The 72,089-nt window shown below is 38.8% G+C and overlaps 1 protein-coding gene across 1 annotated transcript; it reads right to left on the bottom strand.

The window, feature by feature from the left end:
* Window positions 1-11,399: 11,399 nt before the first annotated feature.
* Window positions 11,400-62,574, bottom strand: LOC123245324 (membrane cofactor protein-like). The gene is made up of 13 exons (XM_044674172.1): window positions 62,371-62,574; window positions 60,302-60,490; window positions 53,197-53,388; window positions 50,529-50,628; window positions 47,320-47,405; window positions 44,420-44,614; window positions 41,451-41,633; window positions 32,915-32,962; window positions 31,340-31,387; window positions 24,126-24,170; window positions 22,306-22,341; window positions 20,120-20,174; window positions 11,400-14,801 (listed from the first exon to the last, which is right to left on the bottom strand). Exons 1-13 carry the CDS (start codon window positions 62,441-62,443, stop codon window positions 14,750-14,752), a joined length of 1,302 nt encoding a protein of 433 aa, XP_044530107.1. The 5' UTR covers window positions 62,444-62,574; the 3' UTR covers window positions 11,400-14,749.
* Window positions 62,575-72,089: the final 9,515 nt, after the last annotated feature.

Below are 72,089 nucleotides of genomic sequence, written 5' to 3'. Positions count from 1 at the left end.
CAAGCTTAAATCCAGAGGCCATACTGAAATGGTGGATAAAGGAGAGGAGTCAACCTAAGAAAAGCCAGGAGGGGGTGGGATTAAGGACACAGATTGGTAGGGAGGTGGGGGACTTCTTCATCAGAAGCCATGCAGAGGTACGGAGATGAGAGATGGGGAAGCACCAAGGAGGCCAAGAAGAGAGAATGGACAAGGTTTTGAAATACAGAATGGGCAGAAGGGGAGCCTATAATGAATGGCCTTTTTTCTTGGTGAAGCAGTTGGCTCTTCGGGAGGGTAAGATTTATGGAGAGGACATGGACAAGAGAACGAGATGGCTTATATGGTTGGGAGAAGCACCCCAATCAGTGAGATCACAGGTCCAATGAAGATATACCGATGAGTTCTCTCCAGTTCCTTGAATGACTTGGAAACAGACAAATGAGAATGACATGGGATGAAGGGACACGGAGGGGCTGTGAATCTGCCCTGGTGAGGGACTTAAGTCAGTGAGTTCAGAGATCCAGGTATCAAAATATTCTATTTAATTGGGCCCAGTGAAGGTCCATATGGCTGCCTTCCAAGGCTCAGCCTGGAGAAGTGCTGAGAGACTCATCAACCAGAAGGCTGGTCACTAGGTGATGGATTTTTTTGGCTACAGAAGCCAGTAGACTATGTCCGCTAAAGTGTGGAGAGGTTGCCATCTGCTTCCTTGGAGGGTGCATCCACACCAATTAAATCATAGATCCCTGAAGCATTGCAGGAATTATTATTTAACCATTCTGACTTGGGGCTCATTTAAAGATGTTTTCGGAATGATAGAATCCCTACTTTTTCAGATTAAATTGTGTGTTTATATGCTTATAAAGTATGTTCACAAAGTCCCGTCAGCCTGCATTCCCTGACTGTGATGGCTTTGGCTGGCAGGGGAACTCTGGACTGGAGGGACTTTCATGGGGGATTGAGTAAAAGAAACAACCTCTGCGGAAGGAAGATTGCTTTGCTGGCTCTTTGAGGCGTCCTTCTCTGGAGTGTTGGATTTGGTTCCAGTCCTTTTAGTTTCCTGGTAAGGTTTTTGCTTTTAAATGTCCTTTAAGAAGTTGGGTCAGGGCGAGTCCCTTTTATTGGGGAAAGCAGTGGCAGTGCTTGGTGACCCTGCAAGGTTGGGGAGGGTTAGAGGAGAGACTTCCTTAGTGACCCCTATTTTGAGTCTCTCGAAATCATGCATTTCGTTGCTAAGCAGCAGCCCCCAAGCCTCTGAGGGGATCCTGTACGAGGGACAGTGAGCGGCTCTTTCTTTTTGGCATGGAGGTATGTAGGAAGAATGTTGCAGTGCGGCAGATTTCGGTTAGATGTCAGCCTGAATTTCCCCGGCTGATCTGGAGACTCTGGAGGCAAAGACAAGGGCCAGGGCTTTTCTAAGAAGGGGCCTGCTTATCAGAGTTGACTCCAGGTTAGAGATTTGTGCAAGTGGGTTGTTGGGTTGAAGTGACCTTTCAGGAGGCTTTTTGTGCCTGGCATGGTTACACGATTACCAAACTTCCTAATAGCTAAAGGATTGGGGTATCCTGACACTCACCCACTTTCTGCTTCTGGGCCTTTCTTTAACTCCCCACTGGAGCTGCTGAGCCAAGAGGTTTGATCGGGCTGTACTCGAGTAGAGAGCTTTGTCCTAGCAACCCACTCTTCACCTGACTGTGTGGGCTCTCCTGGAACATGCCCCAGAAATAGCTTTTTTATGAGGGTTAAAAAGAAAAAAAGGCCCAAGAGGGCATGTTCCCACCAATCCCTCCCAGGGAGGAGCCTCAGGCTACAGGGACCTGCAGCCACAGGCCTGGGCACTGCCCACCTGCCCCATAGCCAGGGATTCTGAGAGGCGTGTAGGAGGGAGCTCTGTGTCCTAACAGAGCGGGAGGTGTGAGCCTGGCACCATTCTCCAGAGATGATTTTTCAAGGTTGGAGGGGGAGGGACGGAGGTAAAGTGGTGCCCTCTGCCTGCCCTGTGGCTCTACCTGCAGTTAGGCTAGAAATCCGCAGGGAGAATGGCCCTCTCTCCCGCTGAAATGGCTTGGCCAGTGGTGGATGCTTATCAGCGGCCTGGGGGGAGGAGGTGCGTGTGCATGTTCCTTGCATGGGAACTGGAGAGTCCAGATTCTGAAGAAAAAAAAATAAGGCCACAAGTGAGTGTGGATTTTAATAGAAGAGGAAAATCTGCTGTTGGTACAAACTCCTTGAAAGCAGGGACTCTCTTTTCTACTTTTGTATTTAGCATAGTGCATGATGCATAGTCTAGACCTGATAAATCATCCCATCTCATCCTCTGGGGTCTGTCCCTCCTGGCCAAAGAGAGGCTAGGAAGGGAGCCAGTAACACTTCCATGTTTGATAGGGTGATAGTTCTCTGTTGTTTTGGTTACAAAGGGTTTTCCTCCCAACAATTTTAAAAATAGGGAAGTTGAGAGGTCGTGGCTTGCCCTGATAGCCAAGCTGGACCTGAAACTCGGCTCTTCTGGCTTAGTCTGATAGTCTTTCCATAATCTTTCTCTTTTCCATGCTGTGCGCTCTCTGTCTGTCTCTCTGTCTGTTTCTCTCTGTGTATCTGTGTGTGTGTCTGTCTTGTCCATCTCTCTCTGTCTGTCTCTGTCTTCTGTCTCTCTGTCTGTCTCTCTTGTCTTTTCTCTCTGGCACTCTGTCTCTCTGTTTCTCTCTGTGTGTCTGTCTCTGTGTGTGTGCCTCTCTTGTCCATCTCTCTCTGTCTGTCTCTGTCTTCTATCTCTCTGTCTCTCTTGTCTTCTATCTCTGTCACTCACTCTGTCTCTCTCTGTCTCTCTGTCTTCTGTCTCTCTTGTCTTCTCTCTCTGTCACTCACTCTGTCTCTCTGTCTCTGTCTTTTGTCTCTCTTGTCTTCTCTCTCTGTCACTCACTCTGTCTCTGTCACTCTCTGTCTCTCTGTCTCTGTCTCTGTCTGTCAGTCTGTCTCTCTCTCTCTCACACACACGCACACACAAACCCTTCCTCTGACATGTAAGTTGATAGAGATATATGGATGGGAGCAGCGATATTTATGCCCAGAGACGCGGATGAGTTTGGGATGAATGGCGTCACTGGGAACTCCTCCTCGTAAAGACGCGTTCCCCGCCATTGCTTACAGCCTTGGGGAGATCCAGAGGCCTGGAAGGGCCGGGCGACGTGCTGACCGCCACAGCCGTTTTCCTGCCCGCAGCCGGTGTTCTACCCTTTGTGACTGTCCATCGTTTGTCTCCCGCCTCTATAGAATATTGCATGTTTTCATGGAAACGTCTCGGGTCCCCTAACCTTTCAAAAGAAGCTCTAAAATAGAAGCCAGAGCTCATTTCAGAAGCAAATCATCCGGCCAAACTGAGCCCCTCGGAACTGTCCCCAGGACCCCGCGGTGGTCCAAGGCCAAGGTGGCAAACCTTCGGGGGAGATGCAGAAGCATCTGATGTCAGGGGCAGTCAGGTGGTTCAGGGGTTAGAGCATCAGGCCTAGAGATAGAAAGACCTGGGTTCAAATCTAGCCTCAAACACCTCCTAGCTGGTGACCCTGAGCAAGTCACTTAACCTCCAGTGATTGTCCAGCCCTGACTGCTCTTCTGCTTTGGAACCAATATGCAGTATTGATCTAAGACGGAAAGTAAGATTTAAAAAAAAAAAAAAGAAAAAAGGCAGCTTGTCACGGCAGCAGGCCTGAGGCATTTTCATAGAGCTCAGTGATCCTTGGATGGCCATGGAGAGTGGAGAGAGGTGAGGGAGGGACAGGTGGCTTCTTTTATTCATTCGCTTTCATTTCTTCTTGAACCCATTGACCCTTAAAGCCCCAGCCCCTGGCCACGCGACTGGCCTGTCCTTGTCCAGACTCGGAGTGCTTCCCCAGGACAGGAAGAGGAGGCGGCAGGGTAGAGGGCAGAGAGAGGGAACACGTGTTCTAGGCCCTGGGCCCTTTCCAAGACAGGTGAACTCTGTGTTCAGAAAGAGCTAATTTAATCTCTTGGCTGCAGTCAACTTTTCTCCCTCTTCCCCAGCTTCCCCCTTCCCCCAACCGCTAAAGAATTTAATCTGCTCAACAACAAACAATACTGTTATAAAACTTTGAAAACAAGAGGGCGAGGTCTCCCTGACAAGAGGCAGAAGTGCATGCCGGGTAACGGCCGGAGGGAGAGTGCCAGGCCTGGGAGAGAGCCCGGCGAGAGCCCAGTTGGCATGGTACCTGGGCAGCCGCCCCCAGCGGCCAGCCTCATTCCTGACAGCAGGAGAAAGCGAGAGAAATGAAAGGGGAGACATCAAAGCTCAGAGAAGGGGATTCAGTCTCTCTCTGCCTGTCTGTGTCTCTGTCTCTCCCTCCCTGTCTCTCTGGCCGTCTCTGCCTCTGTCTCCATTCCTCCTTCTCTCTCTCCCCTCTCTTTCTTTCTCTCCTCTCCTTCTCTCTTTCTGTCCCTCTGTCTCTCCCCACCTCCCACCTCTGTCTCTCCTCTCCTCTCCCTTTCTGTCTCTGTCTCTGTCTCTGTATGTGTGTGTGTCTTCCCCTTTCTTTCTTTCTCACTGTCTGTCTCTGTCTCTCTTTCCCTCCTCATCTCTGTCTCTCCTCTCTCCCTCTTTCTGTCTCACTATATCTGTCTGGCTCTCTTTCCCTCCTTCTCTTTGTCTCTGTCTCTCTGTCTCTCACTCTCTGTCTCTCTGTCTCTCTCTCTCCCCCTTTCTGTCTCTCTCTGTCTCTGTCTCTCTCTCTCCCTTTTTGTCTCTGTGTGTCTCTCTCTCTCTGTCTCTGTCTCTCTCTCTGTCTGTCTCTGTCTCTCTCTCTCTCCCTTTCTGTCTCTGTGTCTCTCTCTGTCTCTGTGTCTCTGTCTGTCTCTGTCTCTCTCTCTATCTGTCTCTCTCTCCCTTTCTGTCTCTGTGTCTGTCTCCCTCCCTGTCTCTGTATGTGTGTCTGTCTCCCTCTCCTTCCCCCCACCCCCCATGGGAATGCACCAGACTGTGAAACTTCCTCCTCCACCCGTCCCTCCCCTACTCTGTTCCTGGTCATGAGACTGGCCAAGCCGGCCCTGATAACAGCGTGGGGCTGGTGGGCAGCGGGGCCGGCTAGCGGCCCTATCGTGCTTTAGGGGAAGCAGGCGAGAGGGCGTGCTGCAGGTTGGCGCTGGGCTCAGCACTTACCCTGCCCGGCCCAGCCCTGCTTCCCCCCCAAAGAGGAAAGTGGAATAGCGTCACTGGGCGTGCCCAGCTTCTTGTGCCGCCTGCCAGGTGTGTGCCCGGGCACTGGGCAGAACTGCCAGCCTGAGGTTCGTTCCCATGCCCGGTCCTTGCCGGTGCCAGGAGGAAGGTGGGCAGGAGGGGCTCGTGCCGGGGGAGACAGCGGGCAGGACGTCAGGATGCCCTTTCCTTCGAGCCCGGGAAGAGCCTGAAGCCGTGCCCGGAGCATTGCTGCAGCCATGACCGGGCAGGAAGATCGGGGACTCCTGGGACCCAGAGGCGAAGGGGCGGCCCGGCCCTGCTCCTCCAGACAGCTTCCCCAGGCCTTGGGGCGAGCAGGTATCCGGCGAGGAGACGGGTGCGAGAGGCGGCCGGGCATCTCCGGAGGCCGGGGAGGGAAGGCCGGGCACATGGAGGGTGCGTGGCCGGGCCTCCTCCCCGGCTCTCCTCCCCGCCCTGCTCCTCCTGACATCACCCCCAGCTGCAGTTTCACTTTTGAATCCACTTCCCCAAACGGAAGAGGGCCTCGGTGACTCCTCGGTGACTCGGGGTTCGGGGGAGCGTTTGGCCTTGACCTGGAAGAGGGAGCCTTCTGGGGAGAGTGTGTGTACGGGGCGGCCCGGCCACGTGCCCGGGGAGGAGCGGCGCCCCCACCTGAGGGCCCGCCTCCAGCCTCTGGAAGGGCCCCCACCAAGGACACGGTATCTGAAGCCCATGCTGGGGGGGAGCCCCCGGGGGGCTCTCACTCTGCTGTTTGGGGAAAAAGCCAAAGAAAGCTGCTTTAGAAGTCGTGCCCCAGATGCCCGGCCTCCCTGCCGTCCTCGGGGAAGCCCAGGGAGCTCCGTGCTTCCCTCGGCCGGGCCGTCTCTTTGGCTTCGGCTCCTGTCCTTCGGCGTCCCGGGCGGCGGGCAGGCGTGCTGGGAGGACATCTCAGCCTCCGCTGGTGAAAGGCACCGGCTGCCTCCTGGGAGGGAGAACCCGGGGCAGGGGCCAGCCTTGCCTTCTGAGCTGGGGGGGAGATCAGGCAGAGCTGGGGGGAAGGTGCCCCCACCCCAGAAGGCTCCTCCGGGCGCCCCTCCTCTTCCAAAATGCCAGATCCTGAAAGCCTCTGCCCAGGGCAGAAAGCAGAGCTTCGGGCCTGGCCTCCTGATGGACCGGCCGGAATCGGGACTTGGGGTTCGTCCGGGGGGGGTTGCCTCGTCGCCTCAGTCGCTGCCTTGGTGAGAGCCTCCATAAGGAACCAGATCAGTTGGTCGCTTCGGCCCAGGAAGGATGACCGCAGCACGGGTCTGCGTAGTTGGGCCGGACGGCGAGTCCGTCCTGCCCAGTGTGTGTTTCGGTGTTTTCCACGCGTGTATGAGGATTCCTTTACCTCTTTCCCCACATTTCCTCCAACTTTTCCGTTTTCTTCTTACCCAAGTCTATGGAGAGCTGTGCTGTGTGCCTGGCACTGTGCTTGGCACGCTGGGGTGGCCCGAGAACAGCGTGGCGCCCCCTCCCAAAAAGAACTTGAAGGCCAGAGCTGGAGCCGAGCCTGTAGAAGGGTCCAGATCCCCAAGCGGACTCCTGGTCCCCAGGCTGACTCGCCTTTTACCTTGAAGGCAATGGGGACCGATTGGCTGGCCGCTGCCCTCGTGTCCTCCTCCTCCGGCCCAGGGTGGCAGCCCGGAGAATCAAAACAGACCCCGTGAGTGGGATGGAAGAAGGTGCTCAGGGGAGGGCTGTGGTGTGGGCTTCGTACCCCCGGCGCCTCCCTCGGGTCGGGCACACGCTCAGCCCGCACGCCTGACTTGAGGCATGAGAGGGGCCAGCGTGGTTCCCTTTCAGCCCGGCTGGCCTTGGTTCTTGAAAGGAAGGCTGGAAGGAAGCCGGGGCAGCCTGGGGAGGGGACGGCATGTCGGGGGGCCCCAAGAGGCCTGAGGAAGCGGGGAGCCGGGCCCGACAGTCTCAGAATCCCCGCCTCTCGGAAGGGAGCGTGTCTCATCTTGCGTGCCACCGGGAAGGCTGCTGGGGGGACGGGGTTGCCTGCCAATGAGAAGATGAGTCGAGATTCGGGCTTCCCAAAACAAAAAGCTTCTGCAGAGGTGAGATTCTAATTGACAAATTGTTTCCAGAGCATAAGGTGGCATTTCCCGGCAGTGATGAGAAAGCACCGCAGGCTTTAGCCTAATGAGAATTAGCAAATCTAGTTTGCCTCCTTTTCCGTCCCTTTTTGATTTGGAGTCAGAGAAGTAATTCTGAATAAGCTTGTGGGTGTGTACGTGCATGTGTGTGTGCACGTGTGTGCGTGCGTGCACACGTTAGTCTGATGACTCCAGAACATAAAAGGTCATTTAGGTCAATTCTATGTCATGAATTCTTGCTGGCTGGGTGAAATCCATTTATTTATTTATTTAAGTTGATTGATTTTGAATATTTTTCCATGGTTCCATGATTCATGTTCTTTCCCTCCCCTCCCCCCTCCCATAGCTGACGAGCAATTCCACTGGGTTTTACATGTCATGGATCAAAACCTATTTCCATACGATTAATATTTGCATTAGGGTGATCGCTTAGAGTCTGCATCTCCAATGACATCTCCACCAATCCATGTGATCAAGCAGTTTGTTTGTTTTCTGTGTTTCTACTCCCCCAGTTCTTTCTCTGGAGGTGGATGGCGTTCTTTCTCATAAGTTTGGGTAAAATTTATTGGCCTTCCCTCCCTTCCTCCCTCCCTTCCTTCCTTTTCTTTTTTCCCCCGAACCTTTACCTTCTGTCTTAAAACCAGTACCATGGATTGGTTCTAAGGCTAGAGTGTAAGGGCTAGGCAGTAAGGATTGTGACTTGTCCAGGGTCACACAGCTAGGAAGTGACTGAGGCCAAATTTGAACCCAGGATCTCCCATCTCCAGGCCTCGCGCTCTATTTACTGGACCACCTAGCTCCCCCACCCCCACCCCCTTACTGACTCTTTCTCAAAAAAAGTTTTTAAATGCATCACATAAGAAAAAGGAAACCAATTAAATTGAACTTGTTATTAAAAAGATTTTTTAAAAAAACATGGTTTTAAGCCCTGATCTAGGTAGAAAGGGAGGGCAAATGTGGGAGAAATTAATGCATGGTATGTGAAACGATGTAGAAAAATCCTTTGGAGGGTCCATTTATAGGCAAACCAGGAAAGTGACATTCTGTACATTATGTATGGGATGGGCTCCTCAACTGGAATTTTCAATTATTTCTACACAGGCTGGAAAAGAAATCACAGGTGGGTACTAAATCTCCTTTTAAGAAAAGGAGGCCAAATGGTGGGGTAGGTAAGAAAAAGTCTTTGTCCTATAAGAGCTAATGGTGCATTTCAATAAGAACTTTTATCTCCTTTTTATATCAACACTAACCTCATTAATCTGGTCTCTTTTGGCCTGATAGTAAAGTTAAGCCAGAAGAAGATTGGTGTGGCCAGCTCTAGAAAATAAAGAGTGCTCCCTGTGGTTTTGCTCACCATTTACTTGTGACTGTCTCCTCCTGTGCCGTTATAATAATTTTGCTTTGTCACCAGTGGAAGAACAAGAAGACCCTCCTCCGTCTCCGAGCAGAGGCCGAGCCTTCCCCTCTTCGGATGATCCTCTTCTTCTGGAAGCTGGTTTCACATGGTGGCTTAGATTTTTCCATCTCTGTATCTAGCACCATTTGAAATCAGTGTTTTAGGAGTAAGAATTGCGGCAAGGCAAGACAAGGCAAGGCCCTACCAAGAAGTTTCGGTGGCTCATCTTTTTAGATTTGCCATTTGAACTTGGAAAAACCTTCTTCCATAGGAGGACGGTGAAGTCCCAAATGTCTCATTGAGGGGTAGGATCACGTTCAAGGTGTTAGCTCCGACTGAAAATGTTAGAAGGATCTGGGGCCAATTCACGTAGCTCAAGCTCAAAACCATTGAATTGGGGATCTCCAGACCTGGGGTTCCAAGCTTGATTAATCAGTGATTAGTGGTGTGAGCTTGAGCTAGTCAAGACCTGAGCCTCAGTTATCCTCACTACCTGCCTACCTCACAGGGTTGTTGTGAGGATGTACGATAATAGAATTCCATAAAGGTGATATTACTCTGATTGAATGTTAGTTCATAGTCCTGCCCAACCGTGGTAGGTCTTAATAGCTTCATAAAATAAACACTTCTTGTTTAATGAATGGCACGATTTTAGTCTTCAATTGGGTGGGGATGTGTTTTTCTGGAATGAGAGAAGGGTAGGTAGTAAAAACTGTTCTATGACTTGCCTGAAAAATACGAGGCGATTTGTGTATGCAAAGATGGCAGCCGTTGTTCTAGTACAGCAGAATTCCACAAATCCCACTGGACCTCTCTCTTACACAGGCTGACCGATTTCTCTTGGTGTTCAGAGTCTGTTTTTGTCTAGCACCATTTGAAATCGGTTATGATGTAGGGGGAAAAGCAGCAGTCCTGGAACCCTATACAAACAAAGGCTGGTTGGTTAGCCATAGCATTTGCTTCTTGAATCATGGGACCAAAAACCAAAACCAAAAAAGAGGTTCTTACTAAGCAACTGCATTGAGGTAAGAGACAGTCTAATGGATAAATGTTCTCGGGACATACAAAATCAACAAGATTTAATTCCAGAGTCCCAAGTTTTGCCTTTTCTTTGTAACTCTGAGGTGCTTTTAAAACGATTAAGTCTATAAATACTAATAAATTTTTTTCTGCATTGCTTGTCATGTCTATTTTTCAACTCCTTCCTATTTAAGTCCATGGCATTGAGAATAAGAAGGCATAAAGGGATAGGACAAAACATAACTGGGAAAGTAATTATCTGTTATTTCCCCCTTGCTAGATACATTGTATATACAGCTAAGGGGTCTAGTGGGTAAGAACTGTGGACTTGGGAAGTCCTGAATTCAAATCCCACTTTGGACATGAAGGCATTTAAACCTTATCCTTTGATTTCCTTACCTATAAAAGGAGGGTAAGGTATCTTCCAGCTCTAGAATTATGATCTTTCTGGAAGCTGCCACAGCAACTCCAAAATCTTGCACAATTCTCCTATCAAGCTGTTAATTTGCCATACAAAATCAGACCCCCCTTAATCTCTTCCTCCTTTTTCTGGCTGTCGAAGGAACTGACCCTTTATTTGTTTATTTAAAACCGTTTACCTTCCATGTTAGACTCAATACTGTGTATTGATTCTAAGACAGAACAGTAAGGGCTAGGCAATGGGGGTTGACTTGCCCAAGGTCACGCAGTTAGGAAGTGTCTGAAATCACATTTGAACCCAAGACCTCCCATCTCTTAGACATGGCTCTCAATCCACTGCACTACTCAGCTGCCCCCAGGAATCGACCCTTTAAATAACTCAGTTCACTGAGATGTCTCCATGTGTTGTGGCAATCTTGCCCTTGGAGAGCCAAAAATAGGAAAGTTTTCACTGGATCCAGTGTGAAAAGGAATCTTGGGAGATAGTATAGATAGGGGTGGGGGTGAGGCAACCTTTTTGTGGGTGCCCTAGACCCCTTTGGGGAAGTGTTTTTAAATATATGAAATAAAATGCAAAGGAAGCCAATTACATTGAAACTTTCTACATTCAGGTTTGTGGCTTTTCCTGAAATTACCCAGATCTGTGAGCTTCAGAGTAAGAATTCCTGATCTAGATCAACCTGTACCTAAATCTGACAAGTGGGTTTTATATCAAGTATTTTAGTTATTGCCTTTTAAACTTGATTGCTGAATTGTAAGAGGCTGCTTTTGAAGTAAAGTAAAAGATACTAACAAGTAATAGATAACACCCCCAAGTTAAGATGGGAAGTGGTTTACCAACTTTATGGAAGAAACTCCTTTAAGGTAAAACGATGCCCTATTTTGACTTTGTAAATATTCAGTCAGTGAATAGTTCTAAATTCTTAAAAGACTTACAAAATCTAGAAGACTCTAAAAAATGTTAGCCTCAATGAAAACATGCAAAGAGACCTGCCAGATGAAGCTTTTTAAAAAGTTTTAAAGGAACACAATGAAAGCATAGGAATTCTGAAGAGTAATGAGCCTCTATCAACTTTAGGAGTAGCCTTTGTTGGTGCCATACTGGAGTTGTCAGAAATATGAGTTTTGTATAGCTTGTCACTCTTAATGAAACACAAGTCATGGCTAATCCTAGCTTATCTTCATCCATCGTACATGCCCTAATTCTGGAAAAAGTACACCAACTCCCATGCAGTACAGAAAAAAAGAAGGCCACTCAGACAAAGATACAATTTATTTGGTTTTAGAACCACCCCCTGGACAGACACATCTTAGTTTGCTGTCTTGTCAGCCTTTTCAAGGACATCTTTCATTTTTTTCAAGTAGGATAACCTTCCTTTTCACAAGATTCTTAACAGAGAAGGCACAGGTTGTTGATGAACAGCCAATGTACATACATATAAAACTCATTTTCCTGGCTATTTGGAAGTACGTCTATAGAAGGAAAATGACATTTCATCCCAAGTTACAGATTTAAAGATATGTGAGAAGCATAAGAAATATACATGTATGTGTATGTATATTTTACACATACTTACAGAATTTATAGAGCTCTTGTACTACTTACAATCAAAAAACACCAACATTGCTTAAAGAAATCTCCACAGAAATCAGTTTCCTTATTGTACATAAGTCTGTTTCAAGATTTATTTAGCCAGTATTAACTAGAAATTTCCCTTTCATTTTAAGTAAATAATGATTCCTAAAAACCTGAATGTGAAAAACAAAATCAATTCCTGACTTTACAAATTCAGAACTCATATATTTCATAAATAGCACAAATAAGATTACAAGAAATACTGAAGCACTCCTGTACAAATAAGTTATGCTTATTGGTACGTAACACCACTATTTCCTAGCCTAGCTGGAGTTACTGTCCTTCAAAATAAAACTTCATTATCTATTTTTTAATAAAACAAAATCTGTAATTCAAAGGGAAACCTCTCCCTGCTTTTGCATTGGTCCAGATTGGTGAGGTATACTGAATTTCATTTCCTTGAAAGTGAACATATCTGTTTGTATGTAACAGGCATATATGTAACTCCCAACTTACATGGCCCCCTAGCAGAGACTTTGGATATAGTGATTGTGCCTTTAACAAAATAAAGCTTCTTGAGTTAGACAAATGAATGATCATTTTTGAAGGAGTCTTTGTGCGGCCCCAAGCACAGAAATACATTTCTGAAGAGACCTGGGACAGTCAGCTTCCAGGGAAGAATGTACCTGTAGCAGGGCTGGAGTCTGGAGGGGACTGACTACTTAACGGAGGTTTCTCAGGTTCTGAGACGACCATTAATGACAGAGTGTAAGCCCACTGTGGTTCTAGTACTTTGGAGGTCAGCAGTGGCCACTATGAGCCAGCACATTCTTTGCCCCAGTTTCAGAACAGAGGGAGGGCCTTTGACGATGACCTTTCTCACAGCTGAGACACTGCTGAAATATTCAGATTGTATTCTTTATTACTGTTAATTAATTATACAGGCAGCAGCTGATGTTCCTCTAAGGCTTTAAGTTTGGGGTCTGTGACAAGAAAGAGAATTTATAGGAAAAAGCATTCCCCTGGTTTAACGTCCTGGAGTAGGAGCTCAAAGCTAATGAATTAATGGTGAAAAGTTTGTATTTTATTTAATTTGGGGGGTGATTTAGTCATACTTTGTATACTACCTTGGAATCCAAAGAGAGAAAAAGAATGAGGTCAGTAGTTGCTGGCTGAAAAGTGGAGATTTGATGTATTTGTCTTCTAGAAGCCTTAAGAGATATTGCTCACATCCCAACACAGCCCCAAAGGAGTCTTGTCTATGGAATTATGACCCGAGGCGGGGGACTGGCCAATGCCTGTCTGATCTGATGTATTTATTCCTACATATGTGTGCAGTGGGGGGCATTTATATTCTGCACTGGGGGTAGTACCCACACCAACATTTTTTAAGAAATCATGAATCCAAAGTGTGTGTATATTTTTCACACAAATAACCAAGTCTCTGCTTTTTTCTGACCAAATGTTGAAACCCAAATCCTCATTCTCAATTAAGGAGTGTAGTTGGGAAGAGACAGGCAGGTGATACAGATTTATATACATGCAATTTTCTGTACCACTCGGCCTCCCTCTTCCACATACATTTAGAAAAGTACAAAGTCTATTTTTAGTTCTCTTCGTCCAGCTGAAGTGCTTAAAAAAAAAGATCTTTTTTAAAAAAGTACTGAGTGAGGGATGATATGGTCTCACAAATGAAGGTGTGCCCCTTCAGAGTGTCTTCTAAGGCTTTTGAGTCACTGTTTGACCACATTACCGGATATTAAAAACTGGCTACAACTGTGTGTGTTGAGGGGGTGGCATCTGAAGTGTGGGAACTCCCAGGGTGGACATTTCCCCCTTACTGGTGACACTTCACTTAGAGCCTCTGCATTTTAGAAAACAGCCTAGAGCAAAGATGTTAAATTTGGGCCCGAATGCTGTCTTCAAAACCTTTGTGCTACCCAAACCAGACTAAAATTGGGAAATTAAGAAAACAGGCAAAAACAACACAACATGGATAATGTTAATTTGAGGTTTTCTAAGTTTCTATTTGAGTTTGACATCATTGGCCTAGAGCTATACCAGGCTGGTTAAGCAATCTGCCCAGAGCCATGAAGTCCTCTTCAAGAGGAAGGATTTGAATCTTCTTTCTTGGCTTAAGGCAAGGACTGTTTACCCCGCTTTGTACTATCTCTCAGGCTTGATTTTAATATGCTTTCAACATGGGGACATTCCCACCACAAAGCAGTTGCCCTACTTGAATTGGGTCAGATCTTTGGTATTTTTCCCCTACTCTAGAATTCTCTCTGAAAAAAGTTTTTTAAGGCCACAAGTATTCATGGTGCACCTCATGCTGGAATTCTTGGCTAGACTCACCGACATCCCTTTGCTTTCAGAGTAGTCAAGTCATTCTTGGTATCTTGTTTAAACAAATAAGCCTGTTTCCCCCTGGCTGGTGAAAATAAATGGCAACTTCACAGCCATGTGTGCAAACTGACTTACTAATAACTCTGTTTTGAGTGAGTATACCAATTACCGAACAAGGTCATTACAAATGTGAGCAGGTGCCATTGCTTGACAAGAACATTTCTTGCAAAACCTTTCTTTAAGTATCCATCAAGCTGGTGTCCAACTTCCCTCATTTTCAATGGCTGGTCTGGATAATTGTCCACTGGAAACACTGCAGATTTCAAAACTGCTATTTCTATAGATGCATTTGCATAACTTTTTTCAAGTAATACTTTGCTATCTTCCTGACACCCTACACAAAATGCTGTAATGATATGGAGAAATCCAATGTGTGTATTACCTTCAAATTTCAAGCACCTTAGCCTTGTTTTCCAACAATGGTATAAGGAGGTATACATGAGGGTGCTAAGCCTTATTTTAAAATATCCAAATTCCAACTTAACAGCTGCATTCTCAAGTGGCAAAGAAGCTACATTGAAAGTAACTTGAAAAGTGCTTAACATTTCAACTGAAATATAGGCCAGATTGATGGTTACATTAATTTCTGAAACATTACAATTGCTTTCCTCAGAATGATTCTCTTATTTAGGGCAAGCTTTGTAACTAGCATTGTCAGGAATCGTTGCATTTTTCCTATAAGGCAAAACAAAAAGGAGTATCAATATCAAACAAGATCACAGAGCTGTAATAAGTTATCAAACAAGATCACAGAGCTGTAATAAGTTAAACTGTTAACTAAAGTTAAACTAAAAATTTTAAATGGGAACATAGAGGAAAGAAACTCTTTCAAAAGGATTCCTAGTTGTTTTTAGAGATTCTCAATCCCGATCACCGAAGAAGCAAATATATTTAAAAAAAAATAAATTGATTCTAAACAATTTCCTTCTTACCATTAGGAGTAGTACAGTACCTTACACAAAGCTGGTAACCAACTAATATGCTGAACTGAGTTGATTTTCATTTAGTTGCAATAGGAAAACCACTAAGAGGCATAGCTGAATAAAATAATACAATCCAGGAATCTGTGACTGAAGTGAAGCTTTTAAAAAGATGTCTTATGTTGATGGAATGATCCTTTTAAAATTCAGAGGAAATGTCAATTATCCAGCACAAATGGGACAACAAAACATTCTGGATAAGTGAATTCTGCAGCTAATACTTAACAAAATAATAATTACTATTAAAATATGAACCATTTTAATGGCAATCTTCCTGACATATATTACTGATTTCCCTTTCATAGTAAGATGGATATACACCATTTATTTGCCAAGAAGTTTTTCCTGGGAGGTACAATATTCCTGACAACCAGAGCGCCCACCAAGTGTATTCGACAACAGTTACAATTCTTTCTTCTTTGGAAACAAACTTCATTTAAGCTCAGGTTCACACTTCCAAGGTAAATAAATGGTTTATATTGAATTTCTGAGGTAGGAAAAGATGTGATGTATTTCATGATGATTGACATTAAAAATGTTTTACTGCTGCCTGAAGGCTCTTGTGCTATTCTAGTGTTGCCTGTTTCAGTGATGCCCTCAGAGAGGCAGGGGAGGTTCTTGACTCCCATGAATCCCAAGCTGTTATATAGATATTCTAGCTCTTCATTAGTTGGGAAATTTTTTGAGTGGGGAAAGAAAGGATGTTTCAGTGCCCTATCTATTTATTCTTCTCCCACCTCTTCCAACTGTCAAGTAAAATCTGCTTTCATCCAGACCTCTCCCTGAACTCTTCCTCCCATTTTCATTACAATCACCTTGTTTCATTCTGGTAATTTGTGATGGGATTTTTGGAAATTTCTTAAGAGATATGAAGAAAACTTAAGTTTTGTGTAAAACATACAGTAAATATGGGCTTCCTTAAGGCAGGCACTGTCTTTTAAAACTATTTCCTGAGCATCTAGTACAGAGCCTGGCACACAGAAGGTGCTTATTAAATGCTACCAATTGATTAATTCACTAGAAAGGCACATTCCTATCAAGATACTGTCATGGGGATTTTTCAGGTCTGGATTTGTACCTGTTTAGAAAAGACGAGGGGCCAATCTCCACATAAGGAGAATACTCAGGATTCGTGAGGCATTGCTGAAATCAATTTGTTTGGACCTCTTCTCCAAAGCAAAAGAAAAAAAATCTTTTGAAACGTCTTTTAAAACTTCAGAAAGCATGTTTTCTAATCACGAAAAGTTCAAGTTCCAGAAGACTTTAGTAGTTCGGCAAGGAAAACAAAGCACACACTTTTTCTATGAGGTCCCCTGTTAAGTATGCCTCAGCTTTGGTTAGTTCCCAATGAAAATTTCCAAATACTTTTCAAGTTGAGCATAACTTAAAGACAGAATATGAGTTACAGATACCTTTTATGATCTAAGTAAACCTTTCTTTCACAAAGCTTCTTCATGAGGTGTAAGAGAATTTAAAACTGTGTCTTCTTTGTGGTTTTCCTCAGTTATGTATGTGCTGAACAGAGGGAGGGAAAAGGTCTGACTGAATAAAATATGAATGAGCAATTACACCAAAGAATGAAAAGGAAGATGGGAAGATAGGGAAAAAAACCAAGCAAAATAAATTCTATTGGAGATATGAAGTAAGGCTAAAAAGTTCAACTTGGGTCTATTTCACTCTGCTTTGTGGTTTTATTAAAAACACAATTCTTATTTCAAGTTAACGTGTGCTCTTGTGACTGAAAAAGTTATTTCAACAAGATGAAGGACCATCTAATCAAATGGAGAAAATCCAAGCTTCTGCCCCAGTGATGTTCTGTGCATGACTGTTATAGAACACATTGATTATATCAAAAGAAATTGTACTGGGATCAAATGCTCTGCGTTTTGGATAGGTACAACACAGAGGAGACATGCTTTTATATTGTTCAATTTTGTGGCAAGTTTTTCTAATATATTCCTCAATTTAGCTTCAAGTAAGCCTACAAATTATCTACTAGGGAAAAAAAGCTTATACTTCTTAAAGCAATACTTTGTCAGAGCAAATAATTCAACATTTCCCAACTTTCCAAGGAAAAGTGTAAATTCTAGAAACAGACAGACTTGAATTTAAGTCAAGAATGCAAACCAAACATCAAGAGTTTTTGAACTCTTAACACACTGCTTCCTTTTGCATGTTTATATGGATTAACCAGAATGGTTTGTAATCATACAGGATAGAGTATAGTGCTTTGCCTATTTAAGAATCAAAGAGGCAAGGAGAAAAGAAGTGCAAATTAATTTCCACTCTTTCAATATCTTTCCCAACTCAACTTCACTCATTTTTGTCTCCTACAAATTCCAGTTTGGCCACTATGACAATAAATCTAAACTGGTCTATAAATGCTTAAGGCTAGGCAGGATGAAATTTTAAGTATAGAAAGTAAAAAATTATAAGAAATATAGTAAGAAATTATATTATTAACATTAATAGGTTCATTTTTCTAACAAAATCAAAAGTTCAACTTAAAAAACCCAAACTTTTAAAAACAAAAATGTAAAATAAAAAAGAAAATCTATTGAAAGCATTCTTTATCCATTAACGTTCATCAAAGACAACATACACTCTTCAGTGTAGCTGCAATGAACAATCATCTTTGAAAGAGGAAGATTTTTGAATAGTGGCAAAAAAGCCCAAGAAAATAAAGAGGAAAGTTTAATATCTCAAAGAGTAAAATGAACAAATAAAACTAAAGATATATATGTTCTTGAGAATGAAGACAGACATCTGATAATATTTGGACTCACTTGGGTTTTATTTGAAAATGATGTCAAAGTTCTTAAAGTGGCAATATATTTTTCTAGGCAAAACTAGTCAGAAGGCATAGTATTCCTTAGAAATAATTCTAAATCACATCTATCCATTTTACCCTAATGATAACTTTCAAAATCTGGGGGGCAAAAACTGTATTTCATTTACATCTTCTTACTTTCTTATTCAGTAAATCACACAATTATTTTTCAAGCTTTCTGCATTTTTAAACGACTAACAACTATTAATTTGCTAGGTCCTATAGATTTTGCCTCTGTTAACCACTACAATTAAGATTATATCATTTTAACTGTCACTAATTGAGCTGCAATTCCCCCAAATGAAGGAGAATTTAAAAAAACAAATAGCACTTCTGCTTGAAAAATCTGCAGATATATCTTATAAGGGTCAATTTTAAAGTAAATTTCTCAGATGGGATGACTATATTGCTTCCACAGCTAAACAAGAATCGGTCCCCAAAGTTGTAGAGGGGACAAACATTGTAACCAGCATGCCAATGGCACAACTCTCGATTTTTTCAAACAAATGAAAACTTCTCCTATCTTTCAATAATAAAATCTATGTAAAAAGTGGCTTACAAACTTAAAAGCACCAAATAAATATTTGGTATCATCATCGTTTTTATTCTTAGTTGTTGAGCTCACTTTGAAATATGAAATAAGCATTATTTTCAAGAAGTCCATGATTTGCTACAGAATTCTGATATTTAATGATACAGAACTGCCTTTTGTTTTGGTCAGAAAAACTTAAAGCAAGCTTACTAATTCTTCTGCAATGATTACACAAGAAGGCAAAGGGATAATAATATTTTCCTTTAATGGTGTATCACAAATCTTGTTGGTCAGGTTGCTGTGACAATGAGCTATTTCTTTCATTGTGATACTGCTTCAATTTTTTTTTTTCACTTTGATTTTACCCAAACTACAGAAGTGAGCATTGTTCTTTCTGTTTATGTGTATTCACAGTTTACTTATGATAATCTGGGGAGGGAAATGGCAATATTTATAACACTGGACAGGGCCACTTATTACAGGCAGGACTATGTGGACCTACTGCTAAGAGCACTCCTTAGATTTCTTAAAATTACAAAACCCTGGGGGGCAGCTGGGTAGCTCAGTGGATTGAGAACCAGGCCTAGAGACAGGAGGTCCTAGGTTCAAATCCAGCCTCAGACACTTCCCAGCTGTGTGACCCTGGGCAAGTCACTTGACCCCCATTGCCTACCCTTACCAATCTTCCACCTATAAGTCAATACACAGAAGTTAAGGGTTTAAAATTAAAAAAAAAAATTACAAAACCCTGAATTAATCGAGCCATCTGCAAAACTACATTCAAAAGATCATTAAATTGTGGACCCTTTGAGCTAAAAATATTAATACTGGGCCTATACCCCCAAAGAGATCAAAGAAAGAGGAACAGGACCCAAACATACAAAAATATTTTATATTAGCAGCTTTTTTTTGTAGTGACAAGAACAAGAAACTAAGTGGTATATATGACTATAATACCATTATGACTGCTCTGATAGAAAAGACAAAAGGCTTTGATTCAGGAATATATCTAAGATTTAACTAAGGCTTCAGAGTGCAGTGAATAGAATCCAGAGAACAATTTAAATAACAACAACAACAACAACAATTAGGACTTAAGAATTCAGACTAATATGACTAGCCATGATTCCACAGGACTAATGATTAAATGTTATGAGGTGGTGATGTCAAGGTGCAGAATGAGACATTCTCTGACATGGTCAGTGTGTGGATTTGTTTTTTTTTCTTTAAATATGATACAGGAGAAAGAAGAGCTGGCAGTTAGATGACCAAAATTCTCCCCACCCCACTGACCACTGATGCTCCTACTGGTCCCATCTGTGGCCCTGACTACACAAGCTGCGTTCTTGAGGCACCTTGGGAGGGACTCTTTGAGTTTGGAAGTCACCATTCTATTTGACTACCTTTTTCTTTTCCTTTTCCTTTTGTTGTTGTTTTTTTTTACCTTTGAAAGCCAAAAAATTTGCCTGTGCCTTTTCCCTGACCAAAAAAAAAAGTTTAAGCTCATTCTTAAATACAAAGCAAATTTTCCAAGGTTAGCATTAAGACTAACAGAGTTAAGGAAAAAATAGACTGTACAAGTCAATGCAAAAGAAAAAATTCTGAAGGGAATTGTAAAAAATGATCCATTTTAAAAGACATTTTGACTTACCCTTTTTTCTTGTACTGAAGACAAATGATGTAGATAATGATCCCCAAAACAATAGCTGGAAAAAAATAAAACATTCAAACATCATGGAATGTTGAAAAATAACAAGCTTCTTAAGTCATTTAATGACAGACCTGGGCATTGCTGAACATATGGACACACACATATAATACAAGGTCACCATAGTTACTGGGTTACACATTATTCATCCAGTTTTCCTCAGTGTATAAATTACTCTTAAGTCTGTCAGGCATCCTAAAAATCAGTAAGAACACATTCCAAGCATAATTTACTACCAAAGAATACTGAGGGGAAACTCACTCAATTCAACATGAGGGGGGAAATCACTTTTTACAAAACTGAATAGTTATAAGTACAAAGCATCCTTCAAGATCACTACCACAAAGTGGGATCATGCAATTCAATGTTAAAGATTAGTTTATTTCACCCTAGGCTGGTGGTCTCCAAAGTGGAGGGTATGCAATATGATCTACTAGGAGTATGGAAAGGAAATATTAGAACTACTTTCCAAAGTTGTTTTTATCTAAAAATAAGGAAGAAATTTAATATGTGGATTGACAATGGTACCTTTCGGAGAGCTGTAAGTTATGAATCAAAAAATGCAAGATGTCTTGAAGAAGAGGGAATATTCTACCTATTTGTGGGTTAACAATGGTATTTTTACCTGTTTGTTCACTTACTAAAAATTCTGTGATGCATACAATTGAAAAATGCCCAATTAAGTGGATTTATGGGTTATGTTATCTAGCTTTGATCAACTAATATTCACAAAATGGACAAACATTTTTAAAGATTTATACAAATAAATTTTAGACAAGATAATAATGTGGGCACAGACAAACAACAATAGCAGAGGTTACACTTCTATTTCTTCTCCATACTTTTCATCAGGCACACAAGTGAACTAAAAATAATGATCTGATGAAACGGAACAGTTTGTCAAGAAAAATCAGATTAAAGTTATTTAAAAATCGTAGTTTTCATCCTATTGCTATTGACTCACTTCATCCTAAGTATATGTTGATCTTCCAGATAACTAACTAGTGATTACATGAAGCCATCACAATTTTAAGAAGCATTTTAAAACTAAGCTTTTGTTTCTTTAAAATAATGTGTCTCATAAAAATTCTCTTACATGGGCATTAGATCTGGAAACAGAATTTTCTGTCCTGATTAAAAATTTTCCAAAAGTAGAATAAGATGCAAACCCCTTCAACTAGTTTGCAAGAATAACTGAATGACATCAAGAAAGATATATTACCAAGGGAATGTCAATAAAAACCTCTGCAAAATTGGCAGATGAATTTGAAGAATGAATAGCATGACTCAGTAAGCTAGTCAGAATGCACTTCTTCCATTTGAATCTACCTATCTGAGGATCTAGATTTCTTTCTTTAGCCTTCTCATCCTTGTAGATCACCAAGACTCTTTTCTTTAATTGGTCGGTTTCTCCAAGACGCTCCATTTTAAGGGAAGGACCCAGGTCTCCCAGGGTCCTGATATCCCACTCACCATGTCCCTTCTTCAGCTTCCTTTTATATGCCATCTTCCCTTGTTAGAATATAACCTCTTCAAGGGCAAGATTATCTTTCTTTTTTTTTTTTGCTAGTATTTGTATTCCAAGTGTTTAGGCAAGGGACTTAATGACTATAAACTTGACAACTTGGCATACCTTTGTATAATATCTTTTTCAGCTATGATATCCATTAAAGCCAAGTATTGAAAGAAACTAAACTTAGTGCTATACCTTTAAATCCTATACTTTCTCAGTGTTGAAAAATCAGTATTTTCAAAAATAAGGATTATTCTTAATAACACTGTTCTAATTAAAAAGTGATAATAATTTTAGTGAGAGGAAAACTTTTTTGGTATCATTAATGAATTTTAAAATAAAATGTTTAATATGATTCATTCCATTTTTATTGCACCCTTAATTTCAACTATATGCATGTCTTATATATACTTAATTTATAAATAAACATATGTATCGGGAATGCAAACTCAATCAATTTTCAGATACATGAGAGTAATCAAAAATGTTTAGAAACCATCAATCCACAAGACCAAATGATAATGTGAACAAAATGAAACAAATAATTCTGCTTTTTCACATTAAATCATGCAGGATTCATTTTAAAACAAGATCATTAAGATTCTGTGCTACTTACCTGTAATAATAACTATGAGGGTAATGATGCCAGGACCTAAGAAAAATTAAAATAATTCATTATAAAATACTGCACACATTTTTCATCTCTGTAAACTGTATGAGCTAGAACACTAAAAAATGGTTAGTCAATCTGTAATTTTATTTTGTTTTGTACCTGCTGTCTTAGAATCAATACTAAGTATTAGTCCCAAGGCAACAGAGTGGTAGGGGCTATGCAACTGAGGTTAAATGACTTGCCCAGAGTCGCACAGCTAGGAAGTATCAGAGGCCACATTTGAACCCGGGACCTCCCATTTCCAGCCCTGGCTCTCTAACCACAGAAGCCACCTACATGCCTTTATAACTAGCTTTTTGAGCTACTCCTAAAGCATCAATTTCATGTTGATCACTGAACTCTTAATAAACTTTCAAGCTTATGACAGAGCATGTGATATAGAAAACTGAGAGCAGCAACCTTGTTTTTATATGTCAACTAATTATGATGATTAAAATAGAAGAAAAGTTAACACTTGGGTATGAGTAATGCGATACCTATTTCTATTATTTCTGGCATTATTTGGTTAAAACTTGGTTTTCAAATTAATTAAAAAAAATGTGTCCCAATTACAATTAATTTTAGGAACTTCAGGGTGTGTTACATGAAAATGTTTATTAGAGTTCACTTAAATAAAATGTTTTTCTAGCTGTTAGACAAAAGCAAGATCCCTATCCTACATATGAGCAATCTAAAAATGCTAGCAAAATGCCAGAGTACAGACACGGAGCTCACGCCTGGGAATCTAAACATTCACCTGTGAAAATTCAGGAAGAAACGTTCATACCCAGTTCAATTTACGAAAGTACAAATGGGTGATATGTACGTCAGGCCATTACCATTACTAAGGCATTAAATTTTACTGCTCTTCAAGAAAGAAGACCAGAATCATATTTAAATTTAATTTATTTCTCCTTCAACTTTAGGTGAAAAACTATTAGAGATTTAACATAGCTCTGGAATAAATGATGCCAAAGAATGTGATGGAAGGAAAAATAACTTCTTGAAAAAACCAGAGAGCTATTAGTAAAAAATAACATAACTTAGCTTTGTGAATTTTCATTATCACTTCCTACCCACTATTTCTAAAATATCATGAAAAGGGGCAGCTAGGTAGCCCATTAGCTAGAGCAGCAGGCCTGCAGTCAGGAGGACAATAAGGGTTTAAAAAAAACAACATCAAGAAAACTCTGTGTATGATGTGCATATTGAATAAGGGATGAGGAAAGAGTTATAGGTACTACTTAGATGATGGAAAAACTGTTTGCAGTCAAGATCCTTTAAGAGCATTTTAAGGTCCAGAAGGCAAAAAAACAGTTGCATTCCGGTGAACAAAAAGCTCTTGGCTAACCTCACTCGTTAAATCAGGGGGTTTTAACCTGGACTCTCTGCATTTTTAAAAAATATTTTCATAACTTTATTTCAATAACTAGTTTCCTTTATAGCTCTATATATTTTATTTAAGCTATTCCAAGAATAGATTCATAGGCTTCATTTGCCTACCACTGCCAGTCAGTGGATAGTAAGCATTTATTAAACACCTATAATGGGCTAGCACTGTGTGAAGTCATAGCATCCACAACCTTAAGAATTCACGCATTAGAGGGAACACTTTACCAAAGAATAATCAACAAGAAATAACCAACCAGAGAAATAAAAACAGGGGAAGAATGGAAAAATAGTCTAGCCTTTTAACATTTCCCTCTCCATTACATAATATAATGGGCCATAGCAAATAACTTCTCCTATCTGCATTATTAATATTACATAAGGCGTTACTGAACTCATTTGGCCTGAAGGTGGTTCTTCAATGGGAGGAAGAGAAGGTCCTGGAAAACAAAAAAGAAAGTAGATTCAATCAAAAACTGAGATGAGTACAATGATACCTATTAGTATTATTTTACCTTTTATCTTTTAAAAGGAAAACTCTTACAATTTTATTTTTTCTTATAAACTTCTAACTGACTGTTAAAGTTTTGTATTATCACTGAAGTTTTAGAAGTCTATCTGACATATGCAGTGGAAAAATGCAAGAAGCTTTCTTAATAAATACAGGAATAAGTCTCTGTTATTTGACATAGTTCCAGAAACACCAATGAGAGCAGTAAGTAAAGAGTTAACTACACTGTCCCTATTTGCTGATGACATGATTTACTTACAAATCAACAAATAACTACAATTAATTGCTTAAGTAGGTTACAAACTCACAAAAATGAATAGTATTTCCATATAGTGATAAAATTCAGAAGGAAAATGTAAAAGAAAAAAGTCTTATTTAAAGTAATTTCAAAATACATAAACTATATAGAAGTCAAAATTCCAAAGAACACTTAATACCTGTATAGATAAATTATTTTTCTGAGGGGTATTTTATAAGAATAATTTAATTAATGAGATGAATATTGATCAATTTTTCTCTATACATTAAAAAAATGGCTCAATGACCCTTTTTTCTTTCTTCTTTTTTGGCTATATATAATCACTAATACATTTCTCCCATTTAAATCCTCTCCAAAGTAGAGAAAAAACTTCTAACAATCATAGTAAAGCAAAAACAATGATCCACTTGTTGATCATGTTACAAGCTATATGTCTTCATATATAAGTGACGGTGAACCAATGGCAATGGGCACCAGAGCACACTCCGTGGGTATGCACTCTCCCCCACCCCCTGAGTTCACTACTAAAAAGGCAGAGGGATTCAGATGGAGCTGCTCCCCTCCCCTCTCCACTGGGCCTGATGACATTTTTTCACATCACTGGGAGCACTTCCTCCCTCCCCTGTGAGGGGTAATGGGGGCACACTTGGCACTTGGTTGGGGGGAGGGGCATAGCACACAGTCTGGGGAGTAGTGTAGGGGCCTGGTACTCCATCTCTAAAAGGTTCACCATCACTGATGTATAACATAATTTCATTACCTCTTTTGTTAGGATGTCTAGATTCTAGTCTAGAATCATACTTGATCATTATATTGATTTAAAGTACTTAGGTCTTTCAAAATTGTTTTTCTTTACAATGTTGTAGTTATTGTATAAAATGTCCTGATTCTGCTCACTTGGTTCTGTATCAACTTATAGGGGTATTGAGTTTTCATTGAAAATATCCCTTTATTTATTAATGACAAATACTCATTTATTACATTCATAAACATAATTTGTTCAGAAATTCCTCAACTGAACACCTTTTGTTTCTAATTACTTTCTATGTTGGGTTTTTTTTATAGTTGGTGAGATAAAAGAGCATGGAGAATGAAAAGTGACAACAAAGAGAAGGCTCAATCCTTATTTGGTTTTCTGTTTTTTCAGCAAGAGAAGATGCTCATGGAAATGAAAGAACAAAAATTATACCAATGAAGTTAATGCCCAAGTTAAGGAGCTAGAAAGAGTATCTAGCTGGCCTTGATGAATTCAAGTTACTTGATCCAGATGACCTACATCCTTGAGTCCAAAAAGAATTGGTGGATATGTGATTGTTAGGTCAGTGTCCGTGAAACATGAAAGATTATGGAAAATGAGATTTTTTTTTCCACTAGAGGGAAGATAAGAGTCAGCAAAGTATGGCTTGGCTTTAGTTGCAGGGAAAATACTAAAACAGATCACCAAGAGATGGTTGGCAAACATCTAAAAAGGAAAGTAATGATAACAAGGAGCCAGTACAGTTTCGTTAAGAACAAGTCAAATCAAACTGACCTAATTTCCTTTTTTGATAGGATTATTAAGCTAGTAAACTTGAAGAGAATACTGACATAAACTGATATAGTTTACCATATTTTAAGAGAACTTGAAAAATATCTCATACTATTTTTGTAGAGGAGATGGAAAGACAAGCATTAGATAAAATAATCAGATGGATTCAGAACTGTTTGGATTCAGAGAACAGTTGTTATTGTTTCAATGTCAATGTGGTAGGAGGTCTCTAGTGGTAAAATCTAGGTGTCTGCTTAACCCTATGCTTTTTGTTGTTGAGTTGTTTATCTGACTCTTCATGACCCAATTTTGGGGTTTTCTTGACAAAGATACTAGAGAAGTTTTTGTCATTTCCTTCTCTAACTCACTGTAAAGATGAGGAAACTGAGGCAAATGTGGTTAAGTGACTTGCCCATGGTCACACGCTTTGTAAGGGTCTGAGGGCAGATTTTAACCTAGGAAGATGAATTCCTGACTCTGGACCTAGCACTCTATCTACCGCACCACCTAGCTGCCCAGCTTTATGCTTTTACACATTTTAATCAGTGCCTTGTATGAAGGAGAGATGATATATGCTCAAACTTGTAAATGACAGAAATAGGAAATATCAACACAGTAAGAATCAGGATCCAAAAGAATGCTGATAGACTATAACACTGGATTAAACCTAGTAGGATGAAATTCAAATAGGATAAATGCAAAATTTCACACTCATGTACAAAAAGAAATCTACTTCATAAATAGGTAAGCCATGAACAGACAAGTTATTCTGAAAAACATCTGAGGCTTTTGTTGGAGTACAAGCCTAATGAATCAATAGTGTGATAGCACAAAGAGACTAACATGTCTTGAGCTGCACTAAGAAAAGCAGAGCTTTCAGGATTATGGAGTATTGTCCCATTTTACTCTGTGGTTCAAAAGACTGTATCTGGAATACTGTGCTCAACTCTGGGCCCACATTTCATGAAGGATATTAATAAGCCAGAGTATCCAGGAGGTCAGCTAGAATGGTACAGGGCCCTGGATCCAGGTCTGATGAAAATTAATTGAAGAATCTGAGGCCAGTTGGCCTGGGAAAGAGAAGAATCAAGAGTGATGGGTTATCTGTCACTGAACCTTAAAGGGCTGTTTTTTATGAAACAGATTAGACCAGTTCTGTTTTGGCAAAGAAGTCTAAGTTAGAAAGAGGCCAATTTAGGCTTGCTGTCACAGATACTAATGATGGGAGGTGTTCAAAGGGGTAATGGTCTGACTAAAGAGGTGGATGGTTCCCCCTCTTTGGAGGTCTTCAAGCAAATGTTAGACAAGCACATGCTGAGTATATTATAGTGGACTTCCCTTTGATGTTTGGGATGGCCTACATGACTTCTGAGGTCCCTTCCAACTCTCAAAATCTAAGATTCTATGAATGAGAAATTGCAATAACTAAGTGTGTCCCAGTACAAAGATATGAGAAATAAGCACCTTCTTCTCTATGCAGTGGTGGGGACTAGAGGGTGTAGAAAAATCATTTTGTTGGTTAGTTTTGCTGAACTGCTTTCCCCTCCTCTTTTTTAAATTCATTGTTGTTATAGAAGACTCCTCTCTGGGAGGGATGCATTCTGAAATGTGGGTGAGTGATATGAAGACAATAGATATTAATATTTATTTTTTAGAAAATATAAGTATTCTGAGGCTCACTTAAAAAAAGGGAAGGAGGAACTTCTCTAATCCCTTCAGAATTGTTCTAATCTAGTACAAAACTTTGCTTGTTGTAGGTAGGTATTTAATAGATGTTCACTGAATGAGTAAATACACCAAACTGTGTATTTTGAAGAGTGGAACAGCAAGGTATTTCGGTTGTCATTTCTCCAAGGAACAACCAGAAACACCTATCTTCACTAATGAGAGTCACAAGGAGAACAGTACACATCCTTTTCCATTTCCCTTCTTTCTGATAGTATAGTATTGTTAATATAAAAATTGGGAGTCTGGCCAGAGATTTTTAATGATTTATTATGGTTTATTGATAGAAAGGTGCAGGTGAGAGATGAAAGAGAAGCTGGAGGTAGGCTGAACAAAGTTTACCCTAAATATGGCATCCCCCACCCCCAAGTAAGTCCAAACTCGAAAGTAGAGACCAAACCTCTCTGGCCTCAATTTATTTAACTTTCTCTCAGCCTACTGACTCTCACATGTCACACCTTGTGAGCCAATGCCCTTCCTCCTTCCATTGAGCAGTCCCGGGGACACTCACCCTGCCTTTTTGTCCCCTTATTGTACCTTAATTGCTGGCTTTTCCACTCACCCCAGGGGCTCACCAGTTTAGATTCTATCCTTGTGATCAAGGTCCCCTTAATAATTTCCTTCACACAATCTCCCTCTTTGATTCTTTGGGAGACCAGCATGTTAAGTCTTCTCATTCTTGGTTTACCAGGAGATTAACATGTCTCCCCAAGGAATCATTCTACATATGGAGCCTATACATTTAAGATTCTCTCACTAGGGGGCATAAAATATTGAATTTAAAGTAAAACAGACTGAGGGGGTATGGGTGTCATCTGAAGGGAAGCCCCTACTCCTTAGAAGCATCTATCACCAAATATGCATGTCTGTCACAGGAATGGTCACTTTGGCACTCAGGGTATCATAGACTCTGGACAGCCCCTGGTATAACCAACATAGCCTCTAGGGTGTGTGTGCAGCCTGCCCCACTTGCCAGGCATTTAATCAACATGCTTTCCGTACCAAAATTTTTGGTAGGCACCCTTTGGCTTATATACCTTTTCAGCATTTGCAAATTGATTTATACTATGCCTAAGGCTGGGTATTATAAAGTCTGTCTTGTTATAGTGGACCAATTCACTAGATGGATAGAAGCCTTCACCAGTGCTCCCCAGTATCAGTACATGACTACTATATTGGCCAGGGGGATAAATCCAAGGCCAGGAATCTGGGTACTTGGTCAAGAACTAAGAGGTCAAGGCCAAATCCAGGAGCATCCTCCTCAGCAGTCCAGAGGTGTTTTGGGGCACTTCTGCCAAATTTTGGAATGATGGCAGTGATAGATTCTATTAGAAATATCTCTTGAGGTTGAAAGATTGGCTCAAGATACAGTTCAAGCCATCTCTCAGACTTCTAAGGCTATCTCTTTCCTGCAGGACAAGATTGACTTCTTAGCAAAAACAGTTATACAAAACCAGCTGGCTCTTGATATGCTTATAGCTGCATTGGAAGGTACGTGTGCCTTCATTAATCAATCTTGTTATTCTTATATAAATAGATCCGGTGAAATTGAGACAAATATCCATGAGCTTCAAAGGATTTTAAATGACATTCAGTAAATCACTGTAGAGACTCATGTGACATCTGATGATGCATGGTTGAATCTGTCATGGCTACAGGAACTGGTTCGTTTGCTACTATAACCAAATGAGTTTTTCTAATTCTGAGAATTGTGATGCTTTTTAGAATTTGTATTAGCTTATACCAAGCTTTTGTCAGGTGAAAAAACTATGTACACTTGCACTGCAGATCATGGTCAAATTAGACAGGAAATCTCTTTCTCACTTTTGGGGTGATAAATCTTTTTGTTATGCCTCTGTTCGACTGGCCCATTGTTTAATGGGATATGCAATATAATTTTCTTTTTTCTTTTTTCCCCTTCTTTCTTTCTAATTGAAATTTTTTTCCTTCTTTTTTAAAATATGAGTAAGTAGAATCAGTACTGATATTTTGATTTTGAAGGATAAGTTTACAATACCTATTAGCCCTGATAACTCTTCATACCCAAAAGCTTTAGACTATGGCAACCTGCCACTGGTGACTAAATATTATGAGACTTCAACTAATATTTTTTGTCTGATTTCAGAAGAAGGAACTGCTAATGAGCCACTGAAAAGTTCAAAGAAGCACAAAGTCAAGGAGACCAACAATCCCTGTTGGTGAGGATCTATGCCAAGGCAGAGAACTTGTCCCAGGGATTTGGGGAAGAAGTTATTTGGCAAACCCAAACACTGAACTTCCAGTTTATGCATTTATCTCTGGTTTTCACTTTGGCTTACTATCCATCCCTGTGACTGAAAGAGAATCAGACAAAGGAATCATATTTCCCTTTTACCTCAACTTTTTGTCCTTTTCTCTTTTGTAATATGGTAATTTTCTGTAGTCTGTAATGTATACAAGTCCTAGATGACAATGGGTAAGTGCAATATTGCCACAACTGTCCTGTGTGCTTGTAGGATATAGCTACCTCAACTGGATCTTGCTGATGAATCAAGGACCTGTTATGATTTTAATTTTTACTCACATTTTTATACATATAGGATTTTTATGTTTTTTAATCTGATTTTTCTCTCTCCTTGTTTTTAGAATTGATTCATATAGCTCAGCCATGCATCCTGGGGCAATTCTAGTGTTTGCATATACCCTCCTGAGGTGAGGATTTTGTAATTATCCTAAAATCCAAAGTTTAAGATCTTTTAAAGTAATTTCAGGAAAAAAAAATTCCAAACACTCTGGACCAGGAAAATGGATCTTCTGGATAAGATATTATAAGGATGCTTGCAGAAAATCACATACTACATCAAGAGATCCGGAGTGAACTTTTGGATATAATGAACTGATCTGTAGGGGGGGTGTTGAGATCCCCCAATTGGCTTTTTGTCAATGAGCCTATTGATCACTTTTTTGTTTCTCTTCCTTTTACTCCCAAATTATTGTAACTTCCTCTATGTAAGGTGCAATGTTTTATACCCCTTAGTGAGAGAATTTTAAATGTACAGACTCCATATGTGGAATGACTCATTGGGGAGACCTGACATGTTAATCTCCTGGTAAACCCAAGTGAGGCGATTTAACATCAAGAATCAGGGGTATGGGGGTGGGTGGGTATTAGGATTGTGTGAGGAAAATTACCTCCACCCCTCACCTCCAACCTAAGCATTTGGCATTAGCCTGACCTTCAGCATGCAATGTCACTATGGAGGGAGAAGTTAGGGGATTATATTAGTCTTGATCCAGGAAGCACAAGCTCTCTCTTTACTTCAAAGTTTGGCCCTCATTGCTGCTGGGGAAGTTAGCTAAATGGAAACGCCATATTTAGGGTAAGCTTTCTTTAAGATCAACCTACCTTCAGCTTCTCAGTCTCTCAGCTCTCAATTGTTACTTTCTAACAATAAACCATAATAAACCTCCAGCCAGACTCCCAATTTTTATCTTAATACTATCACTTCTATTGTTCTAATGCTTAGGGGTATAAAAGATGGTGGGTGAATAGCATCATAACAAAGTAAGATTTATACAAAAAATGCTAAATGAAGAATTACTGAACCTGGTTGTCTTGAGACAGGTGGCTTTGTTTGAGAAGTAACAGTTGTTCCTAGAAAAGTCCCCAAAAGAAAGGCATATTTAATAATTTAAAAAAAAATTTTAGGAACCACTACTCTAATTTCATCAGTATAGATATTAAAAGTTTTGTTCTTTTAATCTCCAGAAACAAAAACTCCAATTTCTCTTTGCCTAATAAACTTGAATTATTATTGACCATTTGCTATTCTTTTCTATTTAATAATTTTTAACTCCATTGCCATGGAAACTTTACAAACCTATATTAAGTGCTCAGCTCCTATGAAAAACTGCAAAAATCAAATTAAATACATAATAGATTGCTTGATAGCGTGAAATACAATCATGAGTTCACAATGGACACAAGAGTATAGATGAACTGCTAAAAAGTAAAAGTGATAATAAAATAAAATGAATCCTTATAAAACATAGCTGTGTTATATATACATATATATAAACAAATGCTATATATATATGTGTGTGTGTGTGTGTACACACATCTATAAGTAGAATATATTTATGGGATATTACCATATCCATATCCCATTTGGGAATCTTAGTCAGAAGATTCATTCAATTGCAGTATATATCAACACATAGGAATAACTCCTAGCTCAGATATTTTATAGCTTGCTCAGGAGCAAAAAATATCATGATATATTTTTTATCACTGTTGACAAAAAATAACATTTTTTAAAGCATTTTTTTTAAACTCTTACCTTCTGTCTTGGAATCAATACTGTGTATTGGTTCCAAGCAGAAGAGTACTTCAAGGGAGTTTTAATCCCTTCAACTTTGGGACCACATCTTTCTTAGGCCTCATTTCCTCATCTATAAAATGAGGGGACTGAACTAAATAGTTTCCATGGTCCCTTCTAGCTATGCTTCTATGACTGAATGAAATGTCCAGGTATCATTTGAAGAAGTGGACCAATATCCCAATTCCTTCTCCCAGCAATAGGTTCAGAGCAAGAACAGGAGAAAGTATTAGGTGAGTGCTTGTGATACTGCACTGGTCATGTGAGAACAGTTCTCAGACCTAGAACACCTCCACAGTTCAGAACACAATAAACAGAGTGAATTCTGAAAAATTATGATGAATTCCACAAAAGGCACCACCATGTTAGCTTATGGAAGATAAGTGAGCAAGTCACTAAATACCATTGGAAATAAACACTGGAGGGGATGGAGGTGGGAAGAATTGAATCTTGGCCTTTCTTTCTTCCCTTTTCTTTCTTTAAAACTTACTTTTGGTCTTAAAATTAATATCAAGTATTTATTCTAAAGCAGGGGAACAGTGAGGGCTAGGCAACTGGGGTTCACTTACCCAGAGTTACACAAATAGTAAGTGTCTGAGGCCAAATTTAAACCCAGATTCTCCAGGCCTGGCACTCTGCCCACTGTGCTACCTAGCTGCCCTTCTCTTTTCTCTTTTTACTACACATCTTATTTCATTTGTATCACCACTGCATTTTGCATTCAATGAAAATAGTGAATGAATGATAACCCAAAGTACTATAAGATTCTTTAAAAATATATATTAAATGAGGAATTACTGAACCTGGACTACTTGTGGCAGGTGGTGCTTGACTGGAAGGAAGAACAGGTGCTAGAAATTCAAAAAAGGAAAGTAGATTATTTTTAAAAAGCTTAAGAGTCACTGATCTTAATATAAAGTAAGAGTTCTATCTTTTCCATAAATAAAAATTCCTGCAATTTTTCTTCATTGTAAGTTCTTCATTATAAGTGCCAGGGACTATGTTAAGAGCTAGGAATACAAAGAAAGACCAAAAAAAAAAGAAAAATTTTGTGAGTTGAAAGAAGGGAGTGAGGTAGGAAGGTAGGAGAAGGAAGGGAAATGAAGGTAAAGGGAATAGGAGGAAGGTAGATGAGCTGGTAGTCCCGAGCTCTGGTGGGAAATTGACCCAAACCCATAGGAGCTCAACAAAAATCAGGCTACAACTTTAGGGATAGAAAAGCTGGGTTTATTTAGATTAGAAAAAGTTAGGTAAGGGAGAAGGCAAGGAATTAGATCTCCAAGGGGACCAAGGCTCTCCTCGATTCTCAAAAAAAGGCGCTTCTGGTGGAAAAAGGAGCCAAAAGCACCGGCGCCTCTCTCTCTTATACTTTCTCAGACACATCCCACAAAGGAAGTGGGATGTGTCTGAGGAAGCTGTGGTAGAGTCCTGGGAGAACATTTTTAAACTGCACACCTTTAAGGAAACTCTGAGTTCTCAAGGTGCTCACAATCAAATGGGGGAGACAACATATAAACAACTTTGTTCAAACAAGGTATGTGTGTAAATGCATGCATACATATACATACATATGTGTGAGACAAATTAGAAATAACCAACAGAGGGAAGAAACTAGGATTTAGGGGAATAGGAAAAGTTTTCTTGTACTTAGAATTTTGGCTCAGTCTCAATGGAAGCCAGAACACAGAGATAAGTCAGGTATAGAGGACAGTAAGTAAAATCCCTCAAGTTAGGAGATGGAGTATCTTGTGGGAGGCAAAGCAAAGGGGGTCAGTGCCATTGGATCATGGGAGTACACAAGAGAGTAGGAGAGTGTATTTAAGAAGTCTGAAAAGTAAAAGAGGCTCAAGTTATGAAAGATTTTGAACATTAAACAGAGGACTTTATATTGGATCTTGCAGTTGATAAAGAGGGCATTAGAGCTGAATGAAGGGGGAACTAAGATGGCAGCATAGAAGGAGGAGCCTTCTGAATCTCCTTCCAACTGATTACAAAATGTCTAAAAAGGACAGAAATCAAAATCAGACAAATAAAGGGGCTCTCCCACTGGATGCAGCCTTAAAGGTAGGCAGTGTTTGGGGATCCCCATGCTATAAGGGGGAGAAAATACACTTATCAATTGGCAAGCTGATCACTCTTCCCCCATACCATCTACTGCACCAGAGTCAGAGCGAGGGTCAGGGCAATCTCTAAATTCTTGGGGGCGGCTGAAGGCACAAAAGACTTAACCATAAGGACAGTGGGAAGGCCTTGGCAGCGAGACTTGGGACCCAAGGCTGAAGGGAGCAGAGCCTGGGCAGCAGAATGCTGAGCTTGGGCAGAAGCGAGGCTGGCCACAGCTGAGGCAGCAGGGGCTGGAAAGATAGCCTTAGGGCAAAACACTTTAAAGCTTGCTACACACAAAAAAAATCACAGATTTACCTGCCCTCATTCAGACTTCTGACAGGGAAGGGAAGATACTACCAAGGCGAAGCTGTGCAAGACAGAAGCTAAGAAAACAATGACCACCAACATGCAAGAACTCTAATCCTCTAGTGGCAAAAGAAATAAGCAACAGCAAAAAAAACTCGACCCTGAAAAATTTCTATGGAGAAAAAGAGCAAAATACAGAAGCAACAGCAGAGAGTGAAAAAAACAAGCAAACACATCCAAACTTTCCCCCCAAAATGGAAATTTGTCACAAGCTCTCGAGGAACTAAAAAAGGAATTCAAGAACCAAGCAAGAAAGCTAGAAGAAAAATGGGATGAAAAGTGGGAAAAAGAAATTAAAGTAATACAAAAAGAAAATAACAGCTTAAAAAACAAAATTACCTATATGGAAAAAGAGACACAGAAATCAAATAAACAAATTGGAGACCAGAATTGACCTGCTGGAAGCCATGAAAAGCAGGACAGATCAAACCAAAAAGGAAAATCTAAAGATCATAGGCTGAAAATCAGTCTTTAAAGACTAGAATTGGGTAAGAAGAAGCTAATGACCTCACAAGACAGCAAGAATTAATAAAGCAAAATCAAAAGAATGAAAAAATAGGAGGAAACATGAAATATCTCATTGAAAAGAAAAATGACCTGGAAAACAGATCCAGGTGAGACAATTTGAGAATTATTGGTCTACCTGAAAGCCTAGAACAAAATAAAATCCTTGACATCATATTAAAGAAATGATCCAAGAAAACTGCCCCGATATTCTTGAACAAGAGGGCAAAATAAACATTGAAAGACTCCATAGAGCACCCCCTACAATAAATCCCCAAAAGATGACACCCAGGAATGGTATATCCAAATTCAAAACCTTCCAGGCCAAGGAGAAAATATTTCAAACAGCCAGAAAGAGACAATTCATATGTCAAGGAGGTCCAGTCAGGATTACACAGAATCTGGCAGTCTCCAAACTAAAGGACCGCAAGGCTTGGAATATAATATTCAAGAAGGCAAGAGAATTGGGTCTACAACCAAGAATCACCTACCCATCAAAACTGACTATATACTTTCAGAGGAAAGTATGGGCACTTAACAAAATAGAAGATTTCCAAGCATTCCTAAAGAAAAGACCAGAACTAAATGGAAAATTTGATGTCCAAATACAAAATTCAAGAAAACAAGAAAAAAGGTAAATGAGAAAAAGGAGGGGAAAATTTTAAGGGCTTCAGTAAGGTCAAACTGATTATATTCCTATATGGAAAAATGATATCTATAACTCTTAAAAATTGTTTTCATTATCATAGTAGATAAAAGTATTATTCAATAGGCAGAGATTATGGTATCAAAAATGGTTTAATATTAGGAAAACCATCCACATACATAATTGACCATATCAACAACCAAACTAATAGAAATCACATTATTATCTCAATAGATGCAGAAAAGACCTTTGACAAAATATAGCACCCATTCCTATTGAAAACACTAGAAAACATAGAAATAGAAGGGTCTTTACTTAAAATAATAAATAGTATTTATTTAAAACCATCAGTAAATATCATCTACAATGAGGATAAGTCAGATGCCTTCCCAATAAGACCAGGAATGAATCAGGGAATGCCCATTATCACCACTACCATTTAATATTGTACTAGAAATGCTATCAGTAGCAATTAGAGAAGAAAAAAAATTGAAGGGATCAAAGTAGACAATGAGGAAACTAAATTATCACTCTTTGCAGATGACATGATAGTATACCTAGAAAATCCAATAAAATCAACTAAAAAAACTAGTAGAAATAATCATTAACTTTAGCAAAGTTTCAGGGTACAAAATAAACCCACATAAAAAAATCATCAGCACTCCTATGTTTCCAACAAAACCCATCAGCAAGAGAAAGAGAGACTCCATTTAAAATTACTCTAGACAAGATAAAATACCTGGGAATCTACTTGCCAAAAGAAATTCAAGAATTATATGAACATAACTACAAAACACTCTTCATACAAATAAAACTAGATATAAACAATTGAAAAAACATCAATTGTTCATGGGTAGGATGAGCTAATATAATAAAAGTGACAATCCTACCAAAATTAATTTACTTATTCAGTGCTATACCTATCAAACTACCAAAACACTTTTTTTCATAGAATTAGAAAAAATTATTACAAAGTTTATCTGGAAGTATAAAAAGATCAAGAATATCAAAGGGAAATAATGAAAAAAAATGTGAAGGATGGAGGCCTAGCTTTACCAGATCTCAAATAATACCATAAAGCAGTGATCATCAAAACTACAGTACTGGCTTAGAGATAGAAGGATGGATCAATGGAATAGACTTGGAGTAAATGACAGTAGTAAGATAGAGTTCGATAAACCCAAAGATCCCAGCTTTTGAGACAAGAACCCACTATTTGACAAAAACTGCTGGAAGAATTGGAAAACAATATGACAAAATTAAGCTTAGATCAACATCTTACACCCTATACCAAGATTAACTCAGAGTGGGAAATAACTTAAGAGGGAAATCATAAACAAATTAGGTGAACATAGAATAGTATATCTGTCAGATCTATGGGAAAGGAAGGAATTTCAGACCAAGCAGGAGATACAAAATGTAAAACTAATAATTTTGATTATATTAAATTAAAGTTTCTCTACAAATAAGACCTATGCAACCAAAATTAGAAGGGAAGCAACAAATTGGGGAAAAAAATCTTTATAACAAAAACCTCTGACAAAGGTTTCATTTCTCAAATTTATAAGGAGTAAGTAAATTGTACAAAAAATCAAGCCATTCCCCAGTTGACAAATGGTCAAGGGACATGAATAGGCAGTTTTCAGATAAAGAAATCAAAACTATCAATAAGCACATGAAAAAGTATTCTAAATCTCTCATAATTAGAGAAAAGCAAATCAAAACAATACTCAGGTCTATCACCTCACACCTAGCAGATTGGCCAATATGACAGTAAAGGAAAATAACAAATATTGGAGGGGATGTGGCAAAATCGGGACACTAATGCATCGCTGGTAGAGTTGTGAATTAATCCAGCCATTCTGGGAGGCAATATGGAATTATGCCCAAAGGACTTTAAAAGACTGCTTGCCCTTTAATCCAGCAATACCATTGCTGGGTTTGTATCCCAAAGAGATAATAGAGAAAAATACATGTACAAAAATATTCATAGCTGCGCTCTTTGTGGTGGCAACAAAATTAGAAAATGAGGGAGTGTCCCTCAATTGGGGAATGGCTGAACAAATTGTGGTATATGATGGTGAGGAAATACTATTGTGCTGTAAGGATTGATGATCTGGAAGCTTTCCATATGAAGTGGGAGAATTTCAATGAACTGATGCAGAATGAAATGAGCAAAACCAGAAGAACTGTATATAGAAAGTAAAACATTGTGGAAAAATCCATTGTAATGGACTTTGCTACCAGTAGCAATGCAACAAACAAGGACACTCCTGAGGGACTTATGTAAAAGAATGTTATCCGCATTGAGAGAAAGAACTGTGGGAGTAGAAATGCAAAAGCAAAACAAATGACATCACTTATCACATGATATATGGGTATGTGATTTGGGGTTTAGGCCTTAAAAAAATCACTCTATAGTAAAAATGAATAATATGGAAATGGGTATCATTTGTACAATCCAGTGGAATGGCTAGTTGGCTCTGGGAGGGGGGAGGGAAGAATGGAGGGAAAGAAAATAAATCTTGTAAAAATGGGAAAATGTTTAAAAATAAAGTGAAAAAAAATTTTTTTAAGAGTTAAATGAAGGGGGAGAGGGGGAGAGCAACATGATTAGACCTGCAATTAAGGAAGATCAATTTGACAGTGTGCTGGAGAAAGACTTGAGGCAGGGAGACCAACCAGCACACTATTGCAAGTCTAGGATATAAAGTAAAGAGTACTAGAGGAAGTAGTAATAATAGAGGAATAGTAGTGTCTTTTACAAAAAATGTTTAAAGATATAAAAACAGGATTGGGTAACATATTGGAAATGAGGGAATAAGAAATGAGCAAGGAGTAGAGGATGACTCCTAGCCTGCAGCTTGATGAACTTGGCAGTAATGTGGAGCACCAACTGTAGATTGTCTTGAGGGGAATTTAGCCACAAAATGGAAGAGGTGTGGGATAATAGCTAGGAAGAATGAACAAATTAAATAAGGATTTTTGGAGGAAGGGGGAGACATGACCATATTTGAAGGCATTAGGAAAGCAGCCAGTAAGCAGGGTGAAATGAAGATTAATGATTAAGTCTGGATAAAAGGGTCAACCTTCAAGAAGAGCAAACTCCTCATGAAAGATAAAAGTAAAGAAGGAGAGAGAAAGAGAAGGGGTACAGGGGATATAAGATTTTTAAAGGAATAAGAGGGAGTTCTTGGTAAATATGGGGCAAAGTTCTCAGCTTGGAGAGTAAGGGGAAAGGAAGTAACAAGTTTTAGGAGGGATAAAAAGATCTGGAAAAGCTGCTGTGGTGAGTGAATAGTGATTGCTTAGGGAGGCATAAAAGAAATGTCTTGCAGGAGTGAAGGCCCATTTGAGAGTGTGAGTGTGAAACCCCCTACACACTTTTATGATTATAGTAGTATTAGCCCTTATGATTATTTTAATAACATAATCATTAGTTTTGAGTGAATAGCCAAAGTGACATATTTGCTTTATAAAAATTATAAGGATTAGCTAAGAAAGATACAGTTTAGGGTGGTATCAAATCTTGTTTACATCCTTTTCAGCTTAGGCTTATAACCAAAAGTCACTACCAAGCTCACCACACCCTGCTTGGGTGCAAGCACAAGATGGTCACACAGGCAGAGGGCCCCTCTTGTTTCTCTAAATTGCTGACTCCTAATTATTGTCAGTAAGAGACACCAAGAGTGTAAGGACCTTTAAAAGGTCAGCAATAATAAATAATAGCCTCATCACCCAAAGTGATCTTTTACAATCACTTGCTTAATCAGAAGGTGTATCACTAATTAAGTACCACCTAACTGAAAGATTTTAGCATCTTTTTCTATTTTTGTATCACTGTCACAATGTCCTAAGATTTCTCTCTATAAAAAAGGCCATGTCCTAAGGCTCAGGGTCTCTGGTTCTGATGGGACCAGGGTCCAGCTTTATTGTGAAGTGGGCCTCCTCTCAATAAACCTATTATTTAGCTTGGAGTCCTGTATTGGTGTGATAAATTTTCACCACAGGATTATAGAACATAAATCTGTAGAGGGCCTACTTAGCACAGTTTCATGAGTTTTTCCAGCTTTATTTCAGCACGTGAGCAGAACAAAAGGCAACAGACAATGATAACAACCTAAGTCTGAAGTCTAGCAGAGGAAGACTAGAAAGGGCATAAGAGCCCCAAGAAAAGAGACCAGTACAGTGCTGAATTAACTCACCAATACATTAACAGCTGGGCAGGGGGGGCAAGTAGACAATGTATGGGTGATGACCCATAAGAACGGAGAAGTGGAAGGATTGGAGGCTATGGTATGAACAAAGAATAAAGTCTGAGGCTGTGACAAGAGGGAGAGGTAGAATGACACAAATTGGGATCACAGAGGGAAATGATGGGCCTGATGGTGAAATACTTAAGTGAAGGGAAGATCAGGGGTATGGCTGTCTCGAGGTGTAGCTGATATAGAGTAGAGAATCAGGACACAGCAAAAACATATGCTGAAGAAAGTAGAGAGGAGAGCTTTTAAGAGACTATCAGTGAGAGTGCTGGAGTCCCATAGTATGGGGTAGGAGTTGGGGAGTGGAAAGAACTTGAGCCTGACAATGAACTCAGTGAGAAAAGAAGAATGTTCTAGATGTTGGTAGAAAACTGCTAGCAGGATCTTAATTAATATATATGGAGTGAGTGAACTTTAAAGGAGGAGAGGTTACTGAATGAATGGTGGTGGCAAAGTGATAGCCAAAAGAGGCAATAGAAAAGCAAGGGGGATCCCAAATTCCCCCACCATGACCATGATGGAGGGTATGAATGAAAGTAAAACCAGAGGTTGTGACCAGAAGGGAGCCAGTTTCAAAGACGGAAGGAGAGAGAAAAAGTTTAAGATAAAAGCAAGAGTCTTACCTTACTAGTATTTTAAGAGCACAGTAGGAGGGGGAGGTAGATCTTGAATGGAATGGGCATTAAGGTGGTGAACAGAATAAGGGAGATTGATAGGAATAAGGAAATGGCCAATGGTGTACAGAAAACAGTTTTAATGACAGGTAGGGACAAAGAATCACTGGAATGGACAGAAATCTGGTCTAAACACTGGGAAAATCTAGGTCCAAGTCCCACCTACATATGAAACATCTGCTTTGTATAATTAGAACTTGTTCCCTAGGACTCTAAATCCCAGCTTCCCATGTTCCTTCTCATGTTAAGTGCTAACATGGGAGGATATAAGTTTTGTGTAGCTCCCCTCCTTGTGCTCTTCTGGGAACGAGGCTGTGGAGGCTGAAGGTGAGAGCTTGGCAAGAAATTTTACCCACATGTTTTTTTCCCTCAGGCTTTTACTTTTGTTCTTTTTATTTCTTCTACTTCAAGTGATTATTAATAAATTTTATAAAATACTTAAGAGTTATTGGATATTAATTTTAATCTTACAGCTTCAATGCACTTAATTAACACAAAACATATAAACATAAATGGAAATAGAAAGTCTTATTGTAGGGGAGTGAAGGCAAACACTAAAACCAGGAGAATAAAATAACCTCAAATAATAAATAGAAGTTGAGTTGAGCCTTGAAAAATATTAAGAATTAAATCAGGTTACACTGGCAAATGTATAACAACAACAGTAAATGGGTACAAGTTGCACAAGTGAAAAATAATTATTTCTATAGTTACTATGTGTTATTACTCATATTAGAAATAACAAAGTGGAAAGAAGTGAAAAAAAGACTTATTTTTATACCTTTAGTACAAATTGGCAGTGCAGGCTTCCACTTATTATCAGCTTCACAGGTAATCTTGCTATTATTCTGTAAGATATAACCCTCTTTACATTCAAAAAAAATTGTGTCCTTATAAGTATGAGAGGATCCAAATCCTGATATCTGGACTGCGTTGGGAACGTATGGAGTTGTACATTTGACCACTAAAAAAGAAAATTTAGAAAGTTCTTGAAAAGTTTGTTATGAAGAGGTAGGAATAGAGCAGTAGTTGGTATATGTGTAATGGTACCTTGAGGACAGAAAAAGCAGAAATAGGAAACTATTCACAACAGCAAAAAGCAACAAAATAAATGATGAGCATGATTAAAATAAAGTAAATAACATTTTGATTCCAGATATATTAGATTCCAAAAAACTCATGATGCAACAGAAAGATCACTGGATCTGGATCATTGGATTTGAAGTAAGGAATTTAGGATTAGGAGTAAAGGATACTTTACATTCCTTCTCTCCTCCTATTAAACCTCGTGTGGGTTTGGATATACCACCTCCCTTCACTGAGACTTAAGTTTTCTCATCTATAAAATAAGAGTTTAGATTAAGTGATATCCATTGTTCCTTCAAGTCTTGAATTCCATAATGCAATCAATTCTTATTTCAGGAACAAATACCATTAAAAAAATCTTTCATTTCTGAAGTCTCCATCAGCTCTTCCTCCACAAATAAGAAACATATTATACAGATGAAGTCATACAAAGCATATTTCCACATTAACCATGTTGCAAGAAATGACAACAAAAATAATGTGAAAGAATATATGCTCCAATGTGCACTCAAAGTTCAATTCTCTTTCTGGAGGATCATGAATCCTTTGGGATTGTTAAAGATCACTGATTTAATCAAAAAGAGTAAGTTATTCACAGCTGATCCTTATTACAATATTGCTGTTATTGTACAGATGGTTTTGCACATTTCCCTTTGTACCAGTTCATATAAATCTTCCCAGATTTTCTGAAACCATCCCATTCATCATTCTTGTAGCACAATTGTTTTTCCACCATAAACATATACCACAACTTCTTCAGCAATTCCCCAATCAATGAGTGTCTTTTTCAATTTCCATTTCTTTGCCACCACAAAAAGGTCTTACATTTTTGCATATATGGGTCCTTTTCCTTTATCTCTTTGGGGTACAGACCTAGCAGCAATATTGCTGGTTCAAAGACTATGTACAGTTTTATAGCCTTTTGAGCACAGTTCCAAATTGTTCCCCACAATAGCTGGACCAGTTCAGAACTCCACTAATGGTGCATTAGTGTCCCTATTTTTCCACACCCCCCTCCAGCATATCATTTTCCTTTTATGTCATGTTAACCTATCTGATAGATGTGAGATGGTATCTCAAGAGCTGTTTTAATGGGCATTTCTCTAATCAGTAGTGATTTAGAACATGTTATCAATATAACTATTGAAAGCTTTGATTTCTTCTTCTGAAAACTGTCTTTTCACATTCTTTATCATTTGGTCAACTGAGGAATAATTCTTATTTTTGTAAATTAGACTTTGTTCCTTATATAGTTGAAAAATGAAATCTTTATCAGAGAAATTTGTTGGAAAATCTTCCCTACCTCCTGGTATCCTAACTTTGGTTACATTGGTTTTTTTTGTGCAAAAACTTTAACATAATTAAAAATTACCTATTTTATGTTCTATGATTCTTGCCATCTCTTGCAATCATGAACTCCATCATTATTCAGGGATCTGATAAATTCTTTACTTATATAGTATACATTTTGAGCTTATCTTGGTATATGGCATGAGAAGTTTGTCTATGCCTAGTTTCTGCTGCACTGCTTTCTATTTTTCCCAGCAGTTTGTCAAATAGAGTTCACAAGTCAATAGCTTGGAACTTGGGTTCATCAAACACTAAGTTACTATAGCCATTTCTTTCTGTATATCTATTTTTCATTTTATTATTATTATTTTTAACCCTTACCTTCCATTTTGGAGTCAATACTGTGTATTGACTCCAAGGCAGAAGAGTGGTAAGGGCTAGGCAATAGGGGTTAAGTGACTTGTCCAGGGTCACACAGCTGAGAAATGTCTGAGACCAGATTTGAACCTAGGACCTCCCATCTCTAGGCCTGGCCCTCAATCCACTGAGACACCCAGCTGCCCACTGTATATCTATTTTTTAATCCAGTACCAGACAGTTTTGATTAATACTACTTTGTGGTATAGTTTGAGATCTGGTGCTATAAGGCTGCCTTCTTTTACTTTTATTTTATTCCCTTGATATTCTTGATCTTTTGTTCCTTCAGATGAGTTTCACTATTTTTCTAGCTCTATAAAATAATTTTTTGGAGCTCTGATTCATATCGACAAATGCCATCTTATTGTTAGTTTTCCTATTCACTTATCTCTTTATTTCCTGGGTTGTTTAGCCTCTGGGACTTAGCCCTATTGACTTAAGTGTTCAATAAATGAACAGTAACGAGTTGAATATAGTTTTGTTCATGGAAACTTTTTTTCATGCCGAGTTGATGGGTCAATGAAACCATTTACATAATTTATGATAAATCCCTACTATTAATTAAAAGAATAAAATTTTGTAATGAAATTACTGTTTGTTTTAAAATATAAAGTTTCTCTATAATTTTAAGTGTCAAGATAGAGTGGTCTGTGGAAAGAAATACAAATTACTTTTTGAAAGATCTTGAATCAAAGGCATTTGGTAAAAGGTTAGACCTCAAAAAGCATATGCTATATCATCTCAAGACTTAGGAATATGTAACATTTCCAGAACAGAATCAAATTTTAATTTGTACCAGCCAAACCAAATTAAGTTAAAAGAAAAAATTTAAAAGAAACATAGGACAAGAATATTATTTCTACTCCTACAAATTGCTAAACCCATTATGATTATTTTCAAAATAGTGTTTTACTATTTATAGATCAAGAAGGAAAAAATCCTAAAGAAATCCATCACCTTTACATTCAGGAGGTGGCTTATTCCAGTCTCCATTTTCAGCACAAGTAATGGTGGCTTCTCCAATAAGCGAAAATTTATCTTGAGCACGTAAATCACACTGATAAGTCACTGCCTCACCATAGGTAAAGACATTCTCGTGGCCACCATTGTGCTTCCCATTGTCGATATTTGGAGGTGGTAAACAAGAAACAACTTATGGGAAAGAAAAAAATTAAATATAAGAATTTTCTTTTATTCACTTGCTGAACCAAAAATATTACAATCAAGGGGCCAGGAAACCTTAATCATTTAGCTGAAACTCCATCTAGGGTTATACTGGCCCAAAGAGTTTGAAGCCCTTACATGAAGGGGGTGGTAAAGGAGTATGTTGAGAGAAAGCCAAAAACAGTCTTCATCCCAGGGTGTCAAGCCAGTTTTATTATTATTACTGAAATCTGCTTGGCAGGGAGATGACACTCATTTTTCATGCCCTATAAACAGCTTGTGCCAGACTCCTAGGTGAGAGCACTATAAGCACCATCCTGGGATACCTTTTTTGGTGAATAAGTAAAACCCAAGTTTTGTTTCAGAAAAGGATCCAGCCAACAGAAGAGACTGTGGAAGAGATGGTATGGAGTCATGCATGTTAGGCCTTAGGACACTTTATCTACTATGTACAGTGAATGTCATCTCCAAGAAAAAACTACATAGGCTTAACGAAATCAGGAGGGGGAAGAAGGGGAAGTGAGTCTTTAAAAAGTGCAGCTCTAGAAGCAGAGGAAGAGCAGGAGCTGTGAAGCCTCCTAATTCTTATTGTGGGTACCACCATTCTCTCAAGTACCCAGGTTTACAACCCTGGAATTGGCCTTTAACCTGTCCTTCTCCCAAACCCCTGCCCCATATCTGGTGACTTTCCAAGGCCTGACAATTCTACTTCTTTGACATTCATTCTCTTTTCTGCATTCAGATGGCCAATAATCTTTTACCTATTGTCACTCTTGGTGTGCTTTTGTATAGTCTGACCCTTGTGCATGAAATCCCTTCTGCAGCTCTCACTCTTCTCTCTCCCACCCACATCTCTTAGATTCCTTCTATTCATTTAAGATCCCCTTCAGGTGCTACCTCCTCTAGGATTCCTTCCCTGATCCCAAAGTTGTTAGTTTGCTCTTCTTCCTCAAATGATCACTTTTCTGGATTCACATGCTGTCAAGCATACAACACAAAATCTAGAGGGCAGGGATTATTTCATTTTTGTCTTGATGTCATGTTTTTGACTTTGCACATAATATGTATTTAATAAATATTCGTTTCCCTAAAATTAGGAATAAACTGAAGAGAACAAAGCCTAACTAGACTCTTTGTCTCTCTATTCAAAGTAATCTTTCCAAACTTTTTCCCAATTCATTATGTTTTTAAAAAGCCTGAAATTTAACATAGTATAATTACTTTTTTTAAACCCTTACCTTCTGTCTTAGAATCAATAGCAATAAGGGCTAAGCAAATGGGACTAAGTGACTTGCCCAGGGTTACACAGCTAAGAAATATCTGAGGCAAAATATGAACCCAGTACCTCCAACTATCTTTCTAACCATCCAAGTCTGTCATCCTGACTCTTCATTCTCCTCCTTCCTCTGTCTCCAGTGAGTTAATTCTATTTCAAACCTCTTCTCTCTATCCATATGGTCACTCTAATACAAGTATTTACCATCTCTTACCTAGATTATTGTTATAATCTTCAAATATCTGACCTCTTTGCTTCTAGTTTCTCTATTCCAATCAACCCTTCACTGAGTTGCCAAAATAATCCTCCTAAATCACAGGTCAGTCACTTAACTATCTTGCACAAGAATCCTTAATAGCTCTGTAGTATCTTAAATATCAAGATAATACGAACTCCTTAGCTTTACACTTAAATCCTTTCACAGTCCGGCTCCAGCCTGCGTTTCGAGACTTATTTCAAAAACTCCCTTTATAATTCTAGGTTTCAGCTAAACTGGCTTACTTGCTGTTCCCTGAACCCTAAATTCCATGTCTTGCCTCTATACCTTAGGGTTTCCCTTATATCTGGAATACCCATCTTCTTTACTACCAAAAATGTTTAGATTTTCTTCAAAGTCTGACTCAAGTACCATTCTTCCCTCTCTAACAGTAGAAAGCTTTTCCTGATTCTCCTAGTTGCTAGGGCCTTCTCACTCTTCAACCCATCTTATAGTTCCTTAAAGCTATATCTCATCTTCCTCTTAAACAATACCCCCAGTCAAAGGTCTTTATATCTGTGGTGCTTAGCACTGCTGGCCCTTCATAAATGCTTGTATTATTGAGCTGAAACATTCAGTATGAATTCGTTCCAACTGTTTTTGTTCCTAGCTAAGATGGCAACATACAAGGAATAGAATATCTGATTGCAGAAAAGGAAAGAAGAGCAAGTGGATCATTTCAGAGTAGAGTATTCTGGAAGTGGATCTGGATGCAAAGTGTCAAGAGTTTTGGGGCAGCATGAAGGTAACTAAGAGATGGGAAGATGTAAAAAGGAAATATGGCCTGTTGCTAAATTTTGCTTCATGTTTGTCCTTTCCCCAAGAAATGATACTCTCTTTCTTCTAAACATTTAAGACAAAGAACTCAGGCTAGTATTATTAGTATAAGTCAGTTACATCATGATTAAATATATTTCTGTGAGCTAACCTAGGACACTGTTACAGTTTAGAAATTAATGCTTGAAATATAAATAATTTATAAATTGGGGATTACGGGCATTTACCGGCACACCATCCCAGGTCATTTGGAGATTATTAACACTTCAGTATGGATTTCAATTTACATTTTGAATAACAGATAAAATTAAAAGATGAACATCATGCAACTTACAAGTTCATATCCAAAGGCTACTTAAATTTATTAATCAATCATTTACTTACTTTCACAAAACGGAGGTTCACCACTCCATAAAACTTGGTTGTTAGAAATGGCACAGAGCCTAACAGCATCACCTATTAAACGATAGCTGAAGAGAAAATGTTATATGTTATATGACTTCTAGGATAATATAAGAGATTGGTATGTAACTCCATCTTGATAAACTATAGTTACATCAAAGCTTTGATAAAGGTTCAAAAAGTATATCATGGAAATGGCAACTGAAACTTTGCAATTTAATCACACAAAGACACCTATAAGTGCCACTATGCCCAACCTTTAGATAGACTTAATATTAGACTATAAGAATTAAAAGTCAACAAGAATCTTGAAGCTTCTGACCTTGCTGGACAGTTTTACTCAATGTTTCCTCAACTAATTTTTAAAATCTCAACGTTTAACTTATATTGTTTTGTTGCTGATCAGTTCTATCTGACTCATTGTGATCCCTCTCGGGATTTTCTTGGCAAAGATACCAGAGTGGTTTATCATTTCATTCTTAAGCTCATTTTATAAATGAGGAAACTGAGGTCAACAGAATTAAGCAATTTGCTCACACACAGCTGGCAAGTATCTAAAAAAGGATTTGAACTCAGGGCTTCCTAACTTCAGGCATAGTGCTGGAGGCACTGCATTACATACTTTTTACCTGAACTTGCATACCTTTCCCCATCCTTTCTACCTAATTTTTCACGTCATTCCAGGGATAGTCATCTCATTTACAAAATCTCTCCTGTGTGATATGCAGAAATGGGCAGCCATTTTCTGTAGGTACAAAATAGCAGTTTGCCACTTTGGAACACAGAACCTGGCAAAGCACCACCCCAGGGCATGTGCCAAGGTGACAGTTAAGGACAGGGTATAAATTAAGGTCCACAAACCCCTGGGACTTCTCTTCTTTCTCTCATATCCTTGGGTTAGGGAGGAGGTGGTGGCAAACTGGGCACCGGGAGGTTTGGGAGACTGGATTAGGTAGGCAGGTAGGGACAACCTTTAATGCTAGCCAAATCAATACCTTATGGGCATAGCCAACAACCTTTAAATCAAACAAGAGTGAACATCTAACTTCAAGAAAACAACAGCATCTGACCCAGGGGCTTGTTTGCCTCTGGGCTCAGCAACAAATAGCAACAGAATTGGGGAGAGACCCCAAGGTCTTTCCATACTCTGAACCTTAGGAACAACTTGTGTTTCAATATTTATCTTAGTCTTAAATACTTAGGCAAGATCATTTAGGGTACCTTTACCCACTTTCCTTCTCCCTCTTACCTATCCTCAGTTTGATATCAATAAACCCAGTTTGATCCTAAAGCCTAAATAATCTTTGAAAGCCAATTTCTTACCTTAGAAACAGTAACTAGTTTCATGTAGTCAGATCCAGGTAACTGGCTATAATCATTTCCAAGGCAGTGGTAATCCTTCATTTCAACCTAAGGTTTCAGGAACCTACATTCTACTTCCTGGATACTTCTACCAATTGCCTGGCTGGATTGGCTTCTAAGGCTTGTGGTTTAGCAAAGAATCTTGAGGCTTAGCCCAGCTGGTGTGGGAACAAATCCTATACTCACATCAAGCTGTGGTTAGGGTCTCTCTCTTCCCTTTTGAGCAACCATTACTAGCATTCCTGAGCCCCCTTACTGCTCATAACAGTTGTCATCTCAACCCATAGTAATCTCCAGAAACTATAGTACTACCTATTTGCATTTATCATGTTTATTTTATGTATTGCTATCATACAAGCCTATTCTGATATGTCTATAACATATCTACAACTAGACTGATAACTACTTGAAGGCAGGGACCACATCTTGTGTGTGTGTGTGTACTCTACAGAGTATATTTATTTAGTTACAGCTATTAACTCAGATTGAGGCAAAGGTATCTAAAGGAAAGATAATTAATGAAAATACTGTACATCTCGATCTATTTCTACATGCCCATTTCTTTCCCCATATTACTAATTTGGAAGAGGACCACAACTATTTCATTTTCATCTTTGTACCTCCAGTGTCTTGTATAACATGTGCATCGTAGACATAGACATCTACCAGTATTTGTTGAATGAAATGTACTGAATTACAATGAAATGTGCTATGATTTCTTGAAGAGAGTGCTTTTCTTTCCAATGTTTGCTTTGGCATTATCCTGAAGAGAAAATAAGCAGTGCCTAAATGCTTGGGATTCATAGGACCATAGTACCATTTGACTTGTAGTAGTCTGATAGACGAGTTGATCACAATCAAATACATGATGGCCATTCAGGCTGTCAATTGCTGACAGAACACCTTGCTCATGGCTCATTATGGACAATTCCAGAAGAGAGAGGAGGCAGGTGCATACCACTGAGGTCTTATGCCATCAGCTTTCTTCAGCAATTGGAAGAGTGTATCTTCTCTAAAAAGGTAGCAAACATCTTTATAAACACTTATGGGAATGCTTCTTGAGATGAAGCTCAAGTTAACCATGACTAAGAATTGCCCCTTCAACAGGCCGAGTTGGTGGTATCTGATCTGATGGTGGTAATCTTTAATGACCAGTATTAAACTAGATATTTGCAGTATATTTATAGTTATGACAGTCAACAAGATAAAAAGGATACAGACTGGACCTCTCAGATGAAGTAACTTTCTCCTCCAACAAAATATTTCCCAACTAATAGCCTCTCATTTTTCTTGGGTCGGTGAGAAAAAATTGCAAATAAAAGGAAATATGAAGGGTAGTTTTATTGTAATATATTCATGTTATCAGTGTAATGAAATGAAGTTACAAATAAATATTAAAATGCCTCAGAGAGCTATGATTTCATTAGTGTGGATGATCCCTCCTCCTCCTACAACTTAATAAAGAATGTCTGAGAGTTATGGTCAAAAACATTTATCATCATAAAGTCAGTCAAGTGATGCCACCTCCACACTGTTAAAGACTTGTCCCTGGACCCTTGCTCTACCAGGCCATCACTGGGTCATATCCCAATGCCATTCCACATTAATAGGATCTGCAGAGTCTGTACTAACAAAGACATTGCCTTCCAATAGTTACTTCCACACCATGACAGAGAAGTGTTTTAAAACTATTACTGAGTTACCATCAACCAGAGAAGGATGCCTATGTACAGTTTTAATGAATGTTTTACTAGCCCTAAAAACAGAAAAACAAAATAACAAAACTAAATGAGTTAATTCATGCTCCACTTGCTTAAGAAATAACTTACCCTTCATTACAAAAATATTCAATTTCTGAACCAAATAGGAGATCAGTTGGTGTTATAATTCGACCATTATCTAGTGCTTCTGGAGTTGGGCATGGTTTTTCTAGTAAAAAAAAAGTTGACATTTATATAATATTGTAAAGTTTTAAAAGCTATTCACACACATGAATATAATCAGGTAGATCTAGAGAGAGATACAGATATACCTCAAATTGGCATTTTTATAGATAGCTATTAATTAAATGCTTACTATGCACATGTTATACAAGACACTGAAGGTTCAAAGATCTATCTATAAAACACCTAATTTGCACTCCAGAGTAACTCAATGTGGAAGACATAGTAGGTATTATTATCTCCATTTTTAAAATTAGGAAATTGAGGCCAAAAAGGGCTAGGTAACTTGACTATGCTTACCCAGCTACTAAGTGTCAGAGATATGCTTTAATCTTACATTTCCTGCCTTCAAATTCAGCACCTCAAATAACAGAAGCATATTAATGTTGTTGAGAGTACTGAATGTAGCACAAACCAACCAACCAACAAGCTTTTATTCGATTTATTTATTAAATGCCTATTATATGCTAGGAATTTTACCAATCATTTTAATAAATTTTAAAAGAGAGAAAAAAATTTAATCAACTAACCAACATATTAGTTTTTTCTGATAGTTCATGTTTCACACTCCTATTTCCCCCTATCTAGAAGAAAAGTTGTACATTTTATCATCTATTATTTGGGGCTAATCTTGGTCAGTCTCATTTTTTATTTCTTTACCTCTTACATAGCCAAATTACTACATTGTTTTCTTGGTTGTACCTATTTTCCTCCATATAAACTCATATAAATTTTCTCACAACTCACTGAATTCTTCATGTTGTTTCTTAATGGCACAATAATATCTCATTGCATCCACGTATCACATTTTGCTTAACCATTCCCTAATAAAAATACATCTTTGCTACCATGTTTTATGAATATTTTAATGAATAAGACCTTTATTTCTTTGACCACTTTTGGGTATGGCTAGTAGTGTAATCTCTTATAGCCTCTCCAAAGATGACTATGCCTATCTTTAGTTATCTTTGCCAATTCGCTGTGAGATGATATCTCCAAATTGCTTTGATTTGTACATTGAGCAATCTTTCATAGGGTTAGTTTGCAATTCTTTTGAGAACTGTTTGTTCATATCCTTTAACTACTGATCTACTAGAAAATGGTTCCTTATTTGGATAGCAAACCTCATCACACTTATTATACAAAGATTTTTCTCCTAATTAATAGCATCCCTTCCTTTCCTAATTGCACTGATCATGCAAAACCTTTTTAATTTCATGTAAACTAAAATTATTTTTGCTTTTTGTGATCATCTCTCATTTGGCCTTATTTAAAGAATATTCCCTCTAGTCATAGTTTTGAAAGTTTTGAAATACTGGATCTAGATCTTTTCTAAATTTTTATGGTCTGATCTTTTAATATCCAGGTTGCACATGCATATTTGTGGTATATGGTATGTGAAGGAAGCAAAGTCTTAACCCTACAACTCACTTAAGAGAGGCAAATTTCCCTCTTAAGAAGTACTGAAGCTGTTTTCAAGACTTGGTTATTAGCTTGGGGGTCCAAAAGTTCAGGCTGTTGATGGCACTTCCTCATTGCCTTAAGAGGTTCTTCAGTGAACTTTGCAGCTTAGCTGGTGGATCATCATAGGCATCTCAGACAGAGTAGTTTTGCTTAACTGAACCAACCTAAAAATTCCTCAATGTTCTGCTAGAGCTAAATACTGAATGCCCAAATAAATATCTCCTTTTGTTTCAATTCCAAAAGATTCATAGCACTAAATTTGTGGCAGCAAAAAACTGGGAAAGGGTACCCACTGCTCATGGAATGGCCAAACAAACAAAATATATGAATGCCACGTGAATATTAAGTAATTCATTCTTTTCCTCATTGTGCTCAAAGATTCTGATGAGTTTGATTACTTTTCTCACCTAATTCTGAACTGTTTTTCAGACTGTCACATCAATTCATAGCTCCAACAAAAGTGCATTAAAGTGCCTGTTTTTATCATTGCCCTTTAAGAGTTGTATTAAATTTGCATTTCTTTTTAATGATTTAGCAAAGTCTTTCATATGGCTGTTGATAAGTTTGCAATTCTTTTGAAAAAAATTGATGAGCAGAAACACATTTCAAGATTTCTATGAACTAATGGCACAAACGAAATAGGATGATATACTTAACTATAGTAAAAGAAAAGGTCCTAAAATGAAGCCAACTGCTAAGAAATCTTAATCATTAAATTTCCACCAAAGGAGATGCAGAAATCAATTTCCCTTTTTTGGTAGAGAAGTGGGAAACTATGAGTGTAAAATGATGCAAATTGTTAGATGTCATCAACATAGTAGTTTTTTCCTTTTTTACAAGGAAGGATCACTGAGTGGGAGAATGGGAGAGAACTATATTCAGAAATTACTGATATAAAAACAGAAGGCATCAATGAAAATTATTACTAAAAATAAAATTAACACTATAAAGATTCTTTGGAAAGTTGATGCCAGCTTAAGTATGAAAAATGCATCATAGGAAAAAAATATGGTTTTGAAAGTTCAACATAAATAAATGAAAAATTCCCAAAAACCCTAGTAAGATACAATATAATGATAGAATTACTCACTTTTACAAGACTCTGAGATGGGTGACCACGTTCCATCATCCTGACAAGTACTGACGAGTGGACCTAATTTACTGAGAGAATGTCCAGGCCGGCATACAAAAGTCACAGTGCTATTAATAGGAAAATAATTTTTATTTATGAATGCACTATCTGGTTGCATAGTATTATACCGGGGTGGCTGATCACAGCTCCCTGGGAATAAAAGAAAAAAGAATAAGAAATAAAGGAATTCAGTCATCATTAAAAACAGATACATGTCAAGAAGACTAGCAAAAGGAAAAATATTTTGAATAGTTGATCAAAATATTTTCTACAAAAAGCTTACAAAGAAAAAAACCTCATAATTGGTACTCTATATATCAAAAATATTCTTTAGTCTTTGAATGAGAATGAGTTCAATGGTACAGGCAATAGAGATGATGTCATTTTATATTTTATTACATATTATCACTCATCACCTTTAAGACTCATTTCTTCTAGAAATCTCTTGATAATCAAATGAATGAAAAAGAACTTATTAAGTACCTACTATATAACAGGTACATCTATCTGCTAGGTAGCAGGGTTACATTTACTAAAGTGGTACAGCTTTCTCCAAGAAGTTTATTTCTAGTGAGGGAAATAACATGCATAAATTAGAGTCAGGCAAGGGAGTTTTGGTCTGCAGAAGGAAGTTACAGGAATTCCCAAACAATTGTTATATCTATTCTAATAGCAATGTTATCACTGATGACTCCTTTTCCTAAGGCAAGCTAAAAGGGAAAAGGATCATGAGGAAGTGAGAATATTCTTAGTGGCAGGGTAGGTCACAAGATGCTTGAGCTGAACAGGCCCTGGTTTTCTTATAGATGGCTAAATGAAAGGTTAAATAGCAGTCTGGAGCCAGAGAATCATAAAGGTTAAGGTAAGTGAGTTTTAACTCATTCAACAAGTAATCAGGATATCTTCAATTCAGATTAGTGGATTAACATGGGGAGAAGGTAGAGTTCCAGGTCTCTACTAGATTGATTAGTCTGTACTAAGTTCAATGCAACTGACAAATGGCATTGTAAATATTCCTTAATTATTTACCAGTCAGGTCTTCTTATAAAGATTAATATATTGCAGGGCAGGGATTTGTTTTCTACATTCTCTTGTGTCTCATGAGCATAGTATTTTACCCAAGAAATGTAAACATGAAGTAAACTAGTAAGTGCTCAAGAAATATTGAATTTAAAAGTACTTCATACTTTAAACTGATGGTATATTAGAACATATCTAAAATATAGCATCATTTCTATTTCTTTGGAAATGGGCTATTCCACATGAATACATTTCCTGTGTAAATAGATTACCCTCCTAAACACCAAAATAGTTTAATTTTTTTAAAAAAGGTTTTTGAATAAAATTCAAAAGTATTAATTTAGATTTCTTTGCCTCCTTAACAAATATGCTGAATATAATTTCATTTGTTTTGGTAATCTAGTGTCACCATTAAAAATATCAACTACCATTAAGTATTCATAATACCATGTAGAATAATCTTTTTTTTTTTATAGCACCTTCATGTAGCACCTTCCTCTAAACCTAGCATTCAGATGATTTAAGTTGGGTCCCAAAAGTGAAAAACCATTACCTCCAGGGTTCAAAGTAATTTCGTGGGTTCAAACTCCTAAAATTATAGCTCACAAGTTCCAACCAGCATGTTTATCTTTTTAATAGTTAGCCTATAGATATGAGCTCAAGGAAAAGACATTTTCTAAGACAGGATGGTAACAGTAGCCAAACAACATTTCTACTATCTCGCGCTGCCACCACCATAAACTTGGGGTACATTCTAACCCCAGATACACAAAGCATCAGTTAAGAGTGAGGTTAAACAAAGAATACACTGATAGTGAAGGGAGCATGCAGGAAAGATATGTGACCTAAGTAACTAATGTCTCTAGTATCACAGGGCTTAATGTCCTTTCTTTTCTTAAGTGTCATCAGTCCGCACCATCTGAGGGCAACTGTTGAGCAGGTGGCTCAAGCTAGGTTCCTGTGGCCTGCTCCTCTCCTCAGTGTGGCACTAGTTCCTTCTTAAATCTATAGTTGGTTCTCTTCTCTCTGCAGAGCTATTTCCACTGATTCTGTGTTCTTTGCTGGATTCCGGGTCTCCTACTTGACCAGTTGGGAAGATGCTGTGGACAGTGGGGCTGAGGGCAATAAAACACCTCACCCCAAACCATTATCAACCTCTTGCTATGTGCTCTGGTAGAGTGTAGGGGTCACACTCCACAATCTGTTTCCTGGCCCTCTATGCTCCCTATACAAAATGGATTTCCCCTGGGTGAGTCAATCTGCTGCAGGACACAAAAAAATGAATAAAGGAGTGAATGAATGGGGCTATCTCCAGGATTGGCAGGTTTAGCTTTTGAAAAGCCACCAGGAATGTGACCAACTTTTTGCCAGTCAATCGTAAGCTGCCTTGCCAAGTCTAGCAGTGAAACTGCATATTTTTTAAAAAGGTAATAAGGTATAAACAAGTCTTTGTGCTTTATTTAAAACATGTTATAGGCCCCTTTTATTATGGCATCAACTAGCTGGAGGGGGTATGATTGGTTATAGGCTAACTCTGCCACACCCACATAGATACTTACATTTCTCCCTCAAGGCACTTGGGATGTGTAAGGTTCTTTGTCCTAGTGCTAAACATCCCTAGATTTACCTTTTAGTTCTTGTAGTTGATTGTTAAATCTGAATCCTATATTCCATTTACAGATTGCCAACTGTTGCTTCAGCCTCTTTTAAAAACCACTTTCTTTTATCAAAAATAAAATTGCCAAAAAAATAAATAAAACAAAATTGTCCTGCAAAGGGTAATAGAAAAAACACAAAGAGGACCAACTATTTCAGACCTGATTCTAACAAGAAAGAATTGGTGGAGTAGAACTACAAGGTACTTGTACTTACTACTTAACTTTAGAATTCATGATTGAGAAAGATGGAAACAGACCAGCATACCCCCTAGATTTTAGAAAAACAGATTTCTCCTTCAGAGAAAAGAAGGGCCTAAAATTTCTACAGAGAAAGTTATCCCAGAAAAAAATGAGAAGCTCAAAAAGGAAATTCTAAAGCCATAGGGAAATCATTCAGGTGGGGAAAAAAGAGGAAGTTGTTTAAAGAACTATGTAGGTAGGCAGGGAATCTAACCATTCACTAATTTGAATTTTTTAAAAAAATGTTCCAACAATGACTACAATAACACTAAAAGGCAGTGAAATCAATGCATTTTAATGAACAACCTCAATCCTGGAAAACTTATCCTGAAAAATCATTTTCCTCTGAGAAGAGACAATTGGAATGCTGCCAGATGCAATTTTATCAAGTTGGCTTTGTGTAAACATTTTTCTTTGTTAAAAGGAAGAGTTTCAGACCCGGTTTTTAAGGATTTAAGAATGAATGGCTGAAGTCACTTTCCTATAGGGAACAAAAAGCAACTTGATAAAATTTTCATTTTTACAAAAATACAGACAGAACCTGTATTTCAATGTAAAGGATATCACTGAGAAGGCATTGAAATAAATGAAATGCTGTTGGAAAGGTAAGAGATGTTCAAAGCACTAGAAAAGGGCCTATGTTTCAATTTCTTAAAATGCAAGGAGTGATCAGTAAATTTTTAAAGAGTTCAGTAAGTTTGACTAATTCCTGGCAAAGTTTGGAATGATTAATGAATATCTAGAAAAAGGATCTGGACATCAGAAGTCTACTTGGTTTCATCAAAAACAAGTTTTGCTAGACTAACCTTATTTTCTTTTGTTAACAGGGTTACTCTGTTTTATGTAGTAAACAGAGGAAAAAGAGAGAAAGCCAAGTCAAAAAGCACACTGGTGGAGCATAACATCCATTCTCGGTTACCAGAGCACAAAGCAAGGATTGAGGGTAGGAGTGAGTTGGATTATATTTTCAGCCTTAATTGTCCATAGCATCTTGTCTACTGGTCCAATAGAAGACACTAAATTCAGCAGGGAACAGAGAATCAGTGGAAATAGCTCAAAGGAGTATGGCAGCAGAGAAAAGAGCCAACTGTGGATTCAAGAAGGAATTAGCTCTGGCAGAGAGGAGGGCAGCAAGCCAAGAGAACCCAATAATTCCCTGGTTGGTAGTTCAAGCAAATATTATACATATAAATTTACCTAAATTTTTAAAAAGCATTTTGACAAGATGAAAAGGTAGATTTTGTGGATTTCAAACTGCCTCTCTGCCAGGCCCCAAAAGTAGTCTTATTAATAGCCTGTCAACTTAGGAAGACATTTCCAGTAATATGTCCCAGGTGTGTCTCTCATTCTTAACATATTTTAATCAACAAAATGCTCATCAAAGCTGCAGATGATCTGAAGTTTAGGATAGAAATAGTTAACAGAGTGGACAGGGTCAAAAATCCAAAAGGATCTCAAATGACTAGAATGTTGAGCTAAAATCTAATGAGATTATATTTATCCCTGTTAAATTTAAATTCTCATACTTTTTGTCAAAAAAACACACTTTTCAAGTATATGATCAGAAAGAAGTTTATAATAAAAGTCTTTTTGAAAAAAATTGCAGGTTTTAGCAGACTAACAGTTTGATGAATCAACAATATAAAATGACACTGTGATTGATGGAGCCCAAGGCTGCATTAGAGAACCACTGCCAGAACACACAGGAAAACAGGTAAAGTTCAATGTGCCACCTTTTAAGAAGGATCACTGGAATGTAGATTTGCAGGTAGAAGGGACTTAAGAGGAAATTCAGGCCAACCCTTTCCTTTAACAGGAAAATATACAGGAAAAGGATGGCCAAGGACTGTGATGAGCACTGAAATTAGCTGTATTAGAACAAGTGGAAAGAAACAAGAACTTATTAGTTTGACAAAGAATTAGAGGAAACACAATAGCCATTTTCAAGTATTTAAAGAGTTTAACTTATTCTACTTAAGTTTCAGAAAATAAAATTAAGAGCAATGGAATAAATATTAGAGAAAGAGAGGCAAATCTAAGTTTAATATATGGAAAATCTTCCTAATAATAACTATGAAAAGTGATGGGCTATTTTAGGATAAAGTGAATTATTCTGCTCCCAACCTATGTAGGTCTTAAAACAAAGGCTGGATTACTATTTACCAATTATGTTGTAGATGATGTTCTTATTCAAGGATGGTTAGGGTATATGTGATGGCGAACCTATGGCACGGGTGCCAAAGATGGCAAGCAGAGTACTCTCTGTGGGCATATGGCCACCCTCCCTTCCCACTCTACCCCACAGAGTTCATTACTAGAAAGGCAGAGGGACTCAAGCAGAGTTGTTCCCCTCCCCCTCTTCACCATGCCTGATGACATTTTTTCACATCCCTGACCCTCCACTCAGCAGCCCAATGGGAATGCACAGGGGGTAAGGTGGACAGCTCACAGGTGGCAAAACTGAAGGGGAGAGGAGAGCTCAGGCCACTCCCTTCCCCCTCTCTATACTTACTGAAGACATTCCTCACTTCACCTACCTCTCCATCCAGCAGCCCAATGGAAACAGTTTGAGGGGAGCCTCCCCGCCCCCCGCATACCCAGCATGTGGTAGAGGGAAGGGGCACAGTATGCAGTCTCTGGAGGGGCAAGCCTGACACTTGGTCTAGGGGTGGTAGAGGTGGGTGGGGACAGGGCCTGGCATTCCATCTTCCATCTCTAAAAGGTTCGCTATCATTGACCTATAAGGTCCCTTCCAATTCAGATTTTGGGATTCTATAATTTGTTGCTTTCTAACTTAGCATGGGCTTTGAAATCAGATAGCTAACAAACTTAGAAATGTGTAAAATAGATTAACCTATGAGGAAAGTATCATCCCTAAAATACAAGAACCATTACTGTCAAGACTTCATCATATCTATTTTGGCCTCTTAAGAGGCCTATGTTTGTTTACTTTTGGTTCTTTGCTGTATACTACCTCATGGAGGCTGCTTGCTAAGTGCCTTTAAATAAGTGAAGTATGAGTCAGAAAATATCTTACTGAATATGAGTGCTCCTTCCAACATTGCAGAATGTAACACCCCCACCCTCTTAATCCTGTTCAATTCCTGTCTAAGTCTCCCTATAAATTTTGAACTGAGTGGTGCTGATTACCAAAATTATTTCATTTGTGTGGGAGGGGAGGGGGGAGAAGACCAATGGAGTGGAATAAAGATCATAGAAACAGATCCGCACATATTCATATGTATGTGTATATGGTTTGATCAATTTTGTGGAAAATAAAAGTTAGACTAAGGATTATTTAACAAATATTTTTTGGAAAACCAGAGAGCAATATGACAAAAAACAAAACTTAAGCAACTTATACATAAAAAGTGGTATCTATATTATAGACTTAAACATGAAAACATAATCATTAAAAATTAAAAGGAGAATGTTTTATCTCAGTTGTGATGGGCATATAAAATTATTAAAGGAATACAAGAAATTATAGAGCAAGTCATACTAATTCAACAGAATAAAATTATAAACAAAAAACATCCAATAATTCAATAAAACAAATATTAAGGTTTACTATGTATAAGACACAATAGAAATATTATATCAAAAATTATATGACAACTCAGCATCTAAAATAGGGAACTAGCAAATATTAAAGGATAAGTCTAAATTCACTTTGCATAAAAGGACAATTTATAAGTAAAAGCACCCTATCAGTAATAACTTGAAAAAAAATTTCAACCTCAGTATAGATCAAAGAAATGCAAATTAAGCAACTTTAACATTATATATCCTTCAAACTGGTCCTACAGAAAGAAAAAGAAAATATAATAAACATGGAGAAATGATAAAGACTGGGAGATAGGAAAAAGAAATAAGCTGTTAGGGTTACTTACAATGTTAAAATTCAAAGAATTCTAGATTTAGAGCTGGTTTTGACCTTAGAGGGCATTAAGTCTAATCTCCTCATTTTACAGATAAGGAAAATATGGCACAGAAAAATTATTTAACTCTCCGAGACACAATATGGACCCAGACTGTGTCCAGTGTCTTATCCATCAGGCCATGCTGCCTTTATCCAGTTTATGTACTTAGTATTTAACAAGCAAACTATTTACCTTAAAAATAAACATAAGTTAACAACTTACGATTACAAAATTGTGGGATTTTTGACCATTCCGCACCCTGGCAAGTAACTGAGTTTGATTTTCCAGGTATTTTAGCATAACCAGTATCACATTTGTAAGTTATGGTGTCTCCATCACCAAAGGTTTTATCAGCATCATAGCTTTCTTCTGGATGAGCATAAGGAATTGTTGGAGGAGTACTACAATTACCTAAAAAAAGTGATTATACAATTACAAACCATACCCAATTCCATCGAGAATGGAGAGTTATTCATGAAAAGAATCTTATTTTTTCTAAGCATATTTTCAAATCCAGCCTCAGATGGTCACTAGCTGTAAGACCCTAGGAAAGTCACTTAAATTCTTTGCCTGAGTTTCCTCAACTGAAAAATGAGGATAACAGCAATAGGGTTATTGTGAGGGTTATTTTAAAGCATGGAATGAGTTAATATTTGTAAAGTGCTTAGCACAGTTTCTGGCATAGAGTGGCACTATAGAAAAGCTGATTCCTTTCTCCTCCTTTTCAACTACAAAAACAGGTTTCTTTTTATGCTTGGTATATATATATTTATAGAAAAAGTTTGGTATGATTTGGGTCATATCACAGTTAAAATTACTAACAAAAATTACCAGCACGAATTTATGTTTTAGGGAGGCATTGTGTTAATCAAAGATTTGATTTTGAAACCTCATTGAACAATCTCTAGTTCCCTTTCTAGTCCTACATCAATAGAAACAGCTCCAAGATTTGAGCTTTCAACTGCTCTAACAAAGTATGAATTATTACTATAAAACAATTCTCCCTGTAGAGCCCTAAACCCACCAGTGAAATGATTATTTTCAAGTAATTTTAGAAAGGAAGGGCATATATGGAATGGCAGTCAACTCTGAATACCCTTTTTTTCATTCCTTCTTTTTGATTCAGTCAACTTCAAATTGGACTAATGATTCAGTTATAACTTAAAAAAAAGCACACACAATAATTCTACACTAATATTAGGATTTGAAGAGCGTTTCTTCCAACTTAAGAGCTGTATAAGATAGTATTACAAGTGGGGCGTTCCATACTCTTTCAGTATTGTTTGCTCAAATCAGCATTAGTGCAAACCATCCCCGCCTTTATTTGTCCCCCATATTAACCCCAGATACAGGTCACAATAACACAACTTTCTTAGGCAACTTAAAACAAAGATACCTCATCTATCCATTCTCTCTGTGATCAAAAACGCCACCACCTAGAAATTCTTTGGATGGGTAACTTCTTTCGTTCTAGTATGGTAGTCACCCCTGGGGCCAGCTAGGTGGATTGAGGGCCAGGTTTAGAGATAAGAGGTGTTAGGTTCCAATGTAGCCTCAGACACTTCCTAGCTGAGTGATCCTGGCGCAAGTCACTTAACCCCCATTTTCTAATCCTTTCTTCTGCCTAGGAACCAAAACAAAATGATCAATTCTAAGACAGAACATGAGTCTTTGTTTTTTTTAATACAGTATTGATTCTAAGCTGGAAGGTAAGGGTTTAAAAAAAAAATTCATTCAGTGAGGCTATTCGGTTATTCTAAGGTTTCTTTCTCTAGACAAAAATAAAAAACAAACAAAAATTGGGGCGAGGTGGGTTGCCGCGAAACCCACTCCCCCTTGGTCTTTAAAGGCTATCCAAAAAATCCTGGTCTTCCTTCTTTCCAGTAACCCCCTTAGACAATTTACCAAGCTCGATTATCCCCCGAATTGATTAGATTGAGGCCGGCAAAAGGCCTCGTTTTTATCTTCATTCTCAGCCTGTGGTCCGGAGAGCCCGACACACAGCTGGTGATCGATAGACGCCAGATTCATGGAAAGACTTGGAATCCATTTCCATAAATCCACAGTGCGATTGTGAGCATTTTGGAAAGCCAGAATCCCCCAAAGCGTGGGTCATTACAACCTCATCTAAAAGACTGGAGTTATTAGCCACAGGAAGGGAGCCTGGTGCGCACCCCATTAGGCGGGAAGTTGAGGGGCCGGTGGGGTGGGCAAAGGGTAGGTGGCCGTCCCCACCGCATCCCTCCCTCAGCACCTTCCCCCCCCCCCCGTCCTCCTCAAGCCCTCCTCACCGCGGACCCGCGGCAGGCCGAGCAGCGCCAACGCCCAGAGGAGCCAGGCCCCGCGGCGGGGACACGCCCCCATGGCTGCGAGGCGAACCCGGCCAAAGACCAAGACGGCGATCCGGCACCCGTAGAAGACGCACGCGGAGGCCGGAGCAAGGGCACTGGCTTCTCTCCCTACCAGGCGTGTCCGCTCCCCGTTAACTGGCAGGGCCAGGAGCTGGCTCTGGGTAGGACCCCCCTCTTAGGGAGGGTGCTGTAAGGGGCTGGGTAAGAGGGAAAAGGGAAGCGTTTCCTGGAAGGAGGCGGCGCCGCCCTAACTTTGACTGTAACGCTGCTCCGCCTCCTGAGACTGTCGGGGGCGGGGTGAAGCGGAGGAGAGAGAAGAACCGGAAGGTACGGGGGAGTGGGAAAGGCACTTCCGCTGGTTCCCGAACCCCCCTCCAATTGGCAGACCGGAAGCCTGAATGGCTCCAGAATCTGCCTCGCAGGACACGCCCTGCTTCAGATGGGAGGCTTCCCACAGGCTTGTAGGAGTTTGTTGTAGTTGTTTCTGGAGCCCCCCTCAGGCAATGCCCCCTCCTACCGCCCTAATTATTTTCATTTCTCTTTCTCATGCAAACCGCCCCCAGGCTAGGAAGTTTGAGCCCTGCGGTTGGTGCCTGACCCTGATTGCCTAAAGGAGAAATGATAATAGGAAAATTAATTAGAATTTCCAAGGGCCAGAGCCTTGACATCCCTCAGGAAAACCGAAGAGGAGCATCTTAGCCCTGTATCCCTTGGGTGCATTATAAGGGTAATTATTTTTGTTGTTATTGTTAAGTCGTTTTGGATTCTTCCTGACCCCGTTTTTATGGGATTTTCTAGGCGAAGATATGGAAGTGGTTTAGCATTTCCTTCTCCTGGCTGCCCATTTTGCAGCAGAGGAAACTGAGGAAAACAGGTTAAAGGACTTGCCCAAGATCACCCAGTTAAGTGTGCGGGGCATAATTTGAACTCAGGGCCTGGTGAATCCGGGTGCAGTACTCTATCCACTGCGCCAATTAGTTGTCCCCAAGATAATAATATCTCCCATTTATTTGTAGTCACTTAATAAGCATTTATTAAGCACCTACAATGGGCCAGGCACTGTGCTAAGCCCTAGGTATCCAAAAATAAGTAAAAGATAAGTCTGAAGTTTCAACTTGAAAAAACATTGAACCAATAAAGCAGTTACCAAAGAACAGGTCTCTAATCAGGACAAGGGATTTAATTCTCTTATGGCTGGCCTCCATACAGAGTCATATACACACACCACACAGAATCACTCAGCTCCAAGACTCTGGAAACACTGTCTCCCAGAAGAACAGCAAGGATGGGAATTTCCTTTGAACTTAGAGTAATATTTATACCTTAGGGAATATATGAAATGAAGGACAACTGACTAGCTTACACAGAAGCTCTGAAAAGAATAGTGAATAGTAGTGATAGCCTTGAAGCTAGGGTATCTGGGAGAGGCCAAAATACAATGAGAAACCAAGAAGACAAAAAGCATACTTATAATTATAAACGAATACCTATGACTCATAATTCCACCACTTCTATTCAGTGTTCAAAGCATGTGTGTAATTAGAATTTTGAACCCTAGAGCTCTCTTTCCCAGCTTCCCATGTTCCTTCTCACGTTAAGTGCTAAGGTGGGGAGGATATAAGTTTTGTGTAGCCCTGCCTCTAGCTTTGTGGTTGGGAAAGCTGGCTTTATGCTAGGCAGGAGAATCTACACAAGTGGTTTAATTTTTGTTAGATAATTAGGTTTAAATTTCTATTTCTTTTAGTTTATTTTCTTTCTATTTCAAGTGATTACTAATAAACCTTATAAAATATAATACTTGGAATTATTAGATATTAATTTTAATCTTACATATGTTTGGTGGCCAATTTTTCAGTCTGGAGCAAGGGTCAGTCAGTAACTTTCTTGAAGGCAAGTTTCTAAGGGAGAAGGATAAATTTCGAGTTTTCATTAAAAAAAAAAAAAAAAAAAAAAGGTTGTCATTTTCCAAGCCTGGTCATAGCAGTTCCACCACTGACCATAACAAGGGACTGTAAAAAAAGTGGTGGCACCAGGGATGTAAATGTGTCCTAATGGTTTGTGGGTACTGTTGTGAGGAAGACTATGTAATCTTCCTCACAACAGCACACACACTGGGTTGAAGGAGAGACAGGACCAGCCAAGAATCAAGAATGGCAGGTCAAAGGGCAAGGCAATGTGCCTAGGACAGTCTAGCTGTCCTTTACCAAAGGTGGAAGGGGAGACAAGAAGCTTAATCATGGGACATTTGACTTCTGGGGTTGGCTCCCCATTAGCAGAGATTCATTGACTGCCAGAACATAGGCACTCTTGCTTCTGCAAGATCTTAACAGAAAAAAAAAAAAAACTACCCCATTTCCCACATTCTATCACAATGATGATGAACCTATGGCATGGGTGCCAAAGATGGCACACAGAGCATTCTCTGTGGGCATGCAAGCTGCCCCTTCTCTCCCAGTTCCTTACTAGAAAGGCAGAGGTGTAGAGTTGGTCCTTTCTCTCTCTCTACCAAACTGATGACATTTTTTCACATCCCCACCCCTCTGCCCAGCAGCCCTTATAGGAGCGCACAGTGGGTTAGGTGAGCAGCTCACAGGTATCAAACCTGGAGGGAAGTAGAGTGCTAGGGCCACTCCCCTCCCCCTCTTCACCCACCCTGAGGACATTTTTTTCACTTTCTCCACCCTTCCACCAGCAGCCAAATGGGAGCCTTTCCTCTCTCCCCTGTCTGGGGTAAGGTAGGGTGGGGAGCGAGGGGCCAGGTTGGGGTGGGGAGGACCTGGCACTCCTCTAAAAGGTTCACCATCATTGGTCTATCACATCTTTCAAGTACTAAAGGTCTGAGGTATACTCCAATAACTTTCTTCTTTTTTGTAGGGGGCTTCTTTGCAATAAGGTTCTCGGACAATTTCATTGCTAGAAAAGAAAACATGGGAAATCCATAACCAAATTCTCAAATAGGAACTGATTAACTCTTCAGATATTTGCTCATGAGTATATAGAGGACTGAATTCTGCTGTCAGCCAAAGTAGATTTCAGTAATTTGGATTTATTATAATGTTCTAATGGTCCTTAAAAGTTATTTGATATTGGTGCTTAGAACAATATTAAAAAGTAACCTCTTTAGTTAGCTTTTAACATCTTATTACAATTCTATTAAAATCTACTTATAATAAATAGAAATATATGAGCCTAAGAAAATACTAAAATACTAAGAAAACACAACAAGTAATTGCATAGTAAAAGCAACATTAAATAAAAATAGATATATACTGAACTTTAGAAATAAACATAAAATTAAAAAAAACAACACAGGTTTATCAAGATTTGTAAACCTGGAAATAATACAAATTGCTATTTGTGGAAAAAATAAAAAGAAATACCAGCTAATACAAATAAAAATCCTGAGTATCCTCTTATAAAACCAAAACAACATTTTTTTAGATGTCTCTGCTCAAGCATATATCAGATTATCAATTCCAGATGACAATTTCAGTTTCAAAACCATTTTAAAGTTAAATTCAAAATTCTCAAAATTAAAAATTAAATTCAAAAACTAAGTTCAAATTTCTTACTTCCTCATGTAAAGGATGAGATGCTAATTCAGCATTCTTATTTTCCCCTTCTGGAGAACAAGATGCTGAGAATCTAAAAACAACATCTTTTAACTTACTTTATTTAATAACCATAATCATGTTCAAATGGATTGGACAGTTCACTCACATTAACCATTATTTCAGGTTTATTTCAGTTCCCTTGAATTCTTTTGTACTTTCAGAATATTCTCTTTCTCTCTCTCTCTCTCTCTCTCTCTCTATATATATATATATATATATATATATATATGCATATATATATATAAACATATGAATGAGACAGGATATTTATATACACACACACATATGAATGAGTCCCAAATTTAAACACCACATCCAAGTGATTGGATTTCTTTTTGAGGGAATAGGATCGTAGGTCATTCTTTTCTAGTGATTGTTTGAATAACTAAAATTCTACATACCTGCATCTTCAGTTCCCATATGTCTCAGCATTGCCTATCTAGAACTATATTACCTTTCATGATTATAGAAAACTTGACATAACAGGAAAAAAGAGAGATATAGCTAAAATAAGGGAAAAGGGCTTCCTCATTTGGAGTATTAATTAAGCCAGGTAGAAGTTGGCCATGATATATAGCCATGTATAATATGTGCTAGGTATAAAATAAGTTTCTTTCCAGGAAAGCCAACAGAGCTTTCCCATGATACAGAACTGTACATGCAGGAGAACTATATGCCAGGAGACACCCCACGGAGGTACTGAGATCATAGATCAATTTGTTCCATAGCATTTCTCCTAATTACATGCTCATACAGTTTAACCCCAAATGGCAGTTCTCTCCAGTCATATTTAGGATTGAATACAACTATGTCCTGTTACAACTTTATGCATAAAAATTATCAGGCTCCACAATTCTTTCCCAAATTCTTCTGACATCAGATTAAAAATTAATTACATTCTACAGTTCTTCATAGATATTGAATACATGGTAATTTACAAAAAAAATTAAAGAATACTCTGGGCAATTTGGTGCAAATGTCCAAATTAATCAGCAATTATATTAAACCTCCTAACAAAATAAAACACAACTGAGTTGGAATGAGTTAGCTGTTAAAGTGTAATTTAGTTAGCTGTGAGACCTAGCTTATTCCTTTTGTGCCTCTTGTAGGTACCACTAGAATTCCCAGGGGAAAATAAAAAGGCCAAATTCTATATCTAGCTCAGGTATGTGTGTTGAAAGAAATCTAATGGACAATGGAAGGGAGAACAAAGAGAATATTAAGCCATATTAGGAGTCTTTGATGACTTGGTGAAGTCCTTCCTGTTTGGCTTTATGGTTTCTTATACAAATGTCTTAGATCACTGATGGCAAACCTTTCAGAGACTGAATGCCCAAACTGCAACCCTCAGGCTGAATGGGAGCCCCTCTGTCTTCCTCCGGACAGGGGAAGTGCTTCCATTGGGCTGCTGAAGAGAGAAAATGTGAAGGAAGAGTTGGGATTGGTAAGGAAAAGCAGAGGAAGAGGTAGAAAGTCAATAGATTATGGTAAAATAAGAGAATTTTAGGATTATTGATTGGAATTATTCAGAGTAATTATTATTATGGAGGTGGTACATTTGTGGCAAAGTCAAATGTATGACCATCTTTGTGTATGAATGAGGTGGTATAATAGGTTATGGGAAGTGAGTAGTAGGTTAAGGAACTGAATGGTTAGAGTAGACAGAATAATTGTCTCCCTCGAAGCTACCCTGTGAGGTAGGATCTACAGGTGTTCTTATCTTCCTTTCTGCATAACTCGTTAACATTGTAAGAAGTATGCTTTGTTCCTGTTAGACCTGCTAGGTAGGTAGGGCAGCCAATACCAAAGGTGTTGACCATGAACAAATCACTTAGCCTTTCACTGTCCCCAGCTACTCTGTAACAATTACAGGTGATTTACTGGTTTTATTTTGTATTTATTTTACATTTATAACCTGGTTGATTGTGTAAGATCACAAAGAAAGGATTTCTTTCTCCTCAGTAGTCACATGCTTACTATGTTCCACAGATACCTTACTAGAAGTTAAAAAATAAAAGTAAAATTAATTCTTGCCTTCATGGAACATGCATTCTAAAGGGGGAGGTAGCATATGAACCATTAGTTCCATACAAGATATATTTAGAGTAAATGGAAGGTAATTGGAACAGGGGAAGAAAAGTTTGGTGACTAAGAAGCATAGGGGAGGGCACAGAGAATTTGAGGCCTAGGAGTCAGATAGTGCAAAGGCACCAAGTTCAGAAATGACTGCTATATTCAGGAATATGATAAGCCAGAATAACAAGATCATAAAATGCAAGAAGGAGAACAAGTACAAAAAGACTGGAAATGTAGGAGGACATTAAATTATGAAGGACTTTGAATGCCAAAAGACTTTCTCTTTGAACCTGGTTCAAATAAGGTACACAGGAGCTTAATGAGCAAGAGGTCACACATATGATTTAGAATAATAAAATTGGCAATTGTGCAGAATGGAGAGAGACTTAAAGCAAGGACACCTATTAAAACATAATAAGCTCCTTGAGATCAGGGGCTATTTGTTTCATTTCTGTCTTTGTGTCACTAAGATTCTAGAATACCACTTCTTCCAAAGACTCAGAGGTAAGCATCACCCACAGGGCAATGGAATGACATATGGGGAGATGGGGCATATAACCAACAAGGAATTCCAAAGAATAGCAGGAGGAAAGAAAAGGATGAAAGAAAGAAGATGGGGATGAGCTGGTTATTTAGTTATGCCAGGTCCATATCCAGATTATTATTAACTACATTAATAAATTCAAGATGTCACAAATATTGAGGAAGGCCCCTGTTGGAGGTTATGGACCAGAATCTCATTGGATGGGAAAGTATGGATAAGTTTCAATCTGCATAATTGGAAGGAACTCACAAAATAATTGAGATCATAAATACATTCTAATATCCCTCCCTAGCATATCAGAGGCTCTCTTAACAAATGATTATTGAATTGACCATCCACATTAGGAGTTCCTGACAATACTGAAATCATATATCCCCACCAATAACTAAAATGATATTAAAAACAACTTTATAAAACAGGTTCAGCAAGGTAATTAGCAAGTTTTTTTTTTTTTTTAAATTCTGGTAAATGATAACAATAGGACTCAAGGTCACGTTTTCACAAGCTTCCAGACTCCAAAAGCAATGGACACAGAATGGCCTTTGGAACCAATAAGACCCAAGTTCAAAACCTGCCTCTGTACTACCACTGTAATCTCATGTCGCATTCAAGTCATGTCATCCCTCTGGGCCATCTGAAAAGGCCTGAGAACAGCCTCTTGAATTAATTAATTAGAGATTTGGAAGCAAGTGGTTTCATTAGAGTGACAGAATCAGAAGCTCAATTTCAAGAATTTGAGAAATGTAGGGAAAGGAAATAAAGACAAAATGTAGACAACTATTTCTAGGAACTTAACAGTGAAAAGGAAAGATAAAGGACAGTAACTTGGTGGGGTATCATGGTTAAATGATTTTTTAAAGCATCAAGTAGATCTGAACATGTAGGGAGGATGTGATCAAAGACACAAGTTAACCTTAGCAAGAAGGACCAGTCAGTGTTGACCCAGAGCACTACCCAGTTTTGAACAGCTTGTGTACAAGGGAACAAGGAATTTAAGGGTAGAGATTAATTAGTACATATTTAAACTTGACTACAGGGTTACGAATATGAAGGGAGGAGAGTGAGGCCAGAGCAAAGGTGATGGACCCAGACAAGAGGGAGGGATGGAAGGCCTAGAGATTATAGTGAAGGCCAGAAAAGGGTTTGGAAAGTACAGAGAGAGGGAGAAGGACAAGAGATTTTGATTAGAGGCAGGAATGTCATAGTTTAACATCATCAAGGCTAAACAATATTCTGTGTTAGTGAGGTCTAAGATATTACCACTTCTGTGGGGAGAAATCATGGGAAAATCATGGGAGCTAACACTGATGAACTGAGATGCCAAGGGGTTTAAAGGGACAGCAGTATAAATACTGATGGTCCAAAGTTTGGAGACAGGACTTGGAGTGGAAAGGGAAGATTATGAGCCTAGCAATGAAGTCCTTGAGAAAAATGTAAACTAGAGCCAGGTAGATGGCAGCAACAAGAATTTGGACTGGTTGATATGGACTGAGAGAATAAACCTCAAAAGAGAGAAGGTTCTTAAGCAAACAGCCACAGAGGAAGCGGGGTCTGGAAGTGGCAGTGGAGAACAAGAAGTATACTGGATTTTCCTGGCTCAGTGTTTTGGGTAGGAAAGGGAAGTGTGAGAAAAGGAGTAGTCTATATTGGAAAAAGTTAGATGTCTGTGACTACCATAGCAAATGACTGTGAGACATTTAACCCTGACTGAGGCAATGATCAGCCATGATTCCAGAGGACGAATGATGAAAAATACTACTTGCCTCCTGACAGAGAAGTGATAGACTCAATATGCAAGCTGACTCACATTTTTAGATATGGTCAATATGGGAATTTCTTTTATCTGGCTATGGATATTCGTTAAAAGGGGCTTTTTTTCATGTTCCCCTTCTTCCCTCCCTAGTAGAAAATTAAGAGGAGGTAGAAGTGAGGAGAAAGAAAGTGAGAAAACATGAGAGAATCTGAGAGAAGAGACAAATGCTTGTAAATTCAAATTAAAAAATTTTAAATCCTGTCAGGCTAAAAAAAGGGGAGTCAGGGATGAGAGAGATCATGACTTAAGAGTTCATTCATGATAAAGTAAAAGATGCAGACAGTGGAAAGAGAGATCCCGAGAAGGGTAGGGACTGGGATTAAGTCTAAATTGGAAAGGGATTAAAATGCGGAAATGGTGTACTAACTTACTTAGAGATAACAAACTTTTTGTATTCTTTTGTGAAGCTATTTTAATTTTATCAGTTACATATAAACAATTTTCCACATAATTTTTCTGAAGTTATCAATCCAAATTGTCTCTTTCCTTTTCCCTCCCCCTTCCCAGAGCTGGTAAGCAATTTGATCTGAGTTATACATATATTGAGATAGCAAATTATTTTTTTATGCAGAATGTGATAATGGCAAAGGAAGGAACTAAAAGTACTCTAAGAAATTTTAGGACAGCTTTTTTTCATGTGAGGAAAATAAGGGATGGCTGTCTGGAGCCGGTCAAATCTGGGCTGGGCCTTAAAGGATGAGAGATCATTTGGGTTAGGCCTTAAAGGATGAGAGATCATCGGAAGAGATATGGAGGGAGTATGTTCCAGGCACAGAATGACCCACCCAAATGCCAGGAGAGCCTTCAGAGTAATATCAGGAAACCATAGTTTGGATCATAGGGAGCGTAAATGTGGGGGCATAAAATGAAAAGAATAAGGGATATTTGTGATATACTAAGAAAAACAGCCTGGTTTGAACAGAAGATTTGAGGTTGAAAAATAAGGTTGAAATAAGATTATTGAGGGGTGTTATATGCTAGCCTCAGGTGTTCAGATTTTAGTCTTTAGACAAAGGACCTCTTTAAATGGAGAAGTGACAGAGATAGAGCATGGATTGCTGAAACAGTACTTTTGAAAAATTAATTTGGAAGTACATAAGTAATGTGCAGGGGCAGTTAAGTGGTTCAGTGGGTTGAGCACTGGGCCTGGAGTCAGGAAGACCTGAGTTGGAATTCAGCCTCCAACACTTAGAGGAGAGAAAGAGAGCCATAGCCATGACATGTTACAAAGGGTAGAACTGACAACAAATTTATGTACTCTTCTGATTTACAAAATAATGGGCAGAAATCATATCTTGAATCAAAAAAAAAAACTACAATTCATCTCTAATATTCTATTTCAGCAGCCATTAATGAAAAGCTTATCATAAACCTGCATAGAGCATTGTGCTAGGCACTGGAGAATTTATTTTTCTCTTTGGGCTGGACCTGCGAACACTCCATGTACCAATGAAGATCAGACCCTCTCTACAATAGGCAGCCATCAGCTGTAGCTTGGCAAGCACCATTCAGTACCTGAAATAGATTTTAATTGTTCATCAGTCATTCATTGTGTCTGATCTTTTGTGACTCTGTGGACTATACTGTCCATGGAGTCTTCCTGGCAGATAAC

This window comes from Gracilinanus agilis, chromosome 4, assembly GCF_016433145.1.
Source record: "Gracilinanus agilis isolate LMUSP501 chromosome 4, AgileGrace, whole genome shotgun sequence".
Taxonomy (NCBI): domain Eukaryota; kingdom Metazoa; phylum Chordata; class Mammalia; order Didelphimorphia; family Didelphidae; genus Gracilinanus; species Gracilinanus agilis.
Note: the sequence above shows the minus strand (reverse complement) of the source record. Positions and strands in the feature narration are given on the sequence as shown.

What these genes read in the sequence shown, in the direction of transcription:
- LOC123245324 (XM_044674172.1), bottom strand. Translation starts at nt 62,443, where the DNA reads ATGGGGGCGTGTCCCCGCCGCGGGGCCTGGCTCCTCTGGGCGTTGGCG. An exon ending in TGAACCTCCGTTTTGTGAAA is followed by an intron (nt 44,615 to 47,319) that starts GTAAGTAAATGA and finishes CTTTCCCATAAG; the next exon opens with TTGTTTCTTGTTTACCACCT. An exon ending in ACCTGTCTCAAGACAACCAG is followed by an intron (nt 24,171 to 31,339) that starts GTTCAGTAATTC and finishes TTTGTTTTCCAG; the next exon opens with GACCTTCTCTTCCTCCCATT.